A 72,089-nucleotide genomic window follows, 5' to 3' on the forward strand; every position below is an offset into this window, starting at 1 on the left:
GATCACCGAGAAGGCTCGGCTACTCGCTGAATTCGCCACAAGATCAGGAGCCTACTGGGAGTCCATCGGAAGAAATCCGAGGGTGTATCGGAAGTCTGGCAGAAGATCGCCGGAAAGCTCGCCGAAACGAGACTCGACGCTTGCCGTTTAAAAATTGCTTAGGACTATGTTTTCAGTTACGTAGTTTGCATGTAATTAGGGTTAGGATTAAGGGATAACCCTATATCCTGATTAAGGGCCAATTGGGCCCGAATGTGACTTGGTTTGGGTCGAACTTGAAGCCCAACTAGTGACCCGTAAGGTCGGGAGGTGGAACCGCCGGACTGGGCGATGGCACCACCCAAAGCTCGAAGGGTCGGGCGATGGCACTACCAGACTAGGCGGTGGCACCGCCAGTATACTGTTAGTATCAGACACTGACAGGCGGTGGCACCGCCACTGACAGGCGGTAGCATCACTAGCCTTAGAAACCCAAGAGAATTCAAAATTTGGAGCCCAAATTTGAATCCTCTTGGGGCCTATAAATACCCTTCAATTCTAGAATACAACTTTAGTGAAAGCAATAGATTGAGATAAAAGTCTTAAAAAAGTCTTTAGCAAGTCTTGTTTTCAATTGCTTAAGTGTTTACCTCCTTCTTTCTCTTCAAAAATTTATAAGAGTGTGAACCACTTGTAAAAGGTCGTAAGAGGGGTATTTGTCCTTCCCCTTCAAAGAGATTTGCTACTGAAAGTTGGGAGCCTCACTGAAGAAGGCTTCGCAAGTGGATGTAGGTCATTTGACCGAACCACTTTAAATTGGCATGTTCATTCAATGTGTGAGTACTTACCTTTCTGCAATCGTTATCTACATAGCAGCATGTTTTCGTTTTTCACTTTACTCAAGCTACTATCAAAATGAAATCTCATTGCATTTTACAGAATCATTTTCGAACTTATAAGCTTTAATCCGCTGCATTAATTCACCTCCCCCTCTTAATGCCGCTCCGATCCTAACAAAAGCTTCTTAAATATGATTATGAAATAACTTACAAACAGGGGAAAGAGAATGTTGTTGCAGATGCACTTTCACGGCTACCCAAGCCAGCTAAATTTTTTGCCATTTCACTTTCGACTAGTGACTTCCTTAAGGATATTAAGAGGGAATGGCAGGAAGATCCGGAGACTAGTAAGATCATAAAAAAATTGGAGGAAGCACCAAGCTCTGTGGCTCATTACAATTGGGACTCAAAAGAATTACGCTATAAGGGACGTATTGTGCTTGTGACAAATTCTACTTGCATCTTCATGAGCAGATTTTGGATAAAGTTATTTCATATGCAAGGTACTAAATTGAAAAGGAGTACAACATATCACCCACAAATCGACGGCCAACGAAAGTTGTAAATAGGTGCTTGGAGACATCCTAAAGCCACCCACCAAATATGACTACCCAAGGAGAACTCTAGACCTAGCCAAGTGTCATTATTTATCGACCGATTATGACTCGATGACGACGACCCACTATTGAAGTGCTAATACAGTGAGTGAACCTACCAACAAAAGATGCCACTTGGGAGAACTATGACAACTTGAAAATCAAATTCTCAGAATTCATGAATTGTCAGCCTCGAGGACAAGACTGATTTGAAAAGGGCGGGTCTATTAAGACTCTAGCTATGAGAGTCCTAATTGAAAGGGACATTCATGTAAAACCTACCTAAGCTGACCCCTATTAAAGAGGTGAAGAGGTCGGCTAGGGTTAGGTGGTTGTTTCTTAGAGAAGAATTAGGAGTTGTAAAGGAAAAGGAGTCTTGAGTAGGAGTCCTATTAGGAGTTAGTTAGAAGTATGAATCTTGAGTCGGAGTCCTATTAGGAGTTAGGGTTTAGAAGCCCTATAAATAGCCATATATTCCTCCTCTTTTTATAAGCAATAGATGAATCTTTTCTACAGCCTTTGAGTAGTAACTTGGAGGGAGGAACCCCTATAGAGTTCCAAGGAGGCCGATCCCTTAAAGTGATCAACCCCAAGTTTAGAATCTGCAAGGGTTCTAAAAGTCCCTAATAGAGTTGATGGGATTGCCTCTCAAATCAACTCTAATTATCATTCTAACTATGATTAAGGCAAGCATGGTCCGGTACGTTGATTTTTCACTTGGCGATCCTCCGACGAACTTCTCGGCGAGTCTTCCGATGAGCTTCCAGTGAACTCCTGACCAACTCTCGGTTAGTCTTCCGGTGTGCTTCCGGTGATCTCCCGACGAGCTTTCGGTGAGTCTTTCAGTGTGCTTCCGGTGATCTCACGATAAACTCTCGGTAAGCTCCCGGTATATCGTCCGAGTCTTCGACTCTGGCCCATCATCTGCTTTACGCCTTATTACTATCGTAGTTAGTCCTGCATACTTATCTCAACATATGGATTAGATCAAATAATTTTTCAATTGATTTCATCATCAAAATCTGAGATTTAACAGACATAGCTTGGGAGATTATGTTATGGTGGTACCTTCTAGTCATATGTGTCATACAAGCCAATCACATGAATGGTGACATGTGTGATACGATATGCACTCTTTTTTCTTATTATTATTATGATATTTTTTACTTTATATTGTTTGTTGCATATATATATATATATATATATATATATATATATATATATATATATATATATATATATATATATATATATATATATATATATATATATATATATATATATATATCTGTGTGTGTATATATATATATATATATATATATATATATATATATATATATACATATATATATGTATATATATATATGTGTGTATATATATATATATATGTATGTATATATATATATATGTATGTATATATATATATGTATATATTACGTGGGGGTGAATTAGTGTAGCGGTAAATATTACGTCGGTTTAAAACTTCGTTGCGATTAAATCTATTTCCGACGAAAAACCAATTTTGGAAACTTTACTAGAAACACGTATTTATAAATGTATTGAAGGTAGTAAGCAAGTAAAATGGTTTGCAGTAAAGTAAATGGCAACAATAGAAATACAAACCAGAGAACACGCCAATTTTATAATGGTTTGGTCGTCGTGATCTACATCCACTCCGCCGATTCCTCTTCCGTCGAGGCTACCGGCATCCATTATCGGTCTTCTTTCAATGGGCAAAGACCAACTACCCTTTTACACCTCTCTTCTCCTTTTCATAGGTTTAGAAGACAACCTTTTACAACCCTCTTTTACAAGGTATCCCTCTCGCACCTCCCTTTGAACTCTCTCTAAGCTTTGGGAGGAGGGAACTCAACTTTCTAACGTTTACAACTTTAGAATCATAGAGTTTTGCTCAATATTTCTTGCTTATCCATGCAGAAACTGTTGGGGTATTTATAGGCCCCAAATGGATTCAAATTTGGAGCCCAAAATTCAAACTCCTAAAATTTTAGGGTACGGGCGGTACCATCGCCTGCACTGGGTGGTACCACCTCCTGCAGCCTAACACTAGATGGTACCACCATCCAGACAGTCTCGGATATTGAGTCTGGGTGGTACCACCGCCTGACACAGTCTCGGAGACAGTGCCACGATAGTTTCAACTGTTTGGTCATTGTTTGGGCCTTTCTCTTGGCCCAACACAGCCCAAACTTAGCCCAACTGTCCCCTAATTGGGTTAGCCCAATTATAATCCCTATTATGTGCTAACTATAAATTTTAAGATATTTACTAAGCTAAACAAGTCCGTAAGTCTAGTTTCTTCTAGCGAGCTTCCGGCGAACTTCCGACAATCTCTCGATAATATTCTAGCGGACTCCCGGTAAGCTCTTGGGCTTCATGATGATCTTTTTGGCAAGTTCTAATAAGCTTTTTTGACATGCTCCTGGACTTCTTGATTAGTTCCGGCAGAACTTCCGACGAACTCTCGAACTCTCAACGAAATCACGTTCTTGACTCCGGGACTTCATTTTGCTTTATGCCTTGCTATCGTAGTTAATCCTGCACGCATAAAACATACTTCAATCTAGACAATTATTACTAAGCATGAATCATATTGTTCGGTATGTCATTGGTCCATCGATGCTTCGTCCGATTCTTCGGCGCATCATCCTCTCTTGTGGCCTATTGCCCAATCGGTCAGTTGACCTCTGCAACTCTAATATCCTTGACATAATATCCGTTCTTCTTGGCTCGATACCCGAACTCATAGCCCGAAGCCTTCTGTCGATATGTCGACTGATCCTCGGGCTCAACGTCCAATCTTCTGACATGTTTTCCTCTAGCACAACATGATTCTTTCTGCTTTAATTGTCTCATCCTGATCGAAGATTCCTATATTACTCAAAAGGTAGATTAAATCATAAATACTTATCAATTGATTTTCATCATCAAAATCCGAGATTAAATAATCTCTCTCTTTTTTATGATGACAACTAATTGATAACGGAGTTAAACTTAACTCCTGGAGTTTAAACAAACTCCCCCTATCAATATGTCATATTGATAGAACTCTTGGATTCAAAAATCCAAGCAACATATTATCATAAAATTATGCATAACATCATACTTCTCCCCTTTTGTCATCAACAAAAAGGAGAAGTGCAACTATCAAGTGTTTGAGATATAATGTCAAATCATTGCATAATAAACATAATTTCTAGTTTTATCATCATGCAAGCTAGCAAAAATTTGTATCATTTCAGGTTTGTAAATTTTGCTATATGTGCAAGTTTAGCATGCTTTACTTCTTGAGATAGGCAAGATAGCACAATTGCTTCTCTTGAGATTGCAAGCTAGCTAAGTCTTGGTGATGTTCAAGATAGCAAGTTCTACATCATGTTATAATATGCATGCTAGCAAATTTATATCATTTTATAGTATGCAAGCTATCAAATTTTACACATATTAAAGTTAGCAAAATTTTACATCTTTTGAGATGTTCAAGATAGACTATTTGTCCTCTTCTTGAAATGTGTAATTTAACAAACATTGCTTCATTTGAGATTTGCAAGATAGCACTTCTTGCTTCTCTTTTGAGATTAGCAAGTTAGCAAGTTTGCCTCTTTTCGTGATGTGCACGCTAGAAATTCTTTCTCCCCCTTTGTCATTGGAAAAAAGAGGGGAATAACAAAACAATGGTGCAATTCATCAATTTTCAAATTATGACAAAAATAGAGTGTCATTCTTATTTCAATATGTCATAATTGAGATAAACCTTGAATTTAAATTGAATTAAGTCAATGCAATTTTAATCATGATTCATATCATATGCAATACATCATGTACATCATTTTAATAAAATCATAAGTATTGCATGTATCATTTCAAATCATAAATATTTCATATCATGATGGTACCAATTTTGTCCAATTACATCCTAACATGAATGATCAAAACTTCTCCCAGTTTTATCATTGTAGACAAGAAAGAAGAAGGGAATAACATAATGGTAAAAAATATTTCAATCATTTCAAGGCGTACAAGACATAAATACAAAGAAATCATGAAAGATAAGATCATATTTCATTTTTGACAAATTTCTTCTTTTGTAAATAAAAAGCATGATAGGAAAAGAAGACTCAAGTTATAATTCTAAGAATTCACAAGAAAAATCATGTTTCATTTGACAAAAAGATTGTTGATTCATGCATTTGAATAAATATTTTTAAATCATCACTTCAACTCATTCAATTTGTCAAATCAACAAAGTCTCTTTTAAGAGATTCAAAATGAAATGAAGAGATTTATCGATCTCTTGAAATGCTAATGATTTCCTTTCTCCCCTTTGTCATTGTAAATAAGAAAGAAAAAGAGGGGAATAGCATAAAGGTATAAATATTCAAGTCATCACATGAAAGATATCAAGAAAAATTTAGTGATAAGATATACTTCATGAATACAAGAAATTTTACATAATAAAACTCAAGTCATAAACATTGATAAATGATTCGATTGGATATATCATCTTATTATTAAAATGAATCATACGAAAAGAAATCCAAAATCATCAAAATATTTTTCATAGTCCAAGAGATTCATAGGTTCATTATGATAATTTTCTTCTTTAGACGATAAAATCATATGAGAAAAAAAATGATTCATATAAAATATATCTCATGTCATAAACACGAATAAATTAAGTGTTTAGTTAAATAAGAAAACAAATTATCAAATCCAAAATGATCATTAAAATCACTTTTCAGATAATTTAATGAAAGCAACAGATTAAAAATAGCTCAAGTTCTTTTAGTTCCAAATTTTGTGATTGATTTCATGTTCAAGTTTTTCATACAAAGGCCATGCTTCATTATTTATAATCAAAAAATAATATGCAAATCATAGAAATCATCAAACTCAATAAACCCAAAAATCATCATTACTTCAAATCACCATGCATAATTATAAAATCATCAAATCAAAATCATTCTCAAGAGATTCACAAAAGTGATACAAATAGATTCATTAATCTCCCATTTGGAAAACTCGATAAAGTGGGAAAAAAGAAATCTTTCAAAAAGAAACCTATCCTCTTTTTAGTTGTTTCAATTCATGTAATTTATTTCATTTATACCAAGTAAATACATGCATCAACATTTAAAAACGAAAGTGCAAGATTTATTACATCAAAGATCAATAAGTCATAAATCACTAAAATCATCATGCATCATTTCTAAATCTCATGCATAGTATAAAATCACTAAGTATGGTACCAAAACTTTTAATATTTTCATTACATAATTACATCATTATGCATCATCGAAATTGATTTCATCAAACATAACGTATTTTCCATCAAGATCGTTTTGTTTGTTGTAGCCATGCATTTTTTTTTTGGTGAATCTAACTTTTCGTATTTACAACTACAAAAGCCATGCATCATCATTTATAATCCGAAGGCAATATGAAAATCATTAAGATATATATTATTGCTTCTTAAACACATATATAAGATTAATCATATTTGGTGTGCAAGAATTAGATTAACATTTTATTGTATTATCATAAAACGTATAATTTTCATGATCATTTTCAAAAAATTACTAGAAGGATAAGTATGATTCCTAATTTTTTACATTTTTATTATATTATTAAACATGTAATTTTCAAGAAAAATATTTTTTTAAACTAAATTAAAAATAACTCATGAAAAGCATTATGTAATTTCAAAGTAAACTAAGGGCATTTTGATTACCTCATCGTCGAAAGCCATTAAGGCATAGTTTGCCATCTCGCCTTTGTTGATTTTCTCCTTATCTTTGGATGAGCTCAATTCATCCTAATGTGCTTCCCTTTTCTTGCGTTCATAGCAAATAGTTGCATTCTTTTTGTTCTTTAATTTTTGTTTCATGAACTTTTTAAATTTCTTAGTTAAGAGTTCAAGTTCACTATCACTTAAGCTTATGCTTGAGTGATCTTCTTTTATTCGAAGTGCTAAATCCTTTCTGTTCTTTGGAATGTGGTTCTCATGTTCGTCAAGTGCCACATTAGTCACTTCATAGGTCATCAAAGAACCGATAAGTTCTTCGAGAGGGAAATAGTTCAAGTTTTTTTATTCTTGAATAACCGTTACTTTTGAATCCCAAGTTTTAGAAAGTGATCTTAAGATCTTACTAACGAGTTCAAAATCTGAAAAACTTTTACCACATGCTTTTAAAACATTGACGACATTCGTAAAACGGGTGTACGTGTCTCTAATGGTTTCGCTTAGTTTCATATGAAATAATTCAAAATCATACATTAAAATATTAATCTTAAAGTATTTTATTCTACTAGTGCCTTCATGTGTGGTTTCAAGAATGTGTCAAATATCGAAAGTCATTTTGTAAGTAGAAACCCGATTGAACTCAGTTTCGTCTAAGACGCAAAATAGAGCATTCATCGCTCTAGTATTTAAAGAAAAAGTCTTCTTCTCCAAATCATTTCAATGGTTCATTGGAAGAGAAGACCTTCGAAAATTATTTTTAATAATATTTCATAAATCAAGGTTTAATGAAAGTAAGAAAACTCTCATTCGAGTTTTCCAATAAGTGTAGTCTGTCCCATTGAACAAGGGAGGACGAATGAGAGAGTGACCCTTTTGAAAGCCGAAAATAGTTATTTCTCTTGGGTGTTAAACCAAATAAGAAATACGATGCTCTGATACCAATTGTTAGGAAAAGAGTAGGCACTAAGGGGGGGTGAATTAGTGTAGCGGTAAAAATTACGTCGGTTTAAAACTTCGTTGTGATTAAATCCATTTCCGATGAAAAATCGATTTCAGAAACTTAACTAGAAACACATGTTCGTAAATGTATTGAAGGTGGTAAGCAAGTAAAATAGTTTATAATAAAGTAAATGGCAACAATAGAAATGCAAACCAGAGAACATGCCAATTTCACACCCCTCTTTTCTTTTTCACACGCCAATAGAAATAGTTTACAGTAAAGTAAATGGCAACCAGAGTGGATATAGGTCAGTGGCCTCTTCCGTCGAGGCCACTGACATCCACTATCGGTCTTCTTTCAATGGGCAAAGACCAACTACCATTTCACATCCCTCTTTTTTTTTTCACAAGTTTAGGAGACAACCTTTTATAACCCTCTTTTACAAGGTATCTCTCTCGCACCTCCTTTAGAATTCTCACTAAGCTTTGGGAGGAGGGAACTCAACTTTCTAATGTTTACAACTTTAGAATCATAGGGTTTCGCTCAATATTTCTTGCTTATCCATGCAGGAATAGCTGGGATATTTATAGGCCACAAATGGATTCAAATTTGAAGCCCAAAATTCAAACCCTCGAAATTTTAGGGTATGGGCGATACCACCGCTTGCACTAAGTGGTACCACCGACTGTAGCCTGACATTGGGTGGTACTGTTAAATCTTAGATTTTGATGATGAAATCAATTGGTAAATTATTTGATATAATCTATGTGTTGAGATAAGTATGTAGGATTAACTACGATAATAGTAAGGTGTAAAGCAAATGATGGGCCGGAGTCGAAGACTTAGACGATATACCGGGAGCTCACCAAGAGTTCATCGTGAGATCACCGGAAGCACGTTAGAAGACTCATCGAAAGCTAGTCAGAAGATCGCTGGAAGCATGCCGGAAGACTAACCGAGAGTTGGTCGGGAGTTCGCTGGAAGACTCGTCGAAAAGTTCGCTGGAAGACTCGTCGAAAAGTTCGCTGAAAGATCGCCGAGTGAAAAATTAATGAACCATGCTTGCCTTAATCGTAGTTAGAACGATAATTAGAGTTGATTTGGGAGGTAATCCCATCAACTCTGATAGGGGCCAAGTGGGCTCGGAGTTGGGTTGGTTTGGGCCGGAATCAAGGCCTAATCAGGATGCTGAATTCCTGGCCGACAGTGGCATCGCTTGGAAAACAGCACCCCAGGTGGTCTGGGCAGTGGTACCGCCCAGACTGGGCGGTGGCACCACTGACAGTTATTACTGCTAGTAGTGGTACCGCCCTTGTCAGGCAGTGGTACCACCAGAGCTCGGTCTCCGAGCTTTGTCAAGCGATGGTACCGCCCAGATTGAGCGGTGGTACTGTCCAGTGTTAGATGTCATGCGGTAGTACCACCCACTAATGGCGGTGGTACCACCAGTACCCCAGAAATCCGGGATGATATACTTTTTAGCTCTATTTTTAAAAGTCATTGGAGCCTATAAATATCCCACCCTTTTCAGCATGAAATTACAACCAAAGTGTGATTATAATCTTGAGTTATTGGGGTGTACAAGTGTTGTAAACAAGTGCTAGAGTTCTCCTCCTCCTCCCTTTCTAAGTTTTGAGATCATTCAAGAGAGATGTGAGACTTATAAGGGTTCTCTACTAAACCAGTGAAAAGGAGAAAGCGCTGTAAAAGGTGGTTGGTCTTCACCTATTGAAGGAAGTGTTGAATCTCAGATTTTGATAATGAAGTCAATTGTCATTTGGTATCTAATCCATATGTTGAGATAAGTATACAGGATTAACTATGATGAAAGTAAGACATACAACAGGAGTTTCGTTGGAGTCAAGACCATGATCATATTGGGGGCTCGAGAGTTCAACGGAAGTCCGGACGATCGTCGGAGGTTCTACGGGAACAAATCCGAGAAGTCCAGGAGCTTGCCAAAGAAGCTTGTCGGAACTCGCCAAGTGGATCATCGCAAGTCCAGGAGTTTGTCGGAAGTCCGTTGGAGCATCGCCGAGGGTTCGTCGGATGTTCGCCGGAAGTTCGCCGGAAGCTCGCCGGAAGAAGCGATTGACGCACCAGAGCATGTTGCAGTATTAATGTCTTAAATATCGTAGTTAGTATGTAGATTAAGTTAGGAATGGGAGGTGATCCCATTAACTTAATCTAAGGGCAATTGGGCCCTTATTAGACCTAAATTGGGCCGAATGGATCAGCCCATTCTGACCCAGATTTCTTGGCCGGCGGTGGCACCGTTAGGGCCGGCGGTGGCACCGCCCAGGAGACTTGGTCTCCCAGGAATTATGGGCGGTGGTACCGCCAGTAGTTATTACTGCTAGTGGACGTCGGTGATCTCATCGGAGGAGGAAGCCGAAAGTGGATGTAGGTCAAGATTGACCGAACCATTCTAAAATTACAGTGCTCTTTGGTTTGCATTTATTCTTGCTATTTACCTTACTGCAAACCTCCATATGTACTTTACTTCCTCATTACTTTTGTTGCACTCCTTTATGAACTCGCTTTCAAGTTAAGTTTCCGAAAACGGTTTTACGTCGGAAACGATTTCATTGTACGAACGTCGTTTGAAATCGACGAAAGTTTTTCTACTGCACTAATTCAGCACCCCCCCCCCCCCCCCCCCCTCTCTTAGTGCTCTTGATCCTAACAAGAAGACCTTTAGTGGACGCTAGAGACCTCATCGGAGGAGGAATCTAATAGTGGATGTAGGTCACATTAACCAAACCACTCTAAATCTGGTTTGCATTTCATTTTGAGCAATTTTCTTTAACTGTAAATCATTTCATAGCAAAGTGCTTCTCCTCATCTTGCTTTCACTACACTTACACTCTCTTACGTTTTAAAGTTACTATCTTTCCGAATCGATTTCCTTTGAATGTATGAAATATTTTCTAAAATCACAAAAGTTTTTCGCTACACTAATTCACCCCCCCCACCTCTTAGTGCTGCTCTTAATCCTAACAAGTACTGACTGGTGGTACCACCACCCAGACAGTCTTAGAGACTGAGTCTGAGCGGTACCACCGCCTGACACAGTCTCGGAGATTATTCCACAACGGTTTCACCTGTTTGGTCACTGTTTGGGCCTTTCTCTTGGTCCAACATAGCCCAAACTTAGCCCAACTGTCCCCTAATTGGGTTGGCCCAATTCTAATCCCTATTATGTGCTAACTACAAATTCTATGATATTTACTAAGCTAAACAAATCCGTAAGTCTAGTTTCTTCCAGCGAGCTTCCGGCGAACTTCCGACGATCTCTCGGCAATGTTCCAGCGAACTCCCGATAAGCTCATGGGCTTCATGACGATCTTCTTGGCGAGTTCCAATGAGCTTTTTTGGCAAGCTCCTGGACTTCTCGATTAGTTCCGATAGGACTTCCGACGAATGTCCGGACTTCATGAAAATTCTGTAAGGGTTGTCTCCTAAGCCCGTTAAAAGGAGAAAAGGTGTAAAAGGTGGTTGGCCTTCGCCTATTGAAGGAAGGCCTCTAGTGGACGTCGGTGACCTTGTCGGATGAGGAAGCCAAAAGTGGATGTAGGTCAAGATTGACCGAACCACTCTAAAATTACGGTGCTCTCTGGTTTGCATTTATTCTTGCTGTTTACCTTATTGTAAACCTCCATATGTGCTTTACTTCCTCATTACTTTTGCGGCACTCTTTTACGAACTCGCTTTCAAGTTAAGTTTCTGAAAATGGTTTTACATCGAAAACGATTTCATCGTACGAACGTCGTTTGAAATCAACGAAAATTTTTCCGCTGCACTAATTCACACCCCCCCTCTTAGTGCTCTTGATCCTAACAATTGGTATCAGAGCGAGGTTAACTCTCAAATGGATTAAAACCCAAGAGAGATTACATATGCCGAAAACCAAGAGGGCCACTCTATTACACGTCCACCCATGTTCAATGGGATAGACTACACCTATTAGAAGACCCGAATGAGGATCTTCCTTATTTCAATGGATTTTGAACTTTAGAATCTTGTCGAAAATGGATTTTCAAATTCTTCTCTTCCAATGATCGATTGGAATGAATTGGAGAAGAAGACTTTCGCTCTTAATGCAAAGGCTATGAATGCCTTATTTTGTGCACTTGATAAAAATGAGTTCAATCGTGTTTCGGTTTGTGAAATCGCATTTGATATTTGACATACACTCGAAGTGACTCACGAAGGCACAAGTAGAGTAAAAGAGTCAAAAATCAATCTTTTGATACATTCTTTTGAACTTTTCCGAATGAAACCGAGCGAGACTATTGGCGACATGTACACCCGTTTCACGGATGTCGTCAATGGTCTAAAAGGACTCGTCAAAAGTTTTTCGGATTTTGAGCTCGTAAATAAGATTCTAAGATCCCTTCCTAAGAGTTGGGACCCTAAAGTTACTGCTATTCAAGAGGCTAAAGATTTAAACAACTTCCCTCTTGAAGAACTAATTGGGTCATTAATGACCTATGAAATGACTTGCAAGGCTCATGAAGAGCAAGAAGACATCCTTCCAAAGAATAGGAAGGATATGACACTTAGAACTTTAGATGACCACTTGAGAGAAAACTCAAGTGATGAGGACTGTGACGATGACTTAGAACTTCTAACAAGGAAATTCAAAACATTCATTAAGAGAAACAAGTTTAAAATGATACAAAAAATAAATTTGAACCCAAAAAGGACCAAGTTATTTGGTACGAGTACAAAAAGCCAAGACACTACAAAAGTGATTGTCCCAAAGCCAAGAAGAGAACATCAAAGAAGAAGGCGCTCAAAACAACATGGGATGACTCAAGTGCATCCGAAGAAGAGGAGTCCAACACCGAGCAAGTTGCTCACTATGCCCTAATGGCCATCGGAGAGGAGGTAACGAATTTAATTGATGTAGATTTATCATTTGATGAATTATTAAATGCTTTCCATGACTTATTTGATGAATGCAAAACAATTAGTAGAAAATATAAATTGCTAAAAAAGGAGCATGATAGTCTTATTAGTAATTTTGATAAATTAAAAACTGAATATCATAATAGTTTAGCTCCATATATAAAATGTCATGATCTAGAAACTCTCCAAAAGGAGAACTTGCTACTTAAGGACACCTTGAAGAAATTCGAGGTTGGTAGCAAGTCTTTGAATATGATCCTTACAAATAAGGGTCATATTCCTAAAAGAAGTGGAATCGGATTTATGAGAAGTCCTCACCAAAATCCAACCACCTTCATTAAAGGCCCTCTCTTACATGTTTGACACCAAAGCAAATGCAACTTTTGTTGCAAACATGGATATAGAACTTATCATTGTCCATTCAAGAATATTAGTCCGAACAAACTGATTTGGGTTCCTAAAGGAACCATGATAAATTCTATGCAACATGATAAACAATTTAGATCAGTTTTTGAGGCACCCAAAAGTAAATGGGTACCTAAAAATCATCCTTTCTTGTAAAAACATATACCATCACAAACTAGGAGCAAGAGATGGTACCTCGATAGTGGATGCTCAAGGTATATGACCGGAGATCCATCTCAATTCTCTAAGCTAACTAGTATAGACGAAGGTTATGTTACCTTCGGAGACAATAACAAGGGTAAAATCATTGGCAAAGGAACCATAGGTAACAAATCCAACTTCTTTATTGAAGATGTTTTATTAGTTGATGGTTTAAAATATAACCTCTTGAGCATTAGTCAACTATGTGATAAAGGATATATTGTCAAATTCGAATCTAATGCTTGCATCATTGAAAAACCACACAAAAACACATCTATGATTGTATTAAAACAAAATAACATATACACCATTCACATCAATGATCTTTGTAATGAAATGTGTTTCTCGGTTTTGAATGAGGATGCTTGGCTTTGGCATAGGAGATTAGGTCATGCTAGCATAAAACTAATCACTCAAATATCATCCAAAGAACTTGTAAGAGGAATTCGTCATATCAAGTTCATCAAAGATAATTTATGTGATGCTTGTCAACTAGGAAAACAAATTAAAGGTAGTTTCAAATCTAAGAATCAAATAAGCACCTCTAGGCCCTTGCAATTGATCCATATGGACTTATTCGGACCAATCTCTACATCAAGCCTAGGAGGTAGCAAATATGCCTTTGTTATTGTTATTGTAGATGACTATAGTAGATACACATGGACTTATTTCTTAAAATACAAAAATGAATGCTTTAGATATTTCACCAAGTTTTGTAAACTTGTTCAAAATGAAAAGGGTTTTATGATTTCATCAATTCGAAGTGATAACGGTGGCGAATTTCAAAACCGTAATTTCCAAGAATTTTGTGAATCTAATGGATACAATCACAACTTCTCTACTCCAAGAAATCCTCAACAAAATGGAGTAGTAGAAAGAAAGAATAGAAATTTACAAGAAAAGGCAAAGAACCATGTTGAATAAACATAGCCTACCCAAATATTTTTGAGCCAAAGCCGTAAACACTGCATGTTATATTTTGAATAGAGTTCTAGTAAGACCCTTACTCACCAAAACTCCCTATGAGTTGTGGAACAACAAAAAACTCAATGTTTTATATTTTAAAGTTTTTGGGTGTAATTGTTTTATCTTGAATGAAAAAGATGCCTTAGGAAAATTTGATGCTAAATCCAATGAAGAAATTTTTCTTGGTTATTCTTCAGTTTCTAAAGCTTTTCGTATCTTCAATAAAAGAACTTTAATTATATAAGAATCCATTCATATTGTTTTCAATGAGATTTTCGAAATCAAGAAAATTAATTTTGATAATGATGTTAATTTTGATTCTTTGAATTTAAATAAAACCCCTTCTCCAACTAGCAACTTGGATGCATCCACTTCCGAAATATCCTTACCCAAGGATTGGAAGTATGTAGATGCTCATCCTAAGGAGCTAATCCTAGGAGACACATATAAGGGGGTTCAAACACGTTATTATCTTAAAAAATTTTGTGTCAACTTCGCTTTTCTCTCCCAAATTGAACCTAAATGTATTGATGAAGCCATGAAAGATGATTCATGGATTATCGTAATGCAAGATGAGTTAAATCAATTTGAGAGAAATGAGGTGTGGAAGCTTGTTCCTAGACCAAATAACCATGTAGTTATTGGTACTAAATAGGTCTTTAGAAACAAGCAAGATGAATATGGTATCATGGTTAGAAACAAGGCTAGATTAGTGGCCAAAGGTTTCAACTAAGAAGAATGTATCGATTACGAAGAAACCTTCGCTCCTGTGGCTCGATTAGAAGCTATAAGGATGCTCCTTGCCTATGCTAGTAATAATAATTTTAAGTTGTTTCAAATGGATGTTAAAAGTGCTTTTCTTAATGACTTTATTTCCGAAGAAGTTTATATTGAACAACCTCTCGGATTTGAAAATAATAGCCTCCCTAATCATGTATTTAAATTAACTAAAACTCTCTATGGTTTAAAATAAGCCCCAAGGGCTTAGTATAAGAGATGCCAGCTAGGCCCATGTAATCACTATGTTGGGCCCAATAAGAAGCCCAAACAGTGTCCCAAGAAAACTCACCGTCGTGGCACAGTCTTCAAGACTGTGTCAGGCGGTGGTACCGCCAGTCTGGGCGATTGTACCACCCCTGGCAGGGTGCCAAGCGGTGGTACCACCAGTTTGGGCGATGGTACCGCCCAGCACTGCGCCCCAGGCGATGGTACCGCCCATGCCCGGGGAACTTGGGATGAGATGTTTTTAGGCTCCAAGTTTGAATCAACTTGAAGCCTATAAATACCCCTCTCATCCTTGGTTAAAGCACACAAGCACATAGAGTTTAAAAGTAAAGAAACGCTATAGAAATCCCTTATGAGAATCCTCCTCAAGTTCTAAGTGTTAGAATTCTATAAGAAGAGTGTGAGTACTTGTAAGAGTTGTCTCCTAAACCCGGTAAAAGGAGAATAGAGGTGTAAGAAGGAGAATGATCTTTGCCTAGTAAAGCAAGATCATTAGTGGATGCCGATGGCCTTGACGGAAGAGGAATCGGAGGAGTGGATGTAGGTCACGATTGACCGAACCACTATAAACTCCCATCTTCTCTGGTTTGCATTTTATTTCCTACTATTACCTTACTGCAAACCCCTTCAATAGCTTACTGCCTTCAATACATTTACGTACGCTTTCAAGTTAAGTTTCTGAAATCGATTTTACGTCGAAAATACTAATTCACCCCCCCCTCTTAGTGCCGACCCTGATCCTAACAATTGGTATTATAGCCTCATTTTTCATATTTGGTTCAACACCCAAATTGAAATGGCTCTTTTCAACAATCAAGAGGGTCACTCTCTCATTCGTCCTCCTTTTTTTAATGGGACAAACTATACTTATTGGAAAACTCGAATAAGAATTTTCTTATTTTTGTTGGATTTGAATTTATGGCACATTGTCGAATCCGGTTTTAAAATGTCTTCTTTTCCAATGAAAGATTGGAATGATTTGGAGAAGAAGACATTTTCTTTAAATGCTAGAGCTATGAATGCTTTATTTTGCGCCTTCGACAAAATCGAGTTTAATCGGGTTTCTACTTGCGAATCGGCTTTCGACATATGGCACACTCTTGAAATCACACACGAAGGGACAAGTAGTGTTAAGGATTCTAAAGTTAATTTTTTAATGCATGATTTCGAGCTTTTTCGAATGAAGCCGAGTGAAACTATTGTTGACATGTACACCCGTTTTACGGATGTCGTCAATGGTTTAAAAGCTCTTGGCAAATGTTTTTTGGATTTTGAACTTATAAACAAGATTTTACGATCGCTTTCTAAAACTTGGGACTCTAAAGTAACGGCCATACAAGAGGTTAAAAACCTAAACAACCTTCCACTCGAAGAACTAATTGGGTCTTTAATGACCTACGAAATGAACAATGTAGCAAAAAGGGAACTCGAGAACAACCTTCCAAAGAACATGAAGGATTTGGGACATAGAACATTTAAAGACCACTTGAGCATAAGCTCAAGTGATGGTGAACATTAACAACTCACTAAAAAATTTAAAAAGTTAATGAAACAAAAATTAAAGAACAAAAAGAACGAAACTACTTGCTTTGAACGCAAGAAGAATAACATAAATTGGGACGAATTGAGCTCCTCCGAAGATGAGGAGAAATTCAACAAAGGCGAGATGGCTAACTATGCCTTAACGTCATTCGACGATAAGGTAATCGAAACCCCTTTAATTTACTTTGAAATTACTTGATGCTTTCCATGATGCATTTTTTTTAGAATTATTTTTTCTTGAAAATTGCATGTTTAAAAATGAAAATACAAAAATTAGGATCATGCTAGTAATTTTGAAAATGATAATTACATATTTAATAACAAAATAATTTTGGTTGAAAATGCCTTATGCTCAATGAAACCATGATTGATGAATATACTTTATGCTTAATGATTTCTTTAGCTTGTATGCCTTATCATAATAAATGTTTGTATCATGCTTGATGATTTTTATGCATGAGGACTTGAAGTAATAATTTGAAATCATATGTCTTAGAATTGTGTTACACTTTTTGATTTTGATGATTTTTTATCTTTCCGTTTTAAATGTTGATGCATGGTTTTAACATAAGAACAAATATTTAAGCATACTAATATAAAATCTATCACACAAATTAAAACTAAAGAAGTTTAGATATCTTTAAGAATCATTCAACATTATATTCAACGAAACTAAGCTTTATGTCTTAATGAAAACGTAATGATGATTTGAAAGCATGCTTAACAAGTTTATATTTCGAACTTATGTATGATAGTTTTTGCGATCTTTGAAAGTTCTTTTTGTTTGGTGTTAATGAATGATGCATGGATTTGAAAGAAAAGAACATGCTTATATGAAATCAATCACTTAAAATGTATTACATAAAAAGGAAAATATATTATTAGATTTAAAATCATGAATCTAGTTATGTTATGAATTTTATGAACCATGAAATTGATTTTGATGGTTTAAATTTAATAGGTTTTATCGAAATCATGATCTTGATTTCTCGAGATTTATAAATTGAAATCTTTAATGAATCAAGATTTCTTACTTTTTATTCTCTTGCATTTTGAGAAAATTTTTAATATGAATCATAAAAGTTCTTATGCATAAATTGAAATCTTTTTCTCCTACGTTTCCTTTACGATTTACTAAAGAGAATATCTTTTTCAAAATTCATGACTTAAAATTTTATTTGAATATATTTTATTATTTGATCTCCTAAGATCTCTCTTTGAATATTTAAAGAGGAGAATTTTCTAGATGAATCATGATTTTGATGATTGAAGATTTGATATGCATGAATTGAGATCTTGCTCTCCTATTCTTTTTGCTATTCACTAAAAAGAAGACTAATTCTAATAAACAATGATATGCTATTTGACATCTTTTAAGGTTTATAATTTAAATTTTATTATGTAAAATTCCTTGTATTCATGAAATATTAATCTCATCACCTAACTAATTCTTCTTGATATTCTTTATGTGATGATATGAATGCATGAAATATTCATAAATTTGTAATGATGCATGCAATACTTATGATAATGATGTATTGCATATGATGTGTATCATGAATGCTTTAAATGATGAATGTTTGGCATCATCATCAAAATATTAATAAATGCTTAATATGCATGATATGCTCGTAATGATGTCTAATTTATTTGGTATCATGTATGAAAAATGAAATGTAAGATTTTTAAATTTGTATATATTTTAATTTGAATATATAATGATGCACAAACAAGATTGATACATACCTTTGTCATAATTTGAATGTATGAAATAAAGGGTCTTCCCTTCTTTTTGATAATGACAAAGGGGGAGCAAAACGTGCTAGAACGCAAACTTGCTAGCTTGCTAATCTCAAAAAGGAAGCAAGAAGTGCTATCTTCCAAATCTCAAGAGAAGCAATGTTTGCCAAGTTACACATTTCAAAAAGAGGCAAAATAGTCCATCTTGCACATCTCAAAAGATGTAAAATTTTGCTAACTTTTTTATGTGTAAAAGTTGATAGCTTGCATACTATAAATTTACATACCAAAAGTGCTATCTTGCCTATCTCAAGATGCAAAATATGCTAACTTGCACTTTGCAACGGAAGCAAAATTGATAGCTCAAACATTACAAAGGAAGCAAAAATTGCTAGCTTGCAACTTGCATATTTCAAGAAGCAAGTGTTGCTTTCTTGAACATCTTTAAATTTGCTAGCTTGTATGAAGTAGAACATGCTATCTTATTACCTTGCATATCTACAACTTGATAGCTTGAATGTTCTAAGCATGATGTTATACTCGAATTACATGATGATAAAACTTGATATTATGTTTTTCATGCAATAAGTTGAATTTATATCTTTCTAACACATGATAGTGGAACTTCTCCTTTTTGTTGATGACAAAGAGGGAGAAGTATGATCATGTTATGCATGATGACGTATTGCAAATATTCATGATGAATATTTGCAATGACTTGAATTCGGCTTGAATTCAAGGTTCTATCAATATGGCATATTGATAGAGAGAGTTTGTTTAAACTCCGAGAGTTAAGGTTAACTCCATCGTCGATTAGTTGTTATCATCAAAAAGGGGGAGATTGTTGAATCTCATATTTTGATGATGAAACCAATTGATATGTATTTATATTTTAATCTACGTTTTGAGTGACGCAGGATGCTTTGATTAGAATGAGATAATTAAAGCAGGAAAAATCATGTTGGGCCGGAGGAACATATCAGAAGATTGGATGTCGGGCTGGTGGATCGGTCGACATATCGACAGAAGGCTTCGGGCCGTGGATTCGGGCATCGGGCCAAGAAGAGCGGATATTGCACCAAGGATATCGGAGTTGCGGAGTCAACTGGCCGATTGGGTAATAGGCCACAAGAGAGGACGATGCACCGAAGAATCGAACGAAGCGTCGAGGGACCAATGACATGCCGGACAACTTGATTAATGCTTAGTATTAATTGTCTAGATCTGTGCAGGATTAACTACGAGAGCAAGGCATGAAGCGAACTGAAGTCCCGGAGTCAAGGACGCGACATCATTGGGAGTTTGAGAGTTCGTCAAAAGTCCGAACATTTGTCGGAGGTTCTGGCAGAACCAGCCGAGAAGTCACGGAGCTTGCCAAGAAGCTCGTCGGAACTCGCCAATAAGATCGTCATGAAGTCTAAGAGCTTGCCGGGAGTCCGCCGGAATATTGCCAAGAAATCGTTAGATGTTCGTTGGAAGATCGCCGGAAGCTCGCTGGAAGAACCAAGACTTACAGACGTATTTAGCTTAGAATATGTCTTAGGAATCATAGTTAGCACGTAATTGGGCTTGGATTTGGGCCAACCTAATTAAGGACAAGCTAGGCCCATGTAATCACTATGTTGGGCCCAATAAGAAGCCCAAATAGTGCCCAAAGAAGACTCATCGTCGTGGCACAATCTTCGAGATTGTGTCAAGCGATGGTATCGCCAATTTGGGCGGTTGTACCACCCCTGGCAAGATGCCAGGCGATGGTACCGCCCAGCACTATGCCTCAAGCGGTGGTATTGCCAGACCTGGGCGGTGGTACCACCTAGGACAGTGTCAGTCAAACTGACACTGGGCGGTGGTACCGCCTGTGCTCGGGGAACCCGAGATGAGATGTTTTTAGGCTCCAAGTTTGAATCAACTTGAAGCTTATAAATATCCCTCTCATCCCTAGTTAAAGTACACAAGCATAAAGAGTTTAAAAGCAAAGAAATGCTGTAGAAATCCCTTGTGAGAATCCTCCTCAAGTTCTAAGTGTTAAAATTCTGTAAGAGCAGTGTGAGTGCTTGTAAGGGTTGTCTTCTAAACCTGGTAAAAGGAGAAGATGGGTGTAAGAAGGAGGTTAATCTTCACCTAGTAAAGCAAGATTATTAGTGGGTGCCGGTGGCCTCGACGGAAGAGGAATCGGAGGAGTGGATGTAGGTCACGATTGACCGAACCACTATAAACTCCCATCTTCTCTGGTTTGCATTTTATTTCCTACTATTACCTTACTGCAAACCCCTTCAATAGCTTACTGCCTTCAATACATTTACGTACGCTTTCAAGTTAAGTTTCCGAAATCGGTTTTATCTCGGAAACAATTTTTATCATAGGAGAGATTTGACGAAGTTGACGTTTTTATCCGCTGCACTAATTCATCCCCCCTCTTAGTACCGACCCTGATTCTAACATACCAAGCACACCTTGCCAAGAGAAGTGCATTTAGTGTGAAACATATTTTTTCGCACCCAACTTTCATCATCGGCCATATAAGAAAATTGCAAGCTACGTTGCAATACAATAGACAAACCATGATCTGCATAAGTAACATCTTCCTCATCTTCATCATATTTTGGTTTGTCATCGGCTTCATCTTCTTCTCCATCACTATGATCTTCAACCAAAGTTACAATCCTCCTATTTGGACAATCTAAAGCAATATTACCCAAAACAATAACATTTGAAGCATTTTCGGTCACTTAGGATAGTAGAATTTGGTGTTTTTTTTGTTGCCAGCAGATTCTTCACCCTTTTCTTATACTTTTGATATTACCTTGCTTTGGACAGTAGGCTTGGAACTTTCTTATTTTATATAGCGTTCTTTTGAACTGTATTGAGAACTTTTTTCAAACTTTTGTTGCTTTTCAACTTTTAAAGCCAACTTGCTCATATCATTTAAAGACCAATATGGCTGCAGTTGAACCACTTTAGCAATCTCATATTTCATACCTCCTAAGTATCTTGCAATAGTTTGCTCTTCTAGTTCCACAAACTCTCCTTTTAACATCAGATTATCGAAATAGGCGGATTGTAACTTTGGTTGAAGATCATAGTGATGGAGGAGAAGATGAAGCCTACGACAAACCAAAATATGATGAAGATGAGGAAGAGGTTACTTATGCATATCATGGTTTGTCTATTATATTGCAACGTAGCCTGCAAGTTTCTTATGTGGCCGATGATGAAATTTGGGTGCAAAAAAACGTGTTTCACACTAAATACACTTCTCTTGGCAAGGTGTGCTTGGTGATCATCGATAGCGACAGTTTTGAGAACGTGATTTCTTTGGAGATGGTGCAAAAGCTGAAGTTGGACACAATCCCTTATCCACATCCATACCAATTATGTTGGTTGCAAAAAGGAAATGACATCGAGGTAACTAAAAGATGTTTAGTTTCATTTTCTATTGGCAAGTATTATAAAGACGAAGTGTGGTGTGATGTTGCTCCTATGGATACTTGTCATTTACTATTGGGAAGACCATGGCATTATGATAAAAGGGTGTTGTATGATGGTTATAAACATACTTATTCTTTTAAAGTGAATGAAAAGAAGATTATCTTAGCTCCATTACAATCTTTCGAAATCAGTCCACCAAAAAAGGAAGTTAATGCTTTTATGTCTTATGGTAAATGCAAATGTGAATTAGACAAGGGTGGTCATGTTTTGGCCCTAATGGTAGTAGACGAAAATAAACAACATAAGGAGATACCAGAAATCATGAAACCAATCCTAGAGGAATTTCAAGATGTTATACTGGAAGAGATTCCACATGGCTCTGATACCAAACTGATACCGGTATGATGCATAATGGGGGGGGGGAGGGGGTATAGTAGAATAGAATTCGAAAAAAAATTGATAGTACAGCTTGTCGAATAGAAAAGGAGCGAATTAACGAAGCAACTTTGATAAAAACAAAAAGTAACTCACCACCAAGTTTAAAATCATAATGGGATACAGAAAGTTCACCACCCAACGAAAATTAAACAAGGATACAGAACTAGAAAATAAAAAACTCACCACTCAAGGACGCATCCAAGGGATACAGAGTTTATGGGAGCACTCCAAGAGAGCTTCTGCCAAAATATCATCAGTTTCTCGAATTCTGTAATGTACTCCTCCACACTAAGATCTTTTTGCTTGAAATCATGGATTTTGAGAAAGATCTTTTGCCTATAATTGTGAGGAAAATATTTTCTCTTCAGCTCCCTTTTCATTTTTTTTCCATGTCACGATTTTACTCTTCCCCTCACATTCTCTTTGTTTCTTCATATTTTTCCACCAAAAAGATGCATTCCGTCAAGTTTAAGGGCCACAAGTTTGACCTTCTTTTGTTCTAGAGGTTCATAAAAATCAAAAATTCTTTCTACTACATTAAGTCAATCGATAAAGTCATCAACATTTATTTTACCTTCAAACTCTTGAATCTCCAATCTTGGGTTATATTTATTCTACCACTTGTCTTGGACTATATTTCTTGTTCGACATCTTCTCGACTCCCTTGGAAGAGAAGGAGGTGTATCTTCACAAGAAGTATATTCATGGACTATATTTATTTTTCATGCTGGTTTTGTCTATTTGAAGTTCTTCGATTATTTCATTCTTTTCTTGTAGACTACGTAGCAATCTTCGTAGCTACATCCTCAATGTCTCAGCATCATCTTCATGGTCGCTACCTTCACCAACTATATCTTTTCCATTCCGCCTTACCATGATCTCTAACATTTAGCTTTGATACCGGTGTGATGCAGAATGAGGGGGGGTGTAGTAGAATAGAATTCGAAAAAAAATCGATAATACAATTTGTCGAATAAAAAAGGAGCGAACTAACAAAGCAACTTTGATAAAAACGAAAAGTAGCTCACCACCAAGTTTAAAATCACAATGGGATATAGAAAGTTCACCATCCAACGAAAATTAAACAAGGATATAGAACTAGAAAATAAAAGACTCACCACTCAATGATGCATCCAAGAGATACAAAGTTTATTAGAGCACTTCAAAAGAGTTTCTAAAGTCCTTTCTAAGCCCTAAACACCAACATAAGTACTAGTGCATGAAACAACCCTTCATGCATAGGGAATTTCGAAATTAAGTATTCACAGCTGCTAACCAACTCCTTTAATGCATTCCTTGATTATGAAGAAATTGTTCACAATTGCTAACCAACTCCTTTAATGCATTCCTTGGTCATGAAAAAAAGCACCTTGAAACAGCTTTAACTTTGTTGATGAGCTGTCATATTTGAGTGGGCTGAGTTGAAGATTATGAGGCATCATTGTTGGCTAAAAAACAATACCATATCATAATCAAGGTTCATATGATCAGATTGTATTAAATTAGACACTCCCGTGTCAGAAGAGGAGGCAAATGAGGCATCTCTTCCTCCTTCGTAGTCGTCAACAATGCAAATGCCTCACTTGCCTCTTATTCCTCCTCCGACGCCAATGTAGATGCAAAGCAACATCGAAGGAGAAAGAGGAGATAGAGCGATGCGACACCGACGCAAATGCTTCACCTCCCTCCTTTTCCTCCTCCGGTGTCACTGCAGATGCCTCACTGCTCTGTCGCCTCTTTCTCCTCCTCGTCGATGTTCGAATTGACATCAACAAGGCCAACCACCATGTCATTCTCATTGACCACCAGAAGAATAACCACCGACAACAATACCATCCACCACCATCGTTAAAATTATTTTTTTTCTCATTATTTTCCTGTCATTCATGCACGTGCTATTATATTTGTATTTTCCATCGATTTTACCGTTGATGTTAGGATAAATAGGATTAGATATTTTGCTTTTATAACTATAAAGATTTCAATATATATTTTTTAAATTTAGAGATTGAGATATTTAAGAGAACTAATTATATGAGATAAATTTTTAAAAGAAAATATTCTGATATCATACTCAATCAATATAATTTTTAAAAGATAATATTCTGATATCCTGAGGATCATAAAAAGATAATTCTCTAGATATGCGTTCATCTCTAAACTCTTCAAAATAGACTAATTAGACTAATTTCCTTATATTTTTCATTGATATAAACATTGAAGAAGCCTTATCAAATATATCCTAACATAATTTTGCACCAAAGTCTAGACACAAAGGAATAATAAAGTCTACAGAATAATAAATTCAAGCATTCTCGATGGACAATCAATTTTCAGAAACGACAATATGCACAATATTAGAGAAAGAGGTTAGGTTGTACAACGTTTGCTCCAATGACACTAACAAATTGTGCCATATATTATTCCTAAAGTCCAATGTTCTGAAGCACAAAAGTAGTCTGGATTATCCAATGATACAAATGAAATGAAGACACCAATTTAAACTTTAGAAAGACAAAACCTTCACATTAAGCCACATCTAAAAAGGATTTTTATTTGAATTATTCTTTTCTGTAGCTGATAAGAAACACCTCTCTCAACACAAAAAGAAGCTTAAGCAGACATCAAATCTTCCAATATTAGAACTGTGCAGTAATGACAGTACAAAGAACCTTAAGACTGAAGTAGAACACTCTGGATCTAACTTAGACAAAGATAGTTTAGTCATATGACACTGACAGCTCTCATTCATCAACCATTTTGGTAAGCTTAAAAACGGAGTCAATCTAAAACACAGACAACTCAAGGATGCTACAACTCAATAAAGAACTGGACAATTGCAGCATTGATGATAGCAATCATATCTGCAGCATCTCCATGTAGCAAACCAGAAAAGGATTGGACGGGCGCTATCAAAGTCTAATGGCAACGAACCAGACAACAAAGATGAAAATATGTATTAATGAAGCAAAAGGTTGAAAGGAGTGAATAGAGTCCATATTCCATAATCGTATTCCTAATGCACCAAGCAATCTCATCCCTCTGCTGACGAAGCTGAGCAAGTTAGTCAAATATTGGAAGCTCTGGTAAAGGCTAAACCGCCAGGTCCAAAGCACTACCAAATGTCCGACCAACTGCTCCTGTCAAAATAGACAAGCATCTGTCAGTTCATAAATATATTCAGCTCCATCTAGAACAATGTCATTAATGAATAAGCCATCAGGGCTAATTTTAACTCAACAGGGTTGAGAACTCCAGCTGCACCCAGGTTTAATTATATTCACTATGTCAGACTCATCCATAGTTTGGAAAAAAATCCTAAAAGAGGATGAAAGAGAAGCAACAAGTATGTTGAATTCTTTCAGGTGACAGAATAATTTCATCAAACATTTTTTATATGGTTTCTTTTCCATTTGTGCTCGTTGACTCACTCTTGCACTGCATAACACAAGCCCAAAGTTGGTCTAACCATATGTCAACACCCATGTCATGGATCAGTGGCACTTTCAAAACCTTTTTGGCAAGGTACATTGTTACATGTGCCAGCATTGCCAACCAGTATGACTATCCAAAATCCTAAAGAAAACTGATTACCACTTTGGCTTGCACTCAATCTGTTACATTCATAAAATGGATTAATTTCCCAAGTAAAACTATTGACATGAGAATACCAAGTTATAGTTACATTGAAACTTCATTTATTTCAAAATTGAAGCTCTAGCACATGAATATGAGTGTTCTATTCGTCAACCACAGCAAACAGCAAAACTGCTGTCAAATTAGTCCAGAATGATGCTTTGTACAATAAGAAATGGGAACTTACAAATAAGTGCAAGTTAGCCAATTTGTATTTCTCATCTTCACAGCCACAAGCAACCTGACAACCACACAAGCAATCTCAAATAAGTGAACTATCAAGTTAAGATTCACAGATGCTGTTCATTAATGTTTATTAACAGCAAGTCCAATAACTCGTTACAATATTCCAGCTCCTTGAAATGATGATTAATCTTCAGTTTTATAAGTATGACCAATTTCCTTGTTAAATCAAGGACTCTTATTGCTACCTGCGACGAATCAATAAATGTTTCCCTGAAAATTTTTCAATTAATATGACCATTGCCAAGAATTCTGGAGACAAATCTCTCAGGCCTTCTTAATTAACCATTCAGGTCATGTAATTCTTTTCTTGTTCATACTTCACAAATTAAAATGAATACCACGATGCCATTACCTAGCATCCCTCTGATATCATCTTATAAACAAAGTAAAAGCTTGATGGAGACAATTGGCTGAATCCCATGAAACCATTCCATAGAAGTTCACTTATACCTTCTTTCTATTAACTTCGATCTTTGAATGATCCAAATCAATTCTGGCTCTATTGAAACAAAAGATTTTTTTTAATGTGGAAAATATCCATATCAATAATTATGATCTTACATATGGATAATTTCTTACCATCTTGATCATTCGCAACAAAATATTTTCTTTTTGTGTTGGTAAAAAAACATTTTTTTGAAGAGAGGGAGTATTTCACTAATCAAGTCACAGGTATCTGACAAAAACACTTGCCTGCTGGTTTAAGTTCTTGCGTGAATGAAATATTGTCTCATCATCTCCAACAGAATCCTTAAGCCCTTGATAAATGCACCAACAGCTATAACCAGTAGCACCATACTGTTATCACAGTGTTGCAGACCAAAAATCTTCTTGTGGATGTAAAGGACCAGCCAATTGAGTGACTCAGCTGAGTAAACCTACCTTACTTTGGATATGGGTAAGATATGGGTAAAAGGGAGAAGGTTGTGAAGTGACTTTGACATCCACACACCCACTCAGATGAATGAAGGACCAACCTGGGTTTCAATAAGCATTTGCAGGTTATGGAGTACCCATCAAGGGTGCTAGTGCATACCCTAGGATGATCATAATCAGCTGCACCATACATCTTGGCACTGTGGAATGTGTAACCTGCCTGCCATCCAAGTCAACCACTTCATGTCCCATAATTCCTAGTGCCTAACAGAATATATCAGCAAGGACAACTATTTTTCTTTCAAAGCTCCCAAATCTGCACAAAAAGGAATTCTAAAATTTATCATCAGGCACAAAACCTCTCTGTAGCATTTCATCATGGAGACGAAATGCCTCTTTCAAGTTGTCAACTGCAACATGACCATTTATCAAGGTTGTATATGTAGATCCATCAGGTTGGACTCCTCTGCTGACCATTCTTTTAAATACAGAATCAGCCTCTTGCATCTCCCCTTGTTCACAAAATGCACTCAAAATTACATTATATGAGATAACATCAGGTGGCACCCCTTTGTTCTCCATCTTATTGATCAAATGAAGAGCCTTATGCATCTTCTCTTCTTTGACAAATCCATAAATGAGAGTGTTGTACGTAATTATATCAGGAATGACACTATCATCAATCATCTTTTCTAAGAACTTTTCAGCTTTTTTTGCATTGCCAGACCGACAATAACCTTTAATAATCGAATTATATGTCACAACATTAGGTGCAATTCTATTTTCTACCATTTCATCCAGGAACCTAAAGGCTTCTTCCACCTGTCCTTTACTACAGTGGTTGTCTATTAAAATGCTGTAGGTAATGTGATTAGGAAGCATTCCCCTTCGACACGTGTCGTCCCACAACTCATTTACTCTTTCCATATTCCCTTCTTTGCAACAACCATCAATCAAACTATTGTAAGTAACAATGTCTGGTTTCAAATTGCTTTCTAGCATTTTATCAAACAGTCTTAAAGCTTTCTCCACTAAACCACCCTTACAGTATCCATCAATGAGAGTAGTGAAAGTGCAAAAGTCAGGGGAAATTCCTCTTTCTACCATCTCATGAAAAAGTTTATCAGCATCCGACAACCTTTGTTCTTTACATATGCCATTCAAGATTGTATTGTAGGTGACAATATCTGGCAAACAACCATGATCTACCATCTCATCACGCATCTTCAGAGCTTCCGTTATCAAACCAATCCGACAAAATCCACTGATAAGCATAGTGTAGATGACATTGTCTGGAACCAAGCCAATGGTCTTCATGTCCCCAAAATATGCAAGTGCTCGATTCATATCACCTTTCTTCGAAAACAAGTCTATCACAGAGCTAAAGCTTACTATATCAGGAACAAATCCACTACCGACCATCTTATCATAAATCCTCATGGCTTCGCTTGTGTTACCAATCTTACAAAACCCACTGAGAAAAATGTTGAATGTAGAAGCATTCGGCACCAAACCAGCATCCAACATTTCCCCCAGCAATTCTTTTGCTTTGTCATATAGACCATTCTTGCAAAACCCATTCAGAACAGCATTATAAGTCACGACATCAGGCTTTAGTCCATTGTCGCCCATCGAGTTCAGCAATTGCAATGATTCTTCCAAATGCCCAGCGCGGCAGTGTGCATCAATTAAAGTATTATGCGTTACAACATCAGGAAAAATCCCTCTTTTTGCCATCTCCAACAAGAACGAATTTACCTGGTCAAACCTTCTATCCTTGCAGAAGGCATTCACCATGATGTTCAAAGTGTAGATATTCGGATGGACCCCCATTTCGACGATCTCACCATAGATGTCCCTCGCCATGTCGACCCAATCCATCCGGACCAATCCAGCAAGGAGCAAATTGCAGGCGTTGACGGAGACAAAGAGGCCCCGGGCCTTCAACAAGCGGAACGCCTCCGCTGCCTCCCTCGGCTTCCTCGCCTGCACGTAGGTGCGGATCAAGAGGTCGAACACGGCCGAGCCGGGGCCCTCGCAGCAGTCGTAGCTGGTGGCCAGCGCAGCGACGACCTCCGCACGGGAGGCACTACGCCGGCGGACCAGCCGGAGGACGAGGGCCTGGGCCTCGGCGATGCGGCGATTGCGGACGAAGTAGTGGATCATGGTGCCGAGGGTCTCGGCGGGAAGCCTGAGGCCGGGCTCGCGACGAAGCCGGCGGAGCTGAAGCGAGAGAGGAGGCTCCAGGAGCGAAGGTGCGGGCGGAGGCCGTTCGGGAGATGTTCGCAGGCGAGCCGGGCTCGGACAAGGGCTCGCGCAGATGGAGCAGTAGAGGCGGGACATGAAGGTGGGCGGAGGGAGGCGGCGACATGGCGAAGCGGGGGCCGGCTGCGTAATTGGTGGTGAGGACGAGAAGAGGGAGGATAGACGCGTCGGAGTGGAGGAGGTGGCGGTAGTGACGGCTTTGATTTGGATCGAGGGCTTCATGAGAGGAGAGAGAGAGAGAGCGTACCAAGCGTCTCGTCTTGTGCGTCAACCTGAGACCTATATATGGGCTTAAGCCTGGCTATCCTTATGGGCTTGCAATGGAAATATAATGGACTGGCTTTCTTTCGATACTTGGACTAGATTCCGGTTGGGTCACGACAACCAAGTTGAGTGCAATAAGCTTCAATTATCACGTCCCCATATCCATTCGTTCTTATCTCGAACCAAACTCACCTGTCATTAATGATTAAAGATTAATGAATAATTACTTTTATCAAGAACATTAGCCAATGATTCACAGAAACTGTTTATATGATTGCAAGGATAAGACTATACACAAAAGTGTAAAAGATTTTTCACATCATGATAATACAAAAACATTGCCAAAGACGAACAATTGAATCGTATACAGAATAATTGTGTTGAGCAAATTTGTTTCCTTTTTTTCACATAAAGTCTTATTTTATGATATTACAGCAGGAGTCATCCCCTGATCCCATAGTGCATCTTGATCACTAATATACATTGTCTCATTAAAGCTATCAGAGATGATTTCCTAAACCAACAACATCAAGTTTATATCTTTAAAGAAAAAGTGAAGGATCATGTCTGCATCTTCCGTCATGAAGTTGCGAAAACCTGGCAAGTCAGTAAGAGAGCAAATTGTTGAGAAATGTGAGGTGAAATAAGTTGGAAGAACAAGAGTGGAGGGGAGAAGGCTCACCAGTATTAGACCAAGAAAATTCATATTACTACCAGGGAGTTTTGCCTGTAGGGGAAGAATCATGCCTTTCCATCTTCTCCATGAGAGGTCCCATGTCATGAATAAATTTTACAGACTGAGAGAGTCGATTTAGAAGGTTAAACAGTGCGACGACTTCATTTCGTTGCAGCTGCAGCTAAATTTCCAATAAGCTGACATCAGAACACATTAGGAAAGTACCTTGATATCTATCTTCAGATACTTCGGAACATTTCATAAGGTAAAGAGAGAAAGACATATCAGGAAAAAAAATAGTTAAAAAAGAATTGTTTTGAGTGAATATATGGATTATTTCTTAAAGTTCAATTTACCATTTTGTTTTCGATTTATTTTCTATAGATTGACTCTTCCAAGACTCATACTATGGAAGCCACATATGCTGACCCACACGCTTTTCCAAGTTTAAGCTTCCGCCATGACTACTAGTATCAAATAATCAGACAATAGTAGTATGACTAGCTTCTCTCATGAAAAGATTCAAGAACCTAAAAGAATATATCTCAACTGTCAAGTTGCCAAACACAATAGTATAGGTTACCTTTAAAGAGATATAATTCATGTTTTTCAAGATGTTTAAACATATGCTTTAGAAATAAGAAGGCCGAAAGATAAAGAATAAACCAGTCATCACATAAGTCAATAGCAACCACGAGTAAGATCTAAAAATCATAAATATTAAATATAGATTCAACCACTGAGAGGATGCAGAAGATAATTCTTTTAGTTCAAGAAGAAAACAAACATATAAGCAAACAAACAGGAGAAAGAAATGTCATGGGGTTGAAGCTTCTAGAAAACCTTATATACACACAGACAAACAAATTAGATAAGTAAAAGTTGGCGAATAAAGGAAAGTAGCATACTGTCTTGTTTACATTGTTTTTGCCATCAACAAAGAATAGAACGTTCAAAGCTGTTGCTAGACCATTGACTTGAAGTTTTCCCCACAATCGGCATTTCTCACATCCCACACAGTTCATGATTGCACTGCAGCACAAAATAATTTGTTTAATTTAACAAGCAAGTCCTCATGGTTAACATGTCAAATTTGCAATGCAAACCTGATGTTTCTGAATTGGTTCTGAATCTGCTGCAGAAGATCAGGCCCATTTTGACCTTGCCAGATATTGACTTCATCAAAAGGTACCGGACAAGCAGATAGAAGTTTGTTATTGTAGAGTAGCTGTCTCATCAATGACTGAGTTTTCAAATCTTCCACATGATTGCCAGTGTTGTATTCAGCTTGTTCCAAGTAATCTGCAGCCTGAAGCATCATAAACACATGAACTAATCTCTCTAAATATGGATCATTTAATTCCGATATTGCAGCAAAATGAGATTGACTTACCTTTGTCACTGCCCGCAAAACAAAGAGAAATATAAAATACAAATTTCTGACCCGATCTGGGTGTTTCCATACTCGATCATAAAGCATCTGAACATTTTGCCCCCACTGGGTTCATTCAGAAGAATGAACATTAGAGATTCATGGCTAATAAAAAGCATATTAAGAAAAATGGTTTTCTTTTCTAGCTAACTTATCGTGAAAGGAAGTGTAAACAAAGATACCAAATTGGCAGATGAATCAAGGAGATACTCAGATGCTATGTGAACTGAAATTGAAGAATGCAACCCAGAGATTAATTTGTACATCACTTTCTTCTCATTGCACCATTCTTCAGAAGGATCTGGAAAAGAAAATTTTTGAGATAAAAAATATAGTACTAGCTAAAACTTATTTCAGTATGTAAACATTTTAACCAAAACTGAGCAATGCAACAAATTAGTTGATGAAAAATATGCATTCTCATGTTATATACAGAGAATTATCTAATTCATGAGAGTTTCTTCAGAAGCTTAAAATTTTTATAGAAGTTGAGGAATTCCCTAATTCAAGCAATTATTAAAGTTGAGTATGTACAGAAAAATAATGAAAAAAGGACTCGTAACTAATATCAGACAGAACATGATAAGTTCTACTTTATCTCGGTGTTAGCAAAATAAGATAACATTACAAAAATGCCAGGATACAGAGAAAAAAAGAGGACAGATGACTAACATTGTGGACAATTTTCCTTGTAAACAGTAGTCCATATCCTTTGAGCTGATGGACCTGCATAACCAGTGTATCTCTCAGGGTTCAGCTGGAGATTCACATATGTCATAGCTGCTGCAGAAAAATGCAATGCACCAACCAGATTCAAGTTCACAAAGTCAAATACCATGGAGGAGAACAACAACATCTAAAACAAAATGAAGTTAAGAGTAAACCAGAGCTGGTGGGTACCATCATCAGTTTCATCATCATATGTCCAAGGATTGTCAATCTGGATCCATCCTTTGAAAATTGTATCATCAAGGGTCCTATCCACAGCAGCCTGTGGTTTTCCCTCCTGACAAATCACATCGTCAGCAGAAAACAATCTGGATGATTTCTTAAAGGGCTCTGGAAACTCGCTTTCTGGACACTCGCATACAGTACAATCTCGGAGATAGCACATCCCATCATCAGGTCAGAATGGGCAATCGCACCACAATTTAACCTATCAAACCACCAATAAAACAACTTATTGAAGAAACAAGATTCAAGTTGCAAAACTTGAAGATATCGAAGTAGGGCATAACAACATTTTCCTCGGAAAAAAAGTACAGATGTAGAAAGTGATCAAAGAAAGATACTAGAAATATGAGGTCAAAGCTCGTCTACCAAATTAGACATCAGCAGTTTTGGTTGAAAAACGGTTTCCTATTATGCTCAGATCTAAGTGCAAAAATAGGAATCCATTTTGTTCATTCAAATAGCCAAAGAAGTTAATTACAACATCTAACAAGCAAAATGAAATCAAATGTGCATTTTATACTAATTAGCTACATAAGTTTTCTTATAAATTTTGGTATAAGAAAATGGAGATACAAAATGTTGTCAAATTACTGCAAAATTGAGTATATCTGCCACAAATTAGTTCCGTACCAAAGTATACCAGTGTTCTTTAGGCAATGTATGCAAAGGAAGAAGGTTATAGAAATCCCAAGTTGCATAGGAAACCTATAAAAGCACGATGCACCATTTTAACGAAATTTATCAACAGAGATAACTGAACTATATTGATGCATCTAAGGACCAGTTAGTGATATCCTTCCAATGCGGGGTTAGATGTGTCATGCAATTCCAATAAACAGTAGGTTTACCCACAAAATCAGCCTCCAATCTGTAACTACATCAGATATCCATCAATAATATCCAGGATAAGGCAGAAAAAGAAACAGAAGGATTATACAACAGTTAGGAATTCGGTGGAATATGCCTAATACAAGCCTAGTAACACTATGAGAAAGGTGAAAGCATGACTAAATAAAGCAAGTGGATAACAAGTATAGGAAAGCATGAAAGGAGGATGAAAGACAATTGTCTCATGAATACTATAGAGCTGTGTCGACTGGTGCTTGGCAACATCCATTTAAAGCTAATGCTTATAAGGTAGCTACAAGTCAAATTGTTGCAACCTTGACAACAATACATTGAAGAAAAAAAAATCTTTGAATGCCAAGAGAGATGAGTTTAATTTAGTGATTTAAAAAGCGCTAGATGATAAAAAGCGTCAAGGTCCAAAAACGCCCGAGACGCTAGGCGCTCGCCCGAGCGAAGCGAAGCGCTAAAATATTAAAATATATAATATAATTAATAAATATAATTATTTAACAGTATTAAAATTAAAATAATATATTATTAATCTAATAAATACAAATACTATTATTAGTATACTGTTAACAGTATACAAAAGGAGAAGAAGGAAGAGGAGTGTAAGGGGGTACTGACTGAGAAAAGAGGAAGCGGTAGCGGTAGCGAGAGTGGGAGTGTAAGGAGGCAACTGTCATGGATTTAGCTGGTTTTACCTAAGTTGTGTGGCACCCTTGCGTGTCCGTCCGTATAGATCAACCTCCCCGAAGCCTTCCATGGTCCCTTAGGACCTACAAAAGAGAAAACGGGTTAGAGAGAACGCCTCACTCGGGATCCACAAGCAAACATTCCAGGAAACACTTCATAGACAATGCAAATTACAAACAGACTTTACAAGCTCTGAATAGTTACACAACAAAGGGTCAAAATGGTCCACTACAGACCAAAAATCTCTCACAAGTGTCCACATGACACAACCTTTATTTACAAGCCTAAAGCGGCCACCAAACCCAACTAAAATGGGACTATTAAGCCTTCGACCGTCCCTCTACATGTTGTGCAAAGCATGAACATACCAAAAGACACGGACATACATAAGCATTACATCAAACATCCTGTTTAGAAGTTTGTCCGTGACATTCTCCCCCACTTATTCCTTCGACGTCCTCGTCGAAGCCTTTGCCGACACTGCAACTTCTTACCTTTGCTGAGTCTTTAATCTTCTGCTCCAACTGCAATGCGCCTCCTGGCTCCCAGCTGCTCTCCGTTGTTGATTTTGAGTAGTCGAACATTTGATCCGTCATGCTGCTTCAACTCGCCAATGACTCCGACTCTAGTGTGGGGTTGGCTGAGTTATGTTGATCTCTGTTGGTTCTTGCGGATCCTCCAGATGAAGGAAAAGATCATCCTTACTATGCGACAGTCTCTCAAATGCCTCATGTTGCTTGAACTGGGTGGATGCTTGTTGGAGCTTTAACGAGCATTGTCTCGCAAACTTCTGAAGTTTTGGGTCCTTCCTCCACAAAATTTGCCCATTGACTCTTCTTTCACTTAGTTATCACTTCCAAGTAGGTTCGCATCACTTCCTCTTTCAATTGGCATTTCGTTGGGAAATGAAGCGGACAATCTACTCTCAGTAGCACTGATCACCGTTGGTGAGGATTTGACAACTATTGCTTTCCATTATCTTCAAAGGGTCTTTGAACCTGTGCAGAGCTCCTCTGCTGGATAGATAAGAGAATTGGGGTACTCGGTTTCGCCCATTCTCTTAAGAGTTGAGAAGGCAAAGGTTACTCAACTTCGTCTGCTTCGTCGAGGTTGTACTCCATGCATCGAGTTGGTTACTGGCCTTCGCCTACTCTTTGCTCACACTTCTGAAGCACTTGAAGTGTTTGCACTCCTTGTGTTGAGTTAGTTATTGTGATTCACTTTCTCAATGCCATCGAACTTCTGGAATGCAAGAAGTTTTCACCCCAACTTGGAGTAATTCTCTAATAGATTTGGTCGCCTCTAGGATTGTACCGTCTTCTCCATCAACCTTGCCACCTACTCCATTGAGTAGCAAAGGTACAGCATCGCGTACTGCCTGCTTCGTTCCTTGGTCGTGCACTCTTGCATGACCCGAAGTCCTTCACTTTCGGCTATCTTAATGAGAAGCTCGTTGACACCGGTCTTACGAAGTTCCTTGGCCTCTGCCCTTCAACCTTGTCTCGGTACTTGGAGTTTGCCTCTGCATGCTCCACCTTCTCGGCCCCTTTCACGACCAAGCGCTCTCCCTCCATGAGAGCAAGGGATCAATGACTTTCACAAAAGTCCCACCTCTGTGGTACCATGGCGCTGCCATGCCCATGACCCTACTATCCGTCGCCTCGCATCTGCATCCCTTTTCTTCACGATCAGTAGATATGTCTCTATGGCACTCCTCCGAGTACACCTCAATTCTAACTGATGCTTGATTTTGGGTAGCTAAGTCCCTCTGAACTCGTCGTCGCTTCCTCGCTCCTTTCGACCCCCTACTTCAACACCTCTGTGTTCTCCAAGCAGCTCCCTTTGGTCGATGGAAAGACAGACTACAACTCTCATACATGGCCTCTGCCATCACGTTATAGGATTTACACCGATTCTGTCCTCCTTAGCTTCCTTGATAGCAACGTTCGCTTACTCGACCTTGTCCTCTGACTTGTCGGGTCCCTTAAGCGAATATGGGCTCTGGAGCAGTCCAACTCTCCAGCTGCTTCGATCATACCTCTGCATGATCAAGTCCCTCCCATAGGACTCACTGGTACATGCATTCAAACTTTTTCCTTGGTGGAACACAGCCCCCATATACTGATGACCAAGGCTTTCATCCGATGCAAAATTTGATACACGTATAGAAGACTCGCCTCTACGGTACCATGGCCTTCACTCCTTGAATCCATAGCCCTACTTGCCGTCGTGTTGTTCACCGAAGTACAGCTTCCAATAGCTCCCGATCATACCTCCATATGATATAGTCCCTCACGGGACTATGTCGTGTGTATCACATTGCCACGAACCGTTCCACCACGATCCGCTGCACCATGTCGCCTCCTGGTGACATCTCTATTGCATTCTGATCCTTGTGGGATGAACTCGGATTGTGATCCCTCCATGTGTGGCCTCTGTTAATACATCGTAGGGTCTCTTTCACCTTCGATTTTATTCGCTCCTTTGGCAATCAACCTTCATCCACCCACTCTTGGGTCACACCTAGATGAAGCACCGCTCTAGGACAGTCCATCGCCTAGTAGCTCCCGAAGTCCACCGACTTCGCTGAAAATGGTGCACCATTGTCTGAATCCCGGGCCTTTTCCCCTACCAGCACAATCTCCGCTGCGCACCGCTTCCTGCCTAGCAACTTGACTGGCAACACTGTGGCATATTGTTCAAGGCCTTCTGAACCCAACTTCGCCTCCGCAAGTTGAGTCGCCTTAGTTCCTCCATCAAATGCTTCTCCGAGGTAAGGTGCATATACCCAGAAACTCCCTTCGTCCTTGGCACTGTGCAAGATGAGTCTGCTCCGTCAAAATGAAGGACCTATGGAACAATATGATCCTGCTCTTGCCTCTGCAAGAGTTCATGTCCTTGACCTCTGTCCAAGGAAAGAATTGTGCCTCCGCTCCATGTTCCATCTTCTATGCTGGCTCTCTTCATGCGGCTTGGGTACTTCACCAAGTTACACCCAAGTTACTCCGCTCCTCTTTTTTGCATTGAGTTGATGGTGGCCCTCGCGCCCACCATTCCATGGGTCAGCCATCCCTTGAGTCCGATCTCCATATCGACTTCAAGTGTGCCTTCATTTGTGTTGCTTTGGGTCGCTCCCCCACTTAATCTCGCAATGCATCCACCAATGCATTCTCTCAAGCGAGATCATGCGACGACTCCTCGCCGCTTGCTCGGTCCATTGAGCTTCGTGTAGTTGTTGTTTGTTGAGGTACTCCTCCTCAACATGTGCGGTCTGTCCCACATAATTCTCCCTCTAGAGAGCCGGGACTTATCCCTCCTAGATAATTATCTCGTTGGAGCAACATCTCTCTTCATTTCGGAGACCACCATCCCCTTGGACTACTCCGATTTGCTAAACAAACTGTACATTGTTCTGCCTCCTGTAAACGCACTTGCTAGATTGCAACTCCACGTCAATATAGCCCCCGCTGTACCACTCAAGGCCTAGCAACATGCTGAACTCGTTGCACACTTCAGCCTCCTACGGACGTATCCTTCACATGCCGAAGAGAAAGTTTCAATGCTCCATAGCGCCGAGTTTCAGTCGCCTTAGGATGGCCGCGAACATTCCATCGTCCGCATACAAGCCCATACATGAGTACCGAATTCTTCGAGTTAGCAATTTCCCTCACTTCTGTGAGCTTTGCACAACTTTTTCGGTCGCTGAGCAACTCATTCTACCTTGCATATCCTCATCCTTTACCACACGCCTCGCTTGCCTTGAGCACCATCAAGTATAGTTGTCAACGTTGAGCCATAGCTCAAACTCAGCCATCCCAACCATTGTGCACTCTGCATACTTCCAAGCTTGCATGTTCTCGTGGTGCCTCTTGCGTAAAGGGTTGGCCATTCCTCTGAATGTCAATCTCAGATGTCCGCTCGTCCGAGCGACTCCTTTTCCCTATATCTCCATGCCCATTTTTCCCCCAAACGGTCGCGCGTGTGCTGACTGCCCTCAACGCAACCCGGCTAGGTCCCCCACGTTTGCATGCCAAGTGTTTCTATGAGTGCTTGTCCCGTTCTGATACCATCTGTCACGGACTTATCTAGTTTTGCCTAAGTCGTGCGGCACCCTTGTGTGTCCGTCCGCATAGGTCAGCCTCCCCGAAGCCTCCCATGGTCCCTTAGGACCTACAAAAGAGAAAACGGGTTAGAGAGAACGCCTCACTCGGGATCCACAAGCAAACATTCCAGGAAACACTTCATAGACAATGCAAATCACAAGCAGACTTTACATGCTCTGAATAGTTGCACAACAAAGGGTCAAAATGGTTTACTACAGATCGAAAATCTCTCACAAGTGTCCACATGACACAACCTTTATTTACAAGCCTAAAGCGGCCACCAAATCCAACTAAAATGGGACTATTAAGCCTTCGGTCGTCCCTCTACAAGTTGTGCAAAGCATGAACATACCAAAAGACACAGACATACATAAGCATTACATCAAACATCTTGTTTAGAAGTTTGTCCGTAACACAGCGACAGCGGGAGCGGGAGCGGCGACAACGGCAATAGTGGCAGCGGGAGCGGGAGTAGCGAGCGGCGACAGTGGCAGTGGCGAGCAGCGACAACGACAGCGGCAGCGGGAGCAGGAGCGGCGAGCAGCGGGAGCGGGGAGCGGCAACAGCGGTAATGAGTAGCGACAGCGGCGTGCAGCAGGAGCGAGAGCAACAGCGGCAACGAGCAGGGTTAGGGTTGGGCAACGACAGCTGGTATCGATTTTAGTTGGTTCGATTGAACCAACTAAAGCACTGGAGACCGGACTAGACCTAAAATCCTGGTTCGGTCGCCTGGTTTAACCCAGGCGCTCGCCCAAAGCGCCCAGCGCCTAGGCTCGGGCGAGCGCCTGGAAGTGAAGCGAGGCGCTCGGGCCTCGCCTCGCCTCGCCCGAGCGCCTAGGCAAGCGCCCGAGCACCTTTTTAAATCATTGGTTTAATTCAAAAGAAATTATAGCCTGCAATGAAATTTGTGGCAAGTTTCAATTAAAAAACTCATAATCCATGATAAGGTGAAAGATTTCACTAATACGGAAGAAAGGAAAAACCACCAAATACGTTTGCAAGGAGTGGTAATTGAATTCTCAAAGCAGAAAACCAACAAAGACTTGGTTATTCAATGAGAATGGGCATTATGATCCGACCCAGAGCATAATGAAGGCTCCACAATTTTTAGTCCTGACGACATGTAATTATGCTTAAGACATGGTGTTCTTCCTTTTGAATTAACATCACACATCTCATAAAGCAGCAACAGAACTAGTAATGTAGTTTCATTAGCACTTACGTATTGTTGTTGTCATGGATCAATAGCCACGATCCAGCCGGTTTAACAGACCCATTCACCTCGTTGAGTATGTACTAACATAACACAAAATCAAATTTAACAGACCCATTCACTTTGTTGAGTATGTACCAACATACTAACAAAATCAAATCATACACGTGAGATTCATCCAATGTTGACTTCATATTATGATGTGCTCTGTAGCCCCATCCATAAGTAATTCCATTTGGTCGAGCCCCTAACCCTATCAAACAATAGATCGACTCCTCTATTATTTGTCACGATCCAACCCGATGAGATAAGTAACCTATTAAATATGGTGATTCCGACCCAAAATGCACAAGCCAATTCATACTTTCACCCATTTCTGACATGGGACTAACCCAGGACGTTATATCAACCCTCACAACTCCAAGGGATCGGACCAAGAAATAAATGTACCTTGAAATAACGAAAGAAGGGAGTCTTCACGAGATCCTGTAGTATCGGATGCAGCACCTGCGCGTTCAGCGAATTCGCTGTCTCGTAATCGCAGCAACAATCCTCCACCAAGCCTGTGTAGCTTCTCGATCCCTACGACACCGTCGTCTCACACCAAATCAGCCCCAGTTGCAACAGAAGCCACCACAACCCACCAAAAGCCGACCTCCAACAGGGAAACATACCGGGGGGCATTAGCATGAATTGGTAACGGAGGCAGGGATCTCGAGGGCGTTCCTGGAGCCGACGAAGATCGCGAGCGCGACGGCGGTCAGGGCTCCGGCAGCCGCCCAGGCCCATCGCCGGCGGCTCTTCGCGCCCCCGCCATCGCCAGCGAAGGTGGCCTCGCCCCTTCCCATCTGAACTCAAATTGCTGCTGCTGATGACGATCTCGCGGAAGGAGGACGAGAGGATGGAAAACATCGCGCGTGGTACCGATCGAGAGGGCGTATATATGCATAGCAGAAGAGTCGATACAGATGGAGGAGGAAAACGACGGCGGAGGTGTTGGGTTTTCCGAATTGCTCCGAGTGGAAGTCGTCGAGGGAGAAAGGAGGCCGGGGGAGAGACTGAAAACCGGTGGCGGAGCAATCACAGTTTTCGTTTTGGAGGGCCCGAGGTCCGTTTAGGCGAATTTTAGGAAAAAGACCCTCTATTTCGATACTTTTCAAACAGAATCCCTTTTTATAATTTTCCGCATATTACTTCTCTTTTTCGTTATTTCAATATTATATTCATCTTCTATTTCTTTAGTCGATTATTTGTTGGTCTGATTCCGATTCAAGACATTGGAAAAGACATTATATGCCTTTTTTAAATAATAATTACTTATACACATATATTAAAAAATACATTTAAATATATATTAAAGAATCTTAAAAAAAGAATATTCTAGAAAGCATAAAAAGACTATCTCTAAATATTAAAAGGTAATATTTTTTGGTTTTAGGGTACTTTACTGTTCGGTTTAAAAACTTAAGATTTAGCAATTACACTATGTATTAAAGCCAATATAACTATCTCACTCTTGGGCTTATCTTAATCAAGGTGTATATTAACTACATCTATATCACGAACGTCGATCTCACAGAATTTGAGTAAAATTTAATCAAGTTACGATCAATTATAAGAATACTTGGAAACAATATAAGTACATTAATCAATCCTAAGTGTTTCTGTCCAAAAATATACCCCCAAATCTCCCTCTCAATAAGAATCTTGTAGAACATGAATAAATTTCCATCCGATCTAACTCAATTACATCAATTTTTTAATCTTATTTTCGAGTTTCTTTATGCAAAATATACTCAAATAACCTATTCATCATAAAGATTCTAATCATAAAAGACAGATAAAATTCCAGTATAAAAAACTCAGGACTGAATCGATACACTGTTTTTATAAATTAATCTATCATATGCAACACAAAAAAACTTAGAATTGCTTAGGAGCGACACATGCTTTTTCAATTAATTTTAAGTATATATTCTCTCCAAAATAGAAGTTTAGTGTGTGAAAACAAGAAAACTTAACACAATGAAAAAGAAAGGAAATAAAAATCAATGAAGTAATAAAGAAAACTAAAATATTTTAAAGTTCATTGGTGTAATTTATTGAAGGAATACTAATATGAGCAAGATGAATGTACGATCTAAATATTTGGAGGATGTAAAATTTAAATATTTGACTGGATGTATCAAATTTTAAAATGTTAACTATGATACATTTAAACTTTGAAAGGTAGATAAATAATTCCGTTTTATCTTACATTGGCATATATATTAAATCTAAACAATGTTCTCATCATAAACCACTAACAAGATATGAACTAGCCCCATTAAATGCACCGAGGATCTTATTTTAAATTTGGTGCTCTCAAACCTATTAAGGTAGATCTGATTGAATATTTGCAATATGAACCATTTAAGGGAATGGGAAATGATTTTACTTAAGGTACAATAAAATTCTTAATTTTTGTGCTCCTTATTGGTAAGAATTCTAGAAACACTGAGTTACTATTTTCTTTCACTAATATCACTAATGGAAGCTTCAATTCCTTAGGAAATTGATAAAAGAATACAATTATTACCTATTTACGTATATAAAAATACAACTATAAATTGGAAATTTTAGATCATTTTATTATTATCTAAGATTTGAACATGTTTAATCCGCACTTCATCTAACAGTAACAAATTTGTTGAAGCCAGTTATGACCTGAGAAGTGACCATGAGGTTTCACACTCTATAAACTATCATGCAGGAATAGAGCATTAGGTTTTAGACTCCACAGATAACATCAACAGTAATCCATGAAGTTGTAACAATAATGCTCGAGACAAGCTACAGTCAAAAGGATTCTGGATTGCTATCACATAATAATATATTATTCTTATTATGTTAAAGAAGTTCAGAACATGCTAAAGCAACAAAAAAGGCTCCAAATAATATTATTATGTTCTGCTGAAGGATTCTGGATTGTTATCACCAGACTGGACTAGATCAAGTTATCATCACTGTTATTTGAAATGTATACTAAAGCAGCCAAATGGTTTAGGAAAGTTGCACAGATTTTATTTCACTGAATTTAAAGTTTTAATGACACAATAAATGAATTCTCAGCTTGAAGGTAGAAAGGAAATTATTCCAGAACCTGAAGTTTCAGGGTTTTGGCCACGGAGCTGCATGAGACCTGCTCTAGGAAAAGCTCAGAAAAATGGTTCTGTTGCATCAAGGACAGTGTCCGAAGAAGCACAAAGGCTGCATTTTTCATACTGCAGTTCATTATTTTCGTAAGTAAGCTAAAAAGTAGGCACTTCGACACGGTCAAACCAGAGGACTCAAGCAGCTGCAGCCTCCAAGAGCTCTTTCTGCGCTCTCTCCTTGATCCTCCTTTCTAGTTCTGGCCTAAAATGCCTGATAAGCCCCTGCACGGGCCATGCAGCAGCATCACCCAGAGCACATATAGTGTGCCCTTCAATCTGCTTTGTGACTTCCTGAAGCATATCAATCTCCTCCAGCATGGCATTCCCCACCTTCAACTTCTCCATAATCATCCACAGCCATCCAGTCCCCTCCCTGCAAGGTGTGCACTGACCACAGCTTTCATGCTTGTAGAAGTAAGACAGCCTTGCTATTGCATCCACAACATCTGTGGACTTGTCCATCACGATCACGGCTGCCGTACCCAGTCCAGACTGAACAGCTTTGAGAGCATCATAATCCATCAGGACATCATCACAAATGTGCTTGGGAAGGAGAGGAACAGAGGAACCTCCTGGGATGACTGCCAAAAGGTTGTCCCAACCTCCTCTAACACCACCACAATGCCTCTCGAGCAATTCCTTCAATGGGATGCTCATCTCCTCCTCCACCGTGCAAGGTTTATTCACATGACCAGAAATACAGAATAGTTTTGTACCAGAATTATTTTTCCGGCCAAAGCTTGCAAACCATTCAGGCCCTCGCCGCAAAATTGTGGGAGATACAGCCACAGTCTCCACATTTGTTACAGTTGTTGGGCAGCCATATAATCCGGCATTAGCTGGGAAAGGAGGCTTCAGTCTTGGTTTCCCTTGTTTCCCTTCAAGGCTCTCCAACAATGCTGTCTCTTCACCGCAGATGTAAGCACCGGCACCATAGTGTATATGCACATCAAAATCATAACCTGATCCACAAGCATTCCTTCCCAACAATCCGGCTTGATATGCTTCTTTTCTAGCTTTCTCCAAAGTCAATCGCTCATTTACGTACTCCCCTCTAATGTATATGTAAGCAGCTGTTGCCTTCATACCAACTCCAGCAATCAAACACCCTTCAAGCAGTTTATGAGGATCATGGCGCATGATTTCTCTGTCCTTACATGTACCGGGTTCACTTTCATCAGCATTGACGACAAGATAAGAAGGGCGGCCATCAGATACCTTCGGCATGAAAGACCACTTAAGGCCAGATGGAAAACCAGCTCCTCCACGACCTCGTAGACCAGATTTCTTGATTTCATTAACAATCCAGTCACTACCCTTAATTACCAAATCCTTGGTTCTATACCAGTCACCCCGCTTCATGGCACCTTTGAGCAAAGGATCATGCAAACCATAAAGGTTGGTAAAAATGCGATCTTCATCCTTCAAACCACCAAAATGAGTCTTTTCTGGAGGTGGAGGTGGTGGTGGGGGCTGAGGTGTATTTCCTGTTGTTGCAGCTTGGGTGCTTAATGACCTAGAAGCAGAACTTAACCTCCAGCCACTGAAATGATGAACCAGTTCAGTCCTATATAGCAAACAAAGGTTCTTGATGGGTGCCTACAAAAAGCATTTGCACAAGTGAGGCAAAATATAACAAACTGCAATAGTGAATAAAAATAAAATGGTATTGCTGGAGAAAATGTACAACGATAGAGAGTATATGCATCACATAGCATCGCACGAAAATCTGCCTAGGATGTAAAGAATCATTGAGAACTTACATAGTTGCAAATAGTAAATTATTCAGAACATCTTTTTTAAATGCATATTGTATCTTCTTTTCCAATCAGGCAGCAAACAAGCATTCAGAAACTAACAGATTAAAAAGAAAGTGGTTAAAAATCACAACTACCAGTAAATACCAAGCACCGATTTCAGACTACGATGATGCATCCTCCCTGGCTCATAGTGTCAGCAAATGATTGGCGATGTAAATGGGTATTTGGCTAAAGCCAAATGTGCCATGGCGAGTGCTTGACCCAGGAAGGTGCATGATGATGTAACACATGGCAAATGCATCAACAGGCACATGCTTGCCCGGATAGGTGCACATGGAACAACACATAACAAATGCCTTGCTGAGTTGTGGCTCACTAAAGCTAGGCATGTGTCATGGCAATCATTGCAGGATACATTTATCTCGAATCATGATGTCAGCTCACTAGAGCTAGGCATGTGTCATGGCAATCATCGCAGGATACACTAATCTTCAATCATGAAATTATTAATGAAAGTACAATATCACAATAATTCAAGGTTAATTCACAAATACTTCATTCCTTTCTTTCTTATTCCCAAAATTCTAGTGATGCAGACCGTTTCAGAAGAATCAAAACGTATCATAAAATTGGTACACAGATCTTTCAAAGGTTCCTTTAATACATGCTGGGGCCATCATAAAATTGCCTCCTTTCTCCTGTTGTACTACCTCGTTAAATCTACTGTGAGTGAATTTATGACACTTTCAAGCAAGAAATAGAACAATAATACAATTTTGCATTCAAGTTAACCAAGCTCCTTCTTTGCAGAAGTCTTAATCAGTAGAAACCATAACCATTGCCTGAAAAACTTCATATAAGAATACTAAACTGGAACATAACTGGTCTAATTTTCAGTCAAAAAATACTGTGCTTGATCATTGCTTACAATACATAAAAAGATTAAACAAGATCAAGACCTACATTCCCAATTCCCTGTTGAGGCCAAATAACACCCTTTTTTTCCATATTACTCATCTGGATCATATCCTTCATATATAATAAAAGCCAATAACTCTTCCCTAATCAACCTAGTCTTAAAGTTCAACCATAAGCAAATCTTCCCCCACAAAAAAGGATACTGGAAGCAAGAATTGCCATTGGTGATGCTCCATAAAAAGAATAAGAATTCAATTATAGCATGTGGAAAAGGGCTACGGTGGCAAATCAATTAAAGCATGTGAAAATTCAATTATTGCATGTATGGGGTTCTCAAGAATTACATTCTTCATTAAGAATTTTCCTCCTCTGTTATGCACTTGATGATGATCAATTCTGTAGCAATTGATTTTTTTTTTTTTTTTTACAAACTCAAAGTGGCTCGCGTGAAGGATGGATGTTTTCATTTGATATTTTCTGTATCATATCCGAGAGGCTCTCTCATATTTTTGAGGAAAAAGATTATTTATGAAGGATACTCCAAATATAGATTTTCAGGTAAGGCCCTACAATCTCTCATATATGTTTGCAAATGATCTACTTCACTTTCATGAACCATATATTAGAAACTGAGATGACAAAAAAAAATGCTTTTCATTATAGCAGATGAACTGCTGATAATATTAAGAAATTTGAATTCATTTAAGTAAATTTATTCATTGATGACATTCAAAAGTTATTGCCAGCATTTTCAAGGTGAAAGATATGTGAACAACTGAGTATTATCTTCGGGCTCCACTTTCTGTTGGTAAATCAAAGTAACAACCTTTTTGATCTGTTGTTAATATAGCCAACAGTAATTTAAATGTAAAAAATCAAGTTACATATATATGGTTATTCTAGGAAACTGTAAAGTTGTCTACTTCACAAGTGCAACATTTTAATCCAATATGGAAATCACTATAAAAAAATTACAGGGATCAACAGTATATTCCTTTCTTTATCTATGGACAACTCATTAGAACAATCACTACAAATGCTGAAATTCATTAAAGGTTTCAGCGTTTAGGTCTGAATCAAAAAACATATAACAGCACTTCTTCAACTGAAAATGTTCAGTGATTTGCTACTCTAGAAAAGGATGGGTCGTCCATTCCTCAGCAATATAATCGTTTGGCAATTCTCTACGACAATGGCATCATTTAGTTATCAAGTGTCACTCTCCTTCCAAAATTACATCCAATTCATGTTTCAAATTCACCTTGTCATCTGAATATGCTTATCTTTCAGTAAAACCTTGCTGTTAAATCAGACTGCATTTCCATAAGGTTCTCTTTGTGCCTGTCCTTTCTTTTGCATATCCACAAGAAAGAGATCACAGTTATTGTACAAAGGAAAGTTGAAAGACACTGCCTACATGGTTATAACCATGAAAACAGTTTTTGATGTTTTAATATTCATGTTAATAAAAACCTTAAGTCATAGAATATTATAATATTTGTGTTGTTTTGTGTTCATAGAGTTAAGGAATGGCCTGCAAAATTTAGAGCAAGGTGAAGCATAGTGTGTCATCTTCATAAGCTATAGATGCATTATAGATACCGTTTTAACACTTCAAAAAGGCTTTCACTCTATATAATAACAATGCTAAAAAATCATTGACATTTTTTAAAACTAGTGACAAGTAGATTATAGCAGGATTAAGCAAGGCTTCAACTCAAGGTCATGAACCACATGAATTCTCTAAATAAAGTTTGGCGAAATAAAGACCCTACATAAAATTGATGAAAAATCTTTAGGGTTAAACCAAGACTTTAAAAAAAGTGAACAATATGATAAACATATATATCCATGGGCTGATACAAATTATCAAAAAATAATTAACTTATCTAAGTACAAAGGGCATTTTTGTACAAGCTCTACAATCATATTCAATACTATAAAGTGGAGTAAGATCCAACTAAGGGTTGTTATGAAAGGTTGTCTGCTGAAATGAAACAATATGCTAAATTCGACAGAAGTCCAATGATGACTATTACTCTAGTGAGAAAGAGGATGAACCTATGATGATCACGTGAGATGAAGAAAAAATTATTAATAGTTTTATAGTTTCAATCCTCTAATCTATCATGAAATAGACATTTGTTGACCTTTAAGTAAATATCATAAGATTCCACAATTCAAATTGGGATTTTGACAACCATGTTCTAGAAAATTAATCTTAATCGGTCTACTTACATGGATCCACCATTGCCATAATCATTCTTTCAACTTAAATAACTATGAGTTATATAAACTAACTAGAGGTTCATTCCAAGGAGACCTACTCTAAACTTTGCTTTTGTTGTTGTCTCAAAAATGCTGAATTCTAAACCTCATCGATCCATATTAAATTTAATAATGCACATAAAGCTTTTTGAAGTATTTCACTATGATTTTTATAACTTCCATAAATCTTTTCTGATTTTAATTTTTGCAAAAATACTGCATCTTTTCCTGTTAATTAATTTTGTTCGGCCTTTGTTTGCATTATCAGATCATACAAATCGAGCAAAATTACAAGGAGAAGGAATCAAGTCTCTTGCTCCATCATAAGGAAGAGCTGAAAAGGGTTCAGCTTCAGGCCGAAACTGAAGTGATAGATGTATTTGCAAGTTAGGCTTAATTTAATTGGTAGAGTAATATTAATTCATGCTCGTTGCTTTCTTACTAAGTGCACAATTGTCACCTTCATTTTAATCACATACAATAATTGAACATTTACTTTTAGATCTTATCTAATTTAAGTTATTTCCAACTATGCAATGCAGCAGTGCTACACTTTTTCATTTGCAGAATACAATGGTATTAATCTTGTTTCAATTGCATAGGGACATCTAATTTTAATTTCTTGGTCTGCACAATTAACAAACGATTACACACCAAATCCACTTGGCTGGTCGTCAACTACGATATTGCATCCAACCTTTGCAAGATCATTGTTTTTCAAATTTGGTCCACATGTACATAAGAAAAAAGGTCACGTCCTCTAGAACTTCCACAAAATATTTTATTATCCAAAAATTTATCACCTTAGTGTTCAATCATAAGTTGACATAAAACATATGCCTATTCCAATGGAGGCTACCTACTCAAAAACCTTTCCGTGTTTATGATTCATTATGAGGCTTAAAATCGCAGGTGGTTGATATTTTACAAGAAATGGCGCAAGCTAGATTAGATATTCTCAATCTCATCCAGGGCCGAGGGGTACCAATAGGGCTGTAACGGATCAGATAGCAGCTTCATCCACAAACTTGGCATTTACCGATCCTGTTGCTGAGGCAGAGAACAAAAGGGGGAAGAAACGTAAAGGCATCTCGGAAATGCCAAAAAATCTCATCAGATAAAGTAATTAGATCATTCCTGAACTACCAAAATTCCAACCAAAAACAAAAAAGGAACACACTGACTCAATCACATCAGAATCCCTAACTCCACCATCAACACCAAAAACCCGAAAATCTTCACAAAAACTCAGAACCTAGAACAGGATCAAGGAGCATCGCATCAGATTTTGAGAACAGAAGCAAAGGAATCAAAATCGTCAACCGATGTGATTCAAGTGAACCCAAAAAGAAACGAAACAGAAACAAAATCTGTGAGCCACTTACGGATCCACTTCCAATTGCCGACATGTTTGTCAAAAATAATGCGCTGCCCGCCTCACGCGATCAGTCGATCACTCCATGCAAAAGCGGATTGGCAATCGGAAGAGCGCAACTGGGATCGAAGATTGTCGTGACGTAGAAACGCCCGGAGCACTAAAAGCTTCGAGTCGACCTCTCCGGTCACAAGCCGCACCTACCAGCTGAACCCCGTTAAATTGAACCGATGAAGACAGTGCCGATCCGATCGAATCCGGTCGGTTTCATTTTTAATTAAAGATAGTTATTAAAAGACCACGTAGAAATTAATGAACTATGTGACGGTGATCGCCGAACCCATTAAGATTTTGGTTCATTTATCCAATCTTTGTTAGGAATGAGTATGCACTAAGAGAGAGGAGGGTGAATTAGTATAGTGGTAAAAACGTCAGTTCTAAAAATATTTCGTATAATAAAAACCAAACTCTGAAGATAACTTGAAATTCAATGCTTGTTCGTAAGCATAGGCGTACTAAAAGCACAATAAGGAGGAAAGACAGATTGCTATAAAAGTAAATTGCAAGAAGGAAACACAAATCAGATTTTTATAGTGGTTCGGTCATCATGACCTACATCCACTCTACTTATTCCTCTTCTATCGAGGCCACTAGCATCCACTATTGGTCATCCTTCAATAGGCGAAGATCAACTAACTTTTACAACTCGATTCTCCTTTTACCGGGTTTAGGAGATAACCCTTACATCCTCACTCACTCCTCTCTCAAACTATTCTAACACTTAGAACTTTTAGAGGAGTTCACACAATGTTATAGTAGCGTTTCTTTCTTTTTCACTCTCAAGTCTTGTGTATTTTAACCAGGGATGAGAGGAGTATTTATAAACTTCAAGTTGATTCAAACTTAGAGCCTAAAAAGGTCTCATCCCGGGTTTCCTGTGTACGGGCGATACCACTGCCTGTGCTGGGCGGTACCATCACCTGTGTTAGGCGGTACCACCACTAGTTTCAGTCTGACACTGGGCGGTACCACCGCCTGACAAGGGCGGTGCCACTGCCTGGCACTCTGCCACTGGGCGTTGCCACCGCTAAGTCTGGACGGTACCACCGCCTGTAGCCTCTCGGAGACTATCTGGGTGGTACCACCACCTGACACAGTTTGGGAGACTATGCCATGACGGTGTCACCTCTTGGGTCACTGTTTGGGCCTTTTCTTTAAGCCCAACACAGTTCATACATGGGCCCAACTAGCCCCTAATTGGGTTGGCCCAATTCTAATCCCAGTGCTAACTACGAATTTTAAGACATTTAATAAGCTAAAGAAGTCCGTAAGTCTAGTTTCTTCAGGTGAGCTTCCGGCGAACTTCCGACGATCTCTCGGAAATATTCCAGTGGACTCTCGGCAAGCTCCTAGACTTCACGACGATCTTCTTGACGAGTTCCGACGAGCTTCTTTGGCAAGCTCCTGGACTTTTCGATCAATTTTGGCAGAACTTCCGACGAACGTCCAGATTTCTAATGAACTCTCGAACTCCCAACGAAATTACATTCTTGACTCCGGGACTTCATTTTGCTTTATGCCTTGCTATCGTAGTTAATCCTGCATACGTAAAACACACTTCGATCTAGACAATTATTACTAAGCATGAATCATGTTGTTCGATATGTCATTGGTTCATCAACGCTTCATCCGATTCTTCGGCGCATCATCCTTTCTTGTGGCATATTGCCCAATCGGTCGGTTGACCTCCACCACTCTAATATCCTTGGCACAATATCTGCTCTTCTTGGCCCGATGCTTGAAACCATGGCCCGAAGCCTTCTATTGATACGTCTACCAATCCTTCAGCGCGACATCCAATCTTCTGACATGTTTCTCAGGCCTAATATTATTTTTTCTGCTTTAAATGTCTCTCCCTAATCGAAGCATCCTGCATCACTCAAAATGCAGAGTAAATCATAAATACTTATCAATTGGTTTCATCATCAAAATATGAGATTCAACGATCTCCCCCTTTCTGATGATGACAACCAATTGATGACGGAGTTAACCTTAACTCTCCCTATCAATGTCATATTGATATAACCTTGAATTCAAGCTGAATTCAAGTCATTATAAATTTCATCATGAATATTTGTAACATGTCATCATGCATAACATGATCATGATGGGAAATCTTGGGGGCGACATCACATGCGCAGCGGAAGAACAAGAAAACAAAATCTCCGATTCCCAAAGAGATATTCATCGTCATGCGAAGATTGGTGCGCAAAATCCGCGAAACTTAAAACTACGTATAGAGTAGATTGTGTTACCTAGAGTGATCGTATATCCCTGTTTCCTTATAGATCTTTAGGAGAGGGTGAAGGAGGTCAAGCGTCCTCCTCTCTAGCGATGATCCACACAGCAGGGCTGCAACGATGCTCCTCAAAACTCCAGGCCTGCTCGGTGGAGAGGGGGAGGAGAATAGGAAAGGTAAGCAAAGGCTCTAGCTTATGAGGCTCTGAATCCCTCCTATTTATAGAGGTCCCCTGTCAAACCCTAATAGGTCCTCCCCTTGTGGGTATTGGATCTGCATCCAATAAGACAAGGGCTCCGTCGGATATCTCATATCCGAACCTCTACTCATCGCAATGCCTACCATATGTGTGTGACCCTCTAGGCCCAATATCGAGCTGGCCGTGAGTCATATCTATCAGAACTCCTTCTAACTCAGTGAATTATTATCTCTGTAATAATTCACTTGACTCATCGACTATGGACGTACTAGGCCACTACGCCGTAGTCCCCAGACGATATAGGGGAATCCAATCCATTGGACCTATCTGTCCTCAGTTACCGTGTACCTATAGTCCCTCATCCATCTAATATCCCAAAGACCGTATATTGAGCATGGTGTTGTCAGACCCATATGGTTTCTACTCGAGTCTCGCTCTAATCGGATTCTCTTAGAGAACTCTTTCTCTCTCAACCCGAATGACCCTGGCCAAGGATTTTTCTGAGCAAGAACACATGGATATTCCTCTCATGACACCGAGAGTGGATGATCCTCTATCGACACTCAATAGCCCTCGTAAGGTCTGTTGAATCTCGGATTTTGATGATGAAATCAATTGATGGGTTAATTGATCTAATCCATATTATTGAGTTAAGTGTGCAGGATTAACTACGATAACCAAAAAACACAAATCAAGAATACCGGAGTCAAGATCGATGGACGTTTAAGAGTCCGAAGAATCGTCGGAGATGCTGCCGGAACCAACCGAGAAGAAATCGGGAACCTATCGGAATTTTCGAAAGTTCGCCGAAGAGATCGTCGGACATTCACGGAGATCACCGAGAAGGCTCGGCTACTCGTTAAAGTCATCACAAGATCGGGAGCTTGATGGGAGTCCGTCGGAAGAAGTTCGTCGGAAAGCTCGCCGAAACAAGACTCGACGTTCGCGATTGAAAGCTTGCTTAGGATGTGTTTTTGTTATGTAGTTCACTTGTAATTAGGATTAGGATTAAGAGATAATCCTATATCCTGGTTAGGGGCCAACTGGGCCCAAAGTCAGATATGGTTTGGGCTAAAATTAAGCCAAACCAGTGAAATCGGAGAGCCAGGCGGTGGCACCGACACCTCCTGGGCTGGGCGATTGCACCTCCCAGCACCCGAACGCTGGGCGGTGGCACCGCTTGGCTGGGCGGTGGCACCGCCAGCATCGGGAACCCAAAGAGAATTCAAATTTTGGAGCCCAAAATTTGAATCCTCTTGAGGCCTATAAATACCCCTCAAATCTCAGTTGAGATTACAACTTTTGAGAAGCATTTGATTGAGCGAAAAGTCTTAGAAAGTCTTAGCAAGTCTTGTTTTCAATTTGCTAGAGAGTTCTCCTCCTTCTTTCTTATTGAAAACTTGTAAGAGGTTGAACTGCTTATAAAAGGTTGTAAGAGGGGTACTTACCCTTCCATTTCAAGAGATTTGCTAGTGGAAGGTGGGAGCCTCATCGAAGAGGGGCCTCGCAAGTGGATGTAGGTCATTTGACCGAACCACTCTAAAATCAGGCGTAATCTCTGGTTTGCATTTCATTATCGCTATTTACATTACTGTAAACCTTCTTACATACATTAGTTCCTTATTACCTTTGCTGCGCAACTCTAAGAATACGTTTTCAAGTTAAGCTTTTCAAGTTCCGTTTTTATCGTACGAAAGATTTTTCTAAAATCGAAGTTTTAATCCGCTGCACTAATTCACCCCCCCTCTTAGTGCCGCTCCGATCCTAACAAGTGGTATCAGAGCGAGGTTATCTCTCATATTTGGTTTAATACCCAAGAGAGATGGCTTACTCCCGCATGCAAGAGGGCTATTCTATTGCACGACCACCTTTGTTTAATGGGTCGGATTACACATATTGGAAGACTCGAATGAGGATCTTCCTCATTTCTATGGACTTTGAGCTTTGGTCTATTGTCGAGAATGGATTTCAAAAATCTTCTCTTCCGATGAGCGAATGGAATGAATCGGAGAAGAAGGTTTTTGCTTTAAATGCAAAGGCTATGAATGCCTTGTTTTGTGTACTAGACAAAAACGAATTTAATCGTGTTTCAATTTGTGATTCGGCTTTTGATATTTGGAGAACTCTTGAGGTCACTCATGAAGGCACTAGCCGAGTGAAAGAGTCCAAAATCAACATCCTTGTGCACTCTTACGAAGAGGACAGTGACAATGACATTGCACTTTTGACTCAAAAATTTAAAAAATATTTAAGAAAGAACAAATTTAAAAATAATATAAAAAATAAATTTGAACAAAAGAAGGACCAAGTGATTTGCTATGAATGCAAAAAACCGGGACACTACAAGAACGATTGTCCTCAAGCCAAAAAGAGGACATCAAAGAAGAAGGCGCTCAAGGCAACGTGGGATGATTCAAGCGCATCCGAAGAAGAGGAGTCCAACACCGAGCAAGTTGCTCATTACGCGCTAATGGCTTTAGGAGAAGAGGTATGTGATTTATTTAATGAAGATTTATCTTTTGAAGAACTCTCTATCGCTTTTCATGAATTATTTGATGAATGTAGAACTGTTAGCAAGAAGTTAAGTATCTTAAAGAAAGAGCATGCTTTGCTACAAGAAAAGTTTGATAATCTTCAAACTCCTCCATGCTCTAAGTGTGAGCATTTAGAAGCAATAAAAAATGAAAATTTGCTTCTTAAAGAAACCTTAAACAAGTTTAAGGTTGGTAGCAAAGGATTAGATATGATCCTTGCACACAAGGGTCACATCGCAAATAGAAATGGAATTGGATTTGTAAAAGGATTACATCAAAATCCTACCACTTTCATAAAAGGACCTACATTACATGTTTCCTCTTATATGAAATGCAACTTCTGTTGCAAATCCGGACATATTGCCTACAAATATCCATTTAGGAAAATGAGCTCACAAAAATTAATATGGGTTCCTAAAGGAACTATAAAGGATTCAATAATAAATAACAAAGTTAGTGGGTCAATTTTTGAGGCACCCAAAATCAAATGGGTACCTAAAAATCATCCTCTTTTATAGACAAACCCACAAGCTAGGAGCAAGAGATGGTATCTCGATAGTGGATGCTCAAGACATATGACTGGAGATCCATCTCATTTCTCTATGCTCACTAGCAAAGAAGAAGGGTATGTCACCTTCGGAGACAACAATAAAGGCAAAATCATTGGCAAGGGAACTATTGGTAACAAATTTAGTTTTTCCATTGATGATGTTTTACTAGTTGATGGATTGAAACACAATCTCTTAAGTATTAGTCAACTATGCGATAAAGGTTATATCGTTAGATTTGAATCAAATATGTGTATTATTGAAAAACTAAATCATAACATGACTATGATTGCGTTAAAACAAAATAATGTCTATACCATCAATCTTGATGAACTAAGTAATGAAATGTGTTTCTCCGCCGTAAATGATGATGCTTGGCTTTGGCATAGGAGATTAGGTCATGCAAGCATGAAAACAATATCTAAAATCTCATCTCAAGAATTAGTACGAGGGATTCCGAATATGAAGTTTATTAAGGATAAGGTATGCGATGCATGTCAACTAGGCAAACAAATAAAAACAAGCTTCAAACCAAAAAATCAAATTAGCACCACTAGACCATTACAATTGATCCATTTAGACTTATTTGGATCAATTGATACAACAAGTCTAGGTGGAAGCAAATATGCTTTTGTGATTGTGGATGACTACTCTAGATACACTTGGACCTATTTCTTAGCTCACAAAAGTGATTGCTTCAAGTGTTTCTCTAAATTTTGTAAACTCACTCAAAACAAAAAAGGCTTCATGATTTCATCAATTCGTAGTAATCACGGTGGTGAATTCTAAAACCGTGACTTTCAAAATTTTTGCGAAGTTAATGGGTACAATCACAACTTCTCAACTCCAAGAAATCCTCAACAAAATGGAGTAGTTGAAAGGAAAAATAGAAACCTACAAGAAATGGCAAGAACTATGTTAAATGAACATAGTTTACCCAAATATTTTTGGGCCGAAGCCGTAAATACGGCTTGTTACATCATAAATAGGGTCCTAATAAGATCATCTCTATCAAAAACTCCCTATGAATTATGGAATAACAAAAAACCAAATATTTCTTATTTTAAAGTTTTTGGTTGTAAATGCTTCATTTTAAATGAAAAGGATGCCCTAGGTAAATTTGATGCTAAATCCGATGAAGGCATTTTTCTTGGTTACTCCTCCGTTTCTAAGGCCTTTCGTGTCTTTAACAAAAGGACCTTAGTAATAGAAGAGTCTATTCATGTAGTTTTTAATGAAATTTCTGATTTAAAGAAAAATGATTTTGATGATGATCTTAGTTTTGATAATTTGAATTTAAACGAACCCCCTCCTCAAAATAGCCATTTGAATGCATCTTCTTCCGAAATTTCTTTACCCAAAGAATGGAAGTATGTAGATGCTCATCCAAAGGAGCTAATTATAGGAGATACAACAAAAGGGGTTCAAACTCGTTCTTCTTTCAAGAATTTTTATGCTAACGCCGCTTTCTTTTCTCAAATTGAACCTAAATGCATTGACGAAGCCTTAAAAGATGATTTTTGGGTCATTGCAATACAAGAAGAATTGAACCAATTTGAGAGGAATGAGGTATGGAAGCTTATTCCTAGACCAAGTGACCACTTAGTCATAAGTACTAAGTGGGTCTTTAGAAACAAGCAAGACGAAAATGGTATCGTGGTTAGAAACAAGGTTAGATTAGTGGCCAAAGGTTTCAACCAAGAAGAAGATATCGATTACGAAGAAACCTTCGCTCCCGTGGCTCGATTAGAAGCCATAAGGATGCTCCTTGCCTATGCTAGTAGTAATAATTTTAAACTATTTCAAATGGATGTCAAAAGTGCTTTCTTGAATGGTTTTATTTCCGAAGAAGTATATGTCGAACAACCTCCCGGATTTGAAAATTCTCTTCTTCCTAATCATGTATTCAAATTGACTAAAGCTCTCTATGGCTTGAAACAAGCTCCTAGAGCTTGGTATGAAAGGCTTAGTTCCTTTCTTATTTTAAATAATTTTACCAAAGGCAAGGTTGATACTACATTGTTTATCAAACATTTTGAAAATAATTTTCTTATTATGCAAATTTATGTTGACGATATTATTTTTGGCTCTTCGGATGAATCACTATGTGAATCATTTGCCAAATGTATGAGTCATGAATTTGAAATGAGTTTAATGGGTGAATTAACTTTCTTTTTAGGATTACAAATCAAACAACTTAGTGATGGTATATTTCTTAACCAATCCAAATATACATTAGAATTGTTAAAATGATTTAACATGGATAATTCAAAAGCAATAAACACCCCTATGAGTACTGCGACTAAGTTAGATATGGATGAAAATAGTGAAAATTTCGATCGAAAAACATATAGGGGAATGATAGGTAGTCTACTCTACCTTACCACGACTAGACCAGATATTATGTTTAGTGTAGGACTTTGCACTAGGTTTCAATCTAATCCTAAATTATCTCATCTGAAGAGTGTTAAAAGAATATTTAGGTATCTTAAAGGAACTCCAAATTTAGGATTGTGGTATCCAAAATCTGAAAAATTCGATCTAATAGCTTATGCAGATGCCGATTTTGGCGGATGCAGGATAGATAGAAAAAGTACATCCGGAACATGGCAATTTTTAGGACATGCACTTGTTTCTTGGACTTCCAAGAAACAAAATTCAGTTGCACTATCTACGATGGAAGCCGAATACATTGCTGCAAGTGCATGTTGTGCACAAGTCATTTGGATGAAAAATACATTAGAAGACTATGGAATTCACTTTAAAAACATTCCCATAAAATGTGATAATACTAGTGCCATATGTCTTACTAAAAATCCAATTCTGCACTCTAGAACTAAGCACATCGACGTTAGGCATCATTTCATACGCGATCATGTCCTTAACAATGATGTTGTTCTAGAATTCATTGACACAAAGCATCAATTAGCATATATGTTAAATTGTCCCTAAAATGAGCTTCACGAAAAATGACTCGTCCTTTTCCTTTCTTTTGTGGATTTGATTTCTTCCTTCTTCTTCAATTCAAAATGATCCATTAAAGTATAACTTATGATCTTGAGGGAAGAAGCTAAACAAAAGGGAGGAAGAAAAATTTTTTTTCTTTCCTCCGCGGGATGCCAGCGGTGGCACCGATCGAGCGACCCTTATTAACCCAAGGGGTTAGGGCCGGCGGTGACACCGCCCCCAACCCGAAAAAAAGGCTCTCAAAACCCTCTCCCATTCCCTCTAACCCTCATTCTAACTCTTAGAAGCATTGGAGAAGGATTCTTGGTGGTCCAAGCTTTCCATCTCTCAACATAATCTCCATAAGGTAACACTTGAAATCCTTCTTTTTGGTATCCCATTCCCTCTTTTCTCTTCTCTTTCCCTTGCTTATTTTTCACAATTTCATCATCATCTTGTCTAGATAATGGCTCCTAAGAGATCAAAAGGAAAAAAGATTGAAGGAGATTCATTTGACCATGATCTTTTTAGATCAAAAGAGGTAGCCCTTAGCTTTCTAAAATTTGAAACACGATGTATCCATAAGGGAAAATACGTTGATCTGGATGAACTAGAGGACTTAGAACCCATAAGGTGGTTTGCACACCTAGAAGCTCTACCTCTACTACAAATAGATGAACCAGTCTATCCGCGATTAGTTAGATTGTTCTATGCCAACCTATATGAGGACAACGATAGCCTAAGCACTTACCTTCTAGGAACACCCATTAGAATATTTGACAGCACTATTTGTGAGCTAATTGGCATAACTGAAAAAGATAGGGGATGCTATTTTAAAGGTAAATGGGACGTCAACACAATAGGAGCAACCTATACTGAAGCTGTAGAAACAATTTTTGCAAATCCAAACCTTGACTTCCTACCCAAGAGCTGTGAACACTTACTGCCTTTCAACTCTAAAATTCTTCATCACATTATCACAAGCATCATATTCCCCAAACAATTTCATCTTGACGAAATAAGTCAAATAGAGATAGGAACCATGTATTGGATTATGACCAGTCAACATAATTATTTTGGGTACTTAATTCGCCAAAACATGTAGGATATTATAGCTAAAGATACTATATTGCCATATGGGAGGTTAATCACTAGATTTCTTTATGCCTATAACATTTGCATTCCACCCGATGAAGAATCTATTCAAAATGATCGATATAACATAATAAATAAAAACCTACTGAAAAGACTTAGGTGCACTTATAGCAATGGCATATGGGTTAGGCAGCCTAGAAGGACGGATCCAATTCCTCAACCAATAGAACACCCCGAAACACCAATTCTTATGGGAAATGAATCTTCTCCTCCTAGTCCCTTTGGCACAACACCTTCAGCTCCTGTTTCCTCCTCTGAAGATCTCATTATGGCGGAACTGTCTCAGATCAAATCTCAGCAAGTACAAATTCAGAATCAACAAGTTAAAATTTTGAAGACACTACGACAAATGAATGAAAAAATAGATATCCTGTATCAGCACTGTGGATTACCTCCTAAGGATTAAATTGATGTATCTTTTTATTCTGTTCTGTTTGCTTTTAACAACAAGTTCAAAGTTTGTCATCAATTGAACGATAACTGATCCTTCCTTTTAGATAACTACTATTTTGATCTGCATAAATGATGATGTCTTTTGGATAAACTATTTCTGGCAAATTTGAATGATGAACTTTGGTTCCTATTAAATGCTAAACCTTTTTTCTATGATCATCAATTAGCTGGCTTGTCTCTTTTTGTTGATGACAAAGGGGGAGAAGTGATGACTTACACCATAACAATAGCATGACTTATATGAATTACAAAAACTTGTGTGATATGAATGTCTTATATGCCTTGCAAAATCCTTGAAAATATCGCAAGATTGATTGATCATATTGCAGGCATGCCTTACATTTACATCATGAAATTCATGTTGAAAATCTTTATCTTCTATCGTAGTAAAAATTGTCTCTTATCATGATTTTCATCGAAGTTTTGTATTTACTATTGCTTAATGAGAATGACGATAAGTTCTACGGTTAGAACTTATCGGTTTATGCTTGAATTCTATGGATGGAATTCAAGTGTTTTCATCTTCTCATAATATGGCATATAGATAGGGGGAGTTATGTTTAAATCCGTCATCAATTGATTGTCATCATCAAAAAGGGGGAGATTGTTGAATCTCGGATTTTGATGATGAAATCAATTGATGGGTTAATTGATCTAATCCATATTATTGAGTTAAGTGTGCAGGATTAACTACGATAACCAGAAAACACAAAGCAAGAATACCGGAGTCAAGATCGATGGACGTTTAAGAGTCCGAAGAATCGTCGGAGATGCTGCCGGAACCAACCGAGAAGAAATCGGGAACCTATCGGAATTTTCGGAAGTTCGCCGAAGAGATCGTCGGAGGTTCACGGAGATCACCGAGAAGGCTCGGCTACTCGTTAAAGTCATCACAAGATCGGGAGCTTGATGGGAGTCCGTCGGAAGAAGTTCGTCGGAAAGCTCGCCGAAACAAGACTCGACGTTCGCGGTTGAAAGCTTGCTTAGGATGTGTTTTTGTTATGTAGTTCACTTGTAATTAGGATTAGGATTAAGAGATAATCCTATATCCTGGTTAGGGGCCAACTGGGCCCAAAGTCAGATATGGTTTGGGCTAAAATTAAGCCAAACCAGTGAAATCGGAGAGCCAGGCGGTGGCATCGCCTGGCTGGGCGGTAGCACCGCCCAGCACCCGAGAGCTGGGCGGTGACACCACCTGGGCTGGGCGGTTGCACCTCCCAGCACCCGAACGCTGGGCGGTGGCACCGCCAGCAGGAACCCAAAGAGAATTCAAATTTTGGAGCCCAAAATTTGAATCCTCTTGAGGCCTATAAATACCCCTCAAATCTCAGCTGAGATTACAACTTTTGAGAAGCATTTGATTGAGAGAAAAGTCTTAGAAAGTCTTAGCAAGTCTTGTTTTCAATTTGCTAGAGAGTTCTCCTCCTTCTTTCTTATTGAAAACTTGTAAGAGGTTGAACTGCTTGTAAAAGGTTGTAAGAGGGGTACTTACCCTTCCATTTCAAGAGATTTGCTAGTGGAAGGTGGGAGCCTCATCGAAGAGGGGCCTCGCAAGTGGATGTAGGTCATTTGACCGAACCACTCTAAAATCAGGCGTAATCTCTGGTTTGCATTTCATTATCCCTATTTACATTACTGCAAACCTTCTTACATGCATTAGTTCCTTATTACCTTTGCTGCGCAACTCTAAGAATACGTTTTCAAGTTAAGCTTTTCAAGTTCCATTTTTATCGTACGAAAGATTTTTCTAAAACCGAAGTTTTAATCCGCTGCACTAATTCACCCCCCCTCTTAGTGCCACTCCGATCCTAACAAGGTCGACTACCACTCCCAATGACCAACTGTACTAGATCTGAGATAGCCAAACCTATAAGTCTGGTATCAAAGAGTGGAGCACTCATACAGGACATCCTTGGTGTCTCAAGTCTAAGGATCAGATACACCATTAGGACTATGGAATCGCTGTCTGACAATAAGGCATCATCAACCATCCAGCATTCCGTAAGCAGATCAATCAGTGAACTCATTCTCCAATGAGCACTTGTACTGTATCCCTAGTGTCCCTACACGAGCAACTATGAGACCAGCTGCATCCATCATATGGACGGGTATACAGCACACCAATCTGTCCGGTTATCACGATGTCCCTCTCGTGTAACCTATAATCGGGATTATTTAGGATATGTGTTTAAAGGTGAATCGATCTCATTATCATGATCTCATCACGATCCGATTCCCATTGCACAAATCCAAGGACATCACAATATATATATGCATATATGCAATAGTTATAAAGTGATATATGCCAAAATATAATAAACAAAAAGATTCTGTATCAAGTCACATGTGCCATCACTCACGTGATTGGCTTGCTGGGCACCTATGACTAGCAATCTCCCACTTGACATAAAGCCAATCACCTATATGTCTGATCCACATCAGACCCCTGTGATGCTCAAAGACAATCTGAGACAACGGCTTTGTCAATGGATCTGCAATGTTATCTCTGGTTGGAACTCTTTCTACTACTACATCTCCTCGGGTTACGATCTCTCTAATAAGTTGGAACCTCCTTAGAACACTTCTGATGAGACCCGAGTTCCCTTATTTGAGTAATCGCCCCATAGTTATCACAATATAAGGAAGTTGGCTCCTCGTTACTTGGCACGACTCCCAAATCTGTGATGAACTTCTTCACCCAGACTCCCTCCTTTGCTGCATCCGATGCAGCAATGTACTCCGCCTTTGTGGTCGAGTCAACAGTAGTATCTTGTTTGGAACTCTTCTAGCACACTGCTCCTCCATTCAAGGTGTACACATACCCTGAATTCGACTTGCTATCATCGACATCAGACTGAAAACTTGAGTTCGTGTAGCCTTTAACCTTAAGGCTATTACCTCCATATACTAGTAAAAGATCCTTAGTCCTTCTCAAGTACTTAATGATACACTTTACTGCTTTCCAGTGCTCCAAGCCTGGATCCGCTTAATACCTGCTCGTGACACTGAGAGCATACGCTATATCAGGCCTAGTATATATCATGACATACATGATAGACCCTATTATTGAGGCATAAGATATCATATCCATGTTCGCCCTTTCTTATGGAGTCTTTGGGGACATACTCATAGAAAGCGATATCCCATGTCTCATCGGTATGAGACCTCTCTTGGAATTTTTTATGCCAAACCATTTGACAATAGTTTCTATGTACCTGGACTGGGACAAGCCAAGCATCCTCTTGGATCTATCTCTATAGATTTTAATCCCCAAGATATAGGATGCTTCCCCTAAGTCCTTCATGGAGAAGTGTCTAGATAACCAAGCCTTTACTGTGGATAGCAATCCTACGTCATTCCCAATGATCAGGATGTCATCCACATATAACACCAAAAAGGTGATAGCGCTCCCACTTACCTTCCTATACACACAAGACTCATCTTCATACTTAACGAAGTCATAAGATCTGATTGTCTCATCAAATCTTATGTTTCGACTTCGGGAAGCTTACTTTAGTCCATAAATGGATCTAAGCAACCTACATACCTTATCTGGGCAGTTCTTGGACACGAATCCCTCAGGTTGCATCATATACACCTCCTCCTCGAGGTTCCCATTGAGGAATGCAATTTTCACATCCATCTGCCAGATCTCATAATCATAGTGTGCTGCAATAGCCAATAGAATTCTGATGGAATTTAGCATTGCTATGGGTGAGAAGGTTTTGTCGTAGTCAACACCTTGCCTTTAACGATACCCTTTAGCCACTAGCCTTGCTTTATAGGTCTCTACCTTTCCATCTACTCGAGAGAGATGTTTCTATGATTTGATCTCCTAATATGACATGTCACACATATACATATTTAATATATATCTACATCGCATGCAAATATATATACATATCTAGTATGTGTATAAGCAATCACACCAGATGATCATGGACCATAACCTAATGTGATTAGGCCCGAGCCAATAGGCCTAATCACTCACATCAAGATCTATGTGTGCAATGGTGCATCTCCATGCCCTGTGATCGTCCATCTCGTCCTCGTTGGTTCCGTCGACATCTTGATGCATCTTCATGCATCGCGATCATCCGTCTCGTGGGTCCCACTATTGCATCCACGCTCCCGCTGCGCCTCCTCATGTGATTACAACATAATCATAGACACGCAGGCCCGACAATAAACAAGAAATATAATGGAGGCTCGTAGACCTCAATAAGAATAATCACAAGTACACACATCACACGGTCCATAATTATCCGTCCACACATCATACATCACATGTATAAATAATCATCATTATGTAGGACTATTAGATAATGATAAAAACTAATAATCAATTAAACCTTTTAATTAATTAGTATTTTATGAAATCAGGGACATTAGAGAATTTTTGAATTCATAAGGGTATTTTCATAATTTGGACAAAAGACAGAAGCTGGAATTTCTCACATTCCGAGGGGCAAAACTATCTTTTTCCCATAAAACCCTAATGCCCTACTCCCCTTTGCTGATGTCGCCATCGTCACCTTGCCGGCGGCAGCTTGTGCGGCGGGGCGAGGGCGTTGCCCTCGCCTGCAGGCGGTGCTATCGCTGCGGGTGGGCGCCCCCGCGGGCGCCGCCGCCTCCGCGAGCGGTTCTGCCCATGGGGCAACGCCCGCAGGCGGTGCTGTCCCGCCGGGCGACCGCCCCTGTGGGGGGGTTTCGCCCGCGGGAGAAGCGGCCGTAGGCGCCTCTGCCCGCGGGCTGCTAGCCCCGTCGGACGCAAGCCTGCTGCAAGCAGGCCACCGGGCGGCTGTTGCAGACGCAACCCCTGTGCTGCCTGCCTGCGGTTGCGCTGCACGCACGTAGATCAAGGGCAGCAATTGTTGCTGCCCTTTCTCGCTTTTGACGTCAAAAGTTTTTCCTAAACACAACACACGTAGTTCAAAACCAATCATTCACACGAACAACCTGGCTCTTATACCACTGTTGGGAAATCTTGAGGGCGACATCACATGCGCAGAGAAAGAACAAGAAAACAGAATCCCCGATTCCCAAAGAGATGTTCGTCGTCGTGCGAAGATTGGTGCGCAAAATCCACGAAACTTAAAACTACGTATAGAGTATATTGTGTTACCTAGGGAGATCGTATATCCATGTTTCCTTACAGATCTTTAGGAGAGGGTGAAGGAGGTCAAGCGTCCTCCTCTCTAGCGGTGATCCACACAGCCGGGCTGCGACGACGCTCCTCAAAACTCCAAGCCTGCTCTGAGGTGGAGAGAGGGAGGAGAATAGGAAAGGCAAGCAAAGGCTCTAGCCTATGAGGCTCTGAATCCCTCCTATTTATAGAGGTCCCTTGTCAAATCCTAATGGGTCCTCCCCTAGTGGGTATTGGATCTACATCCAATAAGACAAGGGCTTCGTCAGATATCTCATATCCGAACCTCTACTCATCGCAATGCCTACCATATGTGTGTGACCCTCTAGGCCCAATATCAGTTGGCCGTGAGTCATACCTATCAGAACTCCTTCTAACTCAGTGAATTATTATCTCTGTAATAATTCACTTGACTCGTCGACTACGGACGTACTAGGCCACTACGCCATAGTCCCCAGACGATACAGGAGAATCCAATCCATTGGACCTGTCTGTCCTCAGTTACCGTGTATCTATAGTCCCTCATCCATCTAATATCCCAAAGATCGTATATCGAGCATGGTGCTGTCAGACCCATACGGTTTCTACTCGAGTCTCGCTCTAATCGGATTCTCCCGGAGAACTCTTTCTCTCTCAACCCGAATGACCCTGGCCAGGGATTTTTCTGAGCAAGAACACATGGGATATTCCTCTCATGACGCCGAGAGTGGATGATCCTCTATCGAAACTCAATAGCCCTCATAAGGTTGACTACTACTCCCAATGACCAACTGTATTAGATTTGGGACAGCTAAACCTATAAGTCTGGTATCAAAGAGTGGAGCACTCATACAGGACATACTTGGTGTCTCAAGTCTAAGGACCAGATACACCACTAGGACTACAGAATCGCTGTCTGACAATAAGGCATCCTCAACCATCCAGCATTCCGTAAGTGGATCAATCAGTGAACTCATTCTCCAATGAGCACCTGTACTATATCCCTAGTGTCCCTACACAAGCAACTATGAGACCAGCTGCATCCATTATATGGACGGGTATACAGCACACCAGTCTGTCCGGTTATCACGATGTCCCTCTCGAGTAACCTATGATCGGGATTATTTAGGATATGTGTTTAAAGGTGAATCGATCTCATTATCGTGATCTCATCACGATCCGATTCCTATTGCACAAATCCAAGGACATCACAATATATATATGCATATATGCAATAGTTATAAAGTGATATACGCCAAAATATAATAAGCAAAAAGATTCTGTATCAAGTCACACGTGCCATCACTTACGTGATTGGCTTGCTGGGCACCTATGACTAGCAGATCATACTTCTCTCTTTTTATCATCAACAAAAAGGAGAAGTGTAACTTTCAAGTGTTTGGATATTAATTCAAATCATCGCATACTAAACATAATCTTCAATTTTATCACCATGCAATTTGTAAGCTAGCAAATTTAGCAAGTGTTACATCATATTAGAATACACAAGCTAGCAGATTTTATGTCATTTAAGAGCATGCAAGCTAGCAACTTTTCAAAAACAAATGCAAGATAGCATTTTTGTTGAAATGTGCAAGCTAGCGATTTTTGCTTCCTTTTGCAATGTGCAAGTTGCAAGTTTTGCTTCTTGAGATCGGCAAGATGGCACTTTTGCTTTTAAGATGAGCAAACTAAAAAGTTTTGCCTCTTTTTGTGATATGTATATTTGTAATTTTTGCTTCTTTTAGATGTGCAAGTAAGTAAGTTTTTACATCTTCTTGACTTGTGCAAGCTAGCTATCTCCCCCTTTGTCATTGTAAAAAAGAAAGGAAGAATATAATTTTGTATCTCTTTTTCCTTTTACAATAATTTTCAAAGTATGACAAAGATAAGTAATCATTCTTATTTCAAAATATCATAATTGAGATAAACCTTGAATTCAAATCAAAGCAATTTTAATCATAATTCACATCATATGCAATACATCACATACATCATCATAATAAAAAGCATAAGTATTATATGCATCATTCCAAATCATAAATATTTCACATCATGATGGTATCAATTTGTCAAATTACATCTTACCATGCATAATCATAACTTTTTCCCCTTTTATCATTATAAACAAGAAAGGATAATGGAAGAACATAATAGTGTAAAATATTTCAATCATTTCAAGGCATACATGTCATAAATACAAAGAAATCATGTCATAAAAAATAAGACCACTTGAATACCAAAAGATATTATTCATGTAGTAAATCTTTTTCTTTAAATAAAATAACAAGAATAAAAAATTGTAGGTGTACAAAGAAGAGATCTTGATTGAAAAAATCTTAAGTAATTCCAAGTAACCAAGATTATGATTTTGATAAAACTTATTCAAATTCAAATCGTCAAAATCATCAAAATCTCAATATTTCTTTCAAGAGATTCAAAATGGCATAAATAATTTTATTGGTCTCTTAGTGAAAAATCGATAAGATAGAGAAAAAGAAAATTTCAAGAAAAATGCTTTCCTCCTTCTGTTCCAACTTATTGATTGATTTCATACATGCATGTTCTTTTCTTTCAAATCGATGCATCATTCATTAACACCAAAAAAAGAACTTTCAAAAGATTGTAAAAATTATCATGCATAAGTTTGAAATATAAACTCGTTTAGCATGCTTTCAAATCATCATTATATTTTCATTAAGACTTCAAGTATTGTTTCGTTGAACATAATGTTGAATGATTCTTAAATATATTTAAACTTCTTTAGTTTTAATTTGTGTGATTGACTTTATATTAGCATGCCCAAATATTTATTCTTATGTCAAAACCATGCATCAACGGAAAGATAAAAAATCATCAAGATCAAAAAGTGTAACGTATAATTCCAAAACATATAATTTCAAATCATTACTTCAAGTCCTCATGCATAAAAATCATCAAGTATGATACAAACATTTTTGTTCATTTATCATAAAATATGTAATTTTCATGATTATTTTCAAAATTACTAGAAAGATAAGCATATCCCAATTTTTTACATTTTCATTACATTATTAAACATGTAATTTTTAAGAAAAATAATTTTTTTAAAATAAATTAACAATAACTCATGAAAAGCATTATGTAATTTTAAAGTAAACTAAGGACATTTTGATTACCTCATCGTCGAAAGCCGTTAAGATATAGTTTGACACATCGCTTTTGTTGATTTTCTCATCGTCTTTGGAGGAGCTCGATTCGTCTTTTGGCAACTTCTTCTTGTTAGGACCGGAGCGGCACTAAGAGGGGGGGGTGAATTAGTGCAGCGGATTAAAACTTCGATTTTGATAAATCTTTCGTACGATAAAAAGCAATATCAATGGAAACCGATTTTAGAAGCTTGATAACTTAGAAACGTATGGAAGCGTAGTAACTAAGTAGAGAAGTTTGCAGTATGTAAATGGCAAGAGTAGGATGCAAACTAGATAACGCAGCATTTTTTAAAGTGGTTCGGTCAAAATGACTTACATCCACTTGCGAAGCCTTCTTCGAAGAGGCTTCCAACTTCCACTAGCAAATTTCTTGTAGGGGAAGGACTAATACCCCTCTTACAACCTTTACAAGTGGTTCACACTCTTACAATTCTTTTCAACAAGATGGGAGGAGGTGAACACTTAAGCAATATGAAAAACAAGGCTTGCAAAGACTATTCTAAGGCTCTACTCAAACTATTGCATTTCAAAAGGTTGTTGTCTCAGTTGAGATTTGAGGGGTATTTATAGGCCTCAAGAGGATTCAAATTTGAGCTCCAAATTTGAATTCTCTTTGGTTCCCGATGTTGGCGGTGCCATCGCCCAGCCAAGCGGTGCCACCGCCCAGCTCTCGGGTGCTGGGCGGTGCCACCACCAAATCTGGCGGTGCCACCGCCTACACTATTTCAGCTCACTGGTTGGGCTCCAAAATTGGCCCAAACCAGTCCGAACTATTGCCCAATTGGCCCCTACTTGGTTTATAGGATTAACAACTAATCCTAACCCTAAGTAACATGATAACTACGAATTTAAAGACATTTTCTAAGCTATTACAAAGTCCGTAAGTCAAGACTTCTTCTGGCGAGCTTCCGACGAACTTCCGACGGTTTTCCGATAAACTTTCGGAAACCATTCTACGGACTCCCGGCAAGCTCCTAGACTTCACGATTTGATCTTGATGAGTTCCAACGAGCTTCTTCGGCAAGCTCCGATCTTTCTCGGTGAGCTCCGCGAACTTCCAGCAAACCTTCCGGCGAGCTTCCGAAAAACCCTTTAGCAAGCTCCCTACTAATTCTCGGCTAGTTCCGGCAGCATTCCCGATGAACCTTCGGACTTTCGTCGAACTCTTGAACTCGCAAGAAATCCTTCGCGCTTGACTCCGACACTTTGTTTCTCTTTATGTCTTCATCGTTATCGTAGTTAATCCTGCACACATAAGTCAAAACTCTACTCCGATCTAGACAATTATTACAAAGCGAATTGACATTCTGTTGCCCGGCACGTCATTGGTTAGCGCTTCGTCCGATTCTTCGGCGCATCATCTGTTGAATCTCATATTTTGATGATGAAACTACTTGATATATGTTTATGATTTAATCTGCGTTTTGAGTGACGCAGGGTGCTTCGATCAGGATGAGACAATTAAAGCATGAACATCATGTTGTGCCGGAGGAACATGTCAGAAGATTGGACGTCGGGCCGGTGGATCGGTCGACGTATCGACAGAGGGCTTCGGGCCGTGGACTCGGGCATCGGGCCAAGAAGAGCGGGTATTGTGCCAAGGATATCGGAGTTGCGGAGCCAACTGGCCGATTGGGCAATAGGCCGCAGGAAAGGATGATGCGCCGAAGAATCGGACGAAGCGTCGAGGGACCAATGACATGCAGGACAACTTGGTTAATCGCTTAGGATTAATTGTCTCGATCGAAGTTTTTGTTTTGAGTGTGCAGGATTAACTACGATGAAAGTTAGACAAGCAGCAGGAGTTGCGCCGGAGTCAAGTTCATGATCACGTTGGGAGTTCGAGAGTTCGACGGTAGTTCGGACGGTCGTCGGAGGTTCTGCGAGAACAGATCCGAGAAGTCCAGAAGCTTGCCAAGCGAAACTCGTCGGAACTCGCCAAGTGGATCATCGCAAAGTCCAGGAGTTTGCCGGAAGTCCGCAGGAGCATCACCGAGGGTTCATTGGATGATCGACGGAAGTTCGCCGGAAACTCGCCGGAAGAAGCGATTGACGCACCGAAGCAAAGCTGCAGAAATTGTCTTAGATTTAATCGTAGTTAGCATGTTGATTAAGTTGGAAAATGGGAGGTGATCCCATTGGCTTAATCTTGGGGCAATTGGGCCCCTGAAAGACTGAAATTAGGCCGAATGGAGCTAACCATTCGGACCCTGATTGCACCAGGAGGTGCAACTGCCGAGGCCAGGAGGTGGCACCGCCTGGGCTAAGTCTCCCAGCGAGACTGGGCGGTGCAACCGCCCCAGCCAGGAGGTGGCACCGCTTGAGCTCAGTCTTCGAGCAAGACTGGGCGGTGCAACCTCCCTGATAGAGAGGTGGCACTGCCTGAGCTCGGTCTTCGAGCTCTGGCAGAGAGGTGCAACCGCCTCAGTCAAGAGGTGGCACCGCCTGGGGCTCACTCTCCGAGCCAGACTCAGGCGATGCAACCGCCCCTGACAGAGAGGTGCAACCGCCTGGGCTCAGTCTTCGAGCTCTGCCAAGCGGTGCAACCTCTCCAGCCAAGAGGTGCAACCGCCTTATCCCGAAATTCCGGGATTTGATCGTTTTGAGCTCCAAATTTGAATTGGGTTGGGGCCTATAAATACCCCACCCATTCAGCACTAAAAAGAGACAGACCTACACCGAAATCTTGATCTTTTCTGTGATTCTAAGAGCTCAAAAGTGTTGTAAAGCCTTTAAGTCTCCTCCTTCTGTTCTTCAAGTTTTGAGTTGTAAAGTAAGGAGAGAAAGGTCTGTAAAGGTCGTCTCCTGAGCCTGTCAAAAGGAGAGAAACTGTAAAAGGGCAGTTGGCCTTCGCCTATTGAAGGAAGGCCTCTAGTTGACGTCGGTGACCTCGTCGGTGGAGGAAGCCAAAAGTGGAGTAGGTCAAGACTGACCGAACCACTCTAAATCTCTGGTTTGCGTTTATTTTGAGCACTTTATCATTACGGCAAACCTCCTTCATAACTACTGCTCTCTGCGCTTTTACGAACAAGTTCTAAGTGCTGTTCTTTCTGAATCTGCATTCAGACGTAAATCGGTGTTTTCGTATATTACAGTTTATGTTTACGTTTTGATTCTGCAAAACTGTCTTCTGCGCCTTCACGAACAAGTTTCTAAGTGCTGATCTGTCCGAATCTGCTTTCAGACATAAACCAGTGTTTTCGTACGATATTTACATTGCAGTTTACGTTTACGCCTTGATTCTGCAAAACTGTCTTCTGCGCTTTTACGAACGAGTTTCTAAGTTCAGATCCCTTTGAAACTGCGTTTAGACGTAAAACTGCGTTTAGACGCAAACTGCATTTAAACGTAAATTGTGTTTAGACGTAAACTGCGTTTAGAAGTAAAACTGCGCTTAATCTTAAGTAATCTTAAAATCGGCTTTTACATCGAAATCGTTTTTATCGAACGAACGCAGCTTTCATTTTTAATCGCTGAAAGATTTCCGCTGCACTAATTCACCCCCCCCCTCTTAGTGCTCTCGATCCTAACACTCTCGATCCTAACAATTGGTATCAGAGCGGGGTATTTCTCATTTCGGATTTACACCCGAGAGAAATGGCTCTTCAAGAGGGCTTTTCGGTCTTTCGTCCATCGTTCTTTAACAGATTGGACTACACCTATTGGAAAACTCGAATGAGAGTTTTCTTGATTTCTCTAAATCAGGATTTATGGAATATCGTTGAAAACGGTTTTCAACTTCCCTCTAAACCGATGAACGAATGGTCGGATTTAGAGAAGAAGTATTTTTCTTTAAACGCAAAGGCTATGAATGCCTTATTTTGCGCTTTGGACAAAACTGAGTTCAATCGGGTTTCTTTGTGCGAAACGACTTTCAATATTTGGCGCACTCTTGAAATCACGCACGAGGGAACTAGTAGAGTCAAAGACTCGAAAGTTAATATTTTACTGCATGATTTCGGGCTTTTTCATATGAAACCAAGCGAAACCGTTGTTGACATGTACACCCGTTTTACGGATGTCGTCAATGGTTTAAAATCACTTGGTAAAAGCTTTTCGGATTTTGAACTTGTTAACAAAGTTTTGCGCTCACTTTCTAAAACTTGGGATTCAAAAGTAACTGCTATTCAAGAATCGGTAAACTTGAACCAATTTC

At 39.0% G+C, this 72,089-nt stretch overlaps 2 protein-coding genes and 1 pseudogene across 3 annotated transcripts; all 3 read right to left on the minus strand.

The window, feature by feature from the left end:
* Positions 1–25,367: 25,367 nt before the first annotated feature.
* On the minus strand, positions 25,368–30,192 carry LOC103972771 (pentatricopeptide repeat-containing protein At5g01110-like). Of its 2 annotated transcripts, XM_065134530.1 has the most exons (4): positions 27,523–30,192; positions 27,334–27,418; positions 26,582–26,635; positions 25,368–25,898 (listed from the first exon to the last, which is right to left on the minus strand). In XM_065134530.1, the coding sequence occupies exon 1, from the start codon at positions 30,001–30,003 to the stop codon at positions 27,850–27,852; it is 2,154 nt and encodes a 717-aa protein (XP_064990602.1). In that variant the 5' UTR covers positions 30,004–30,192; the 3' UTR covers positions 25,368–25,898; positions 26,582–26,635; positions 27,334–27,418; positions 27,523–27,849. The 2 variants fall into 2 exon arrangements, with proteins under 2 accessions (XP_064990602.1, XP_064990601.1); XM_065134529.1 differs by having other exon boundaries at positions 27,334–30,192.
* Positions 30,193–30,367: 175 nt separating this feature from the next.
* Positions 30,368–41,068, minus strand: LOC103972770 (endoplasmic reticulum oxidoreductin-1-like; annotated as a pseudogene).
* A 1,941-nt stretch (positions 41,069–43,009) lies between these two features.
* LOC135628012 (NADH dehydrogenase [ubiquinone] flavoprotein 1, mitochondrial-like) lies at positions 43,010–49,675 on the minus strand. The gene is made up of 2 exons (XM_065134532.1): positions 49,494–49,675; positions 43,010–44,761 (listed from the first exon to the last, which is right to left on the minus strand). Exons 1-2 carry the CDS (start codon positions 49,515–49,517, stop codon positions 43,298–43,300), a joined length of 1,488 nt encoding a protein of 495 aa, XP_064990604.1. The 5' UTR covers positions 49,518–49,675; the 3' UTR covers positions 43,010–43,297.
* Positions 49,676–72,089: the final 22,414 nt, after the last annotated feature.

The sequence above is a fragment of the Musa acuminata genome, chromosome BXJ2-11 (assembly GCF_036884655.1).
Source record: "Musa acuminata AAA Group cultivar baxijiao chromosome BXJ2-11, Cavendish_Baxijiao_AAA, whole genome shotgun sequence".
Taxonomy (NCBI): Eukaryota; Viridiplantae; Streptophyta; class Magnoliopsida; order Zingiberales; family Musaceae; genus Musa; species Musa acuminata.

Bases quoted from the DNA above. Each gene is read 5' to 3' on its own strand.
- LOC135628012 (XM_065134532.1), bottom strand. From the start codon at position 49,517: ATGTCGGCAATTGGAAGTGGATCC. The intron at 44,762-49,493 runs GTAAGTGGCTCA...TGCTTTTTGTAG, and splicing joins CGGCAATTGGAAGTGGATCC to GCACCCATCAAGAACCTTTG.
- LOC103972771 (XM_065134530.1), bottom strand. From the start codon at position 30,003: ATGAAGCCCTCGATCCAAATCAAAGCCGTCACTACCGCCACCTCCTCC.